Source organism: Muntiacus reevesi, chromosome 5 (assembly GCF_963930625.1).
Source record: "Muntiacus reevesi chromosome 5, mMunRee1.1, whole genome shotgun sequence".
In the NCBI taxonomy this organism is placed as follows: domain Eukaryota; kingdom Metazoa; phylum Chordata; class Mammalia; order Artiodactyla; family Cervidae; genus Muntiacus; species Muntiacus reevesi.
Window position 1 is genome coordinate 5679772 of NC_089253.1, and position 72089 is coordinate 5751860.

Genomic DNA, 72089 nt, shown 5'->3' on the forward strand with positions numbered 1-72089 from the left:
GGTATTTTAAAGTTCTTTCCTTTTCAGGAATTTTAATTTTTTAAATTTTGTTTCATTTTCACTTATTATTTGCCCCCTGAGGGGGCAACCGGTCTTTTGTTTTGTTCATTTGTATGTAAAACAACCTGTGGTAAGACTGATTGGAAAGCATGTTGGGAAGGCGCCTGAGGATTTTTAATTATGCAAAAGAAGCTTCATAAGGTTCAGTAAGAGTCTCAACTCAGAGGTTGGGCCAGTTTTCATTTACATTCTTCAGGGTAAATGAAATGATAGGACATATCTCAAGCAGGGTATGCTTCTCTCATGTATCACATAGGAGAACTTTCCTTTTCTTTCTCCACAGAAAGATAGAATTGCACACTGCAAGACTTCAGAAATAACTCACCTGCTGAATCTTGGGAGTGACGAAGCTGAAAATTCTGCTGAGGTGTCTGAACTGCTGGGACCATTTAAGTGTCCCAAAGGCCTAGAAATGACAATGTCTAAAAGTCAAGATGAATGGTCCAAGGAAGACATTGTGCAGTTATTGGAATGTATGGAGAAAAACATTCCATCCAATGACAGGCACACATTCAAAACAACTCAGTCAGTGATGGACTGGGGTAAAGTAGCTTTTAAAGATTTTTCTGGGGAAATGTGCAAACTCAAATGGTTAGAGGTTTCCTATAACTTGAGAAAGTTTCGCACTTTGAAAGAATTAGTCCTGGAAGCTAAGGAAAATGTTAACAATTCCAAAAGCAGAAAACACAAGAAACATCCTGATCTACCCAAGAAGCCCCTGACAGCTTACCTCCGCTTTTTTAAAGAGATGAGACCTCAGTACCTCCAAAAACACCCCAAGATGAGCAACCGGGAGCTGACAAAGGTTCTGTCTGAGGAATACAGGAAGCTGCCAGAACAGCTCAAGCTGAAATACAGTCAAGATTTCCAGAAAGAGAAACAGGAGTTTCAGGAGAAAATGGCTCTGTTCAGAGAACAGCACCCTGATCTAGTCCAGAACTCCAAGAAACCTGACTTCCCCAAAGGAAGCCAAAACAAAGTGCCAAAGAAGTTTCAGGAAAATCTGCAAAAAGTAAAGTCTCCTTCAGAAAACAAATTATCCATGGAAAGGAAATTTCACGGAGAGCCCAAGAAGCCCCCGATGAATGGCTATCACAAGTTCCACCAGGATCTCTGGTCGAGCAGGGAGCTGAAAGTGAGTCCCCCGAGGGAGCGCATGGTGGAGATCAGTAGACGCTGGCAGCGCGTCCCCCAGGACCAGAAGGAGCTTTATAAGAAGCAGGCGGAGGAACTGCAGACACAGTACAAGCTGGACCTTGATCTCTGGCTCAGGACTCTGTCTCCTGAAGAATACGCTGCCTACAGAGAGGCGACCTGTGCTAAGCGTAAGAACATGAGCATGATGGGGGACCCAAACCCGAAGATTAGAAGGATGGATCTGCAGTCCCCATCATCAGGGACTCCTCAAGGAAGGCTTAGAGAGGACCTGGGGCTTCAGGCTGCAGAGTTAGCATCATCAGACATGATTGGAGAACATTCTCCTGCCTCAGGGAGATCAGAAGAAAATGAGGAAGATGCAGAGGAGGATGCCACTAACTCCTCAGACCAGTGCAGAGAAGATGAAGACTGTGAGTTTGAAAGCAGTGGGGATGAAGATGAAGATTGTGATGGTGAGAACACTGTCTCTAACTCACCTTCCTAAGGGGACTCCTCTGACTCTGACTCCAAAATTAATTTTTTATCCCTTAAATGGTGGAACAAAGGACTTTCCAGTAAAACGCTAGGAAATCTATGTCAAAGGGAGTGTGGAGTCTCCTCTTTGCCTGTTTCCTTCCCTCTTTTCCTTCCTTCCTTCTTTCTCTTTCCTTTCCCTTTCTCCTCCATCTAAAGGAGGATAGGTTGGGAAGAAGAGAACTTGAGAGGTATTCACTGCATCAAGTCATATACACGAGAGGAGTGGACACTGCTGGGAGAATAACTGTAAATATGAACTAGCGTTGCTCCAACCTCCAATACCACCCATCCCTGCTCCTGTGAACCAGGATATATTTGAAAATATGTTTAAGGTTAATGCCCTCTCATTATTCTTTCTGTTTTCCCCCCTAAAAGTTCCTGGCTTCTTTCATTTTTTGTTTTCATGAAAACTTGCATTTACTAAGTAGTTGTATCTTTTATATATATAAAAATAGGTTTGAGTGTTAATTTTGTTGCTAGAAATCTTAGAGGTTTATTTTACTGTTCATAACTGTGTTTCTCAGTAAACAATTATAATACCAGAAATAATGATAATATTTACACTTGTTTTACCTGAAATTTATTTCACACTATGTCTTGCCATATGTCTAAAGTGATGTTTATAGTGAAGCTATGTTATTGTCCTGATTGTGACTTTAAAGCTGATGCTCCAAAGCATTAAGGCAGGGTTTCCACTGATGATGCCTGGAGGCTGAGTAGTGGTACCTGGAGTCTTGGACTTCAAGGAGCACTTCAGCCCTGTGCATGCACTGCTTGAAGGCCATGTTCTCCTTCAAGCCATTGAACCCACTGAAGCCCAAACGCACCTGCAACTTGGCTCCCTGCTGTGCCTTCACACTGAGAACGGAGAACAGGTAGGTAGCCACCTGGAGAGGGCAGGCTGACATCGCAGCAAAACCTGCTGTTTCAAAGATGCTAAATCTGAAGCAGCAAGGCTTTTGTCTGAATTATGCTGTCAAGAGACTTCCATTGACTCAGGAAAGTCGCTGCTGTGAGAAGCAATCTAGATCTCACAGCCGACACTGTCCTGGCACTGAAGCTTGGTCTTCCAGGTTACACGACTGCACACACTTGAGAAAGACCCCATGTCAGCCTGCTACCTCTTGCGTGTGGGGCCGCGAACGCCCGGGTGGTGGGATCTGAGTACACACGGGTGCTGTTGCTGCTCAGCAAGGGATGTGGCTGCTGTTGCAGGAAGTCCACCCACTGTTGACCCTCGGTGGACAGGTAGTAGAGCACCCACAAGGGAACCCCACTCAGAAAGGCTCTGTGTATCTTCTTCCTGGTGCTCCAGGTAGGTGCTCCTGATGCCAGGCAGATAAGAGTAAGAAGCAGCAACAGCAGTGCATCTAGACTGTCACCACACTGTGCTCGAAGAGATCCTGCTTATCCTGCAGATCCAGCAAACCCGCCGACCTCTTCCACCCGTTTCCCAAGGAGCATGTATGCGCACTTGTCAACGTGGAGACTGTGACGCACTCCATGCAAGCCAGCTACCGAGAGAAGGCGCAGAAGCACACAGACTTGTCCTCTTGCGGCTGGAGAAGCTTAAGATGCTCGATTGCAGCCTGTCCTGTCCTCCTTCCAAATAATCCTGTGTGAGTACCCCAGCACGTGCAGGCTGGGCAGAGGGTACGGGCCGCTGGGCTGCAGGAGCTCTCCCAGGTCTGTTGGCTGCGCCGGCAATGCGACCCCCGCCTTCCCACCCTCCTAGCCACACAGCTCAGCTGCGTACCCTGCCGGGCCTGGCCTGTGTCTCTGCCAACAGCATGGACAGCGCTGAAGCCCAGTTCACCACAGCTTTGAGGCTCACCAGTGCCTGGGAGCTGTGGGCCTTCATCATCACCAACCTGGTGAGCGGGTATATAAAGGAGGGAAACAGACACCCAGAGGGAACTGAACAGTTCCCTGGAGAGGGTCAGTCCCGACCACAGCCTGGCTGCCAGCTCCTGCTACCTCTGAGTGTGTGGCTTTTCTACCTGTGTGTGCTCTTCTCCTTCCTCCAGAGCCGATACAAGGAGGTCAGACACGCTCTCCATTATGTTTATCTTTGTTTAAGCCTTTCTTTGCTTCTAGGGCATTTTGTATGTAGAGCAGATTAAATAAGAACCTTAACAGTTAACATCTGTCTTGATATGAAAGTGCTTGTGGTGACCATTCTGTTATCTGCATATATGTAAAGTTAGGGATAAGCTCTCAAGTGTACAGTTAGAAGTTCAGTCTGCGCCTGGGTGCTCAGACACTCGTGTCCAACTCTTTGTGATCCTGTGGACTGTAGCCCGTGAGGATCCTCTGGAATTTTTCAGGAAGAATACTGGAGTGGGTTGCTTTTTCCTCCTCCAGGTGACCTTCCAGATCCAGGGATCGAACCCATGTCTCCTGCATTGGCAAGTAAATTCTTTACCACTGAGGCAGCTGGGAAGCCCCCCTCCCCCGCCCCCACCAAAATTCAGTACTTGATATTTAATATTCCACTCTAGCTTCACGGAGGCCAACCCAAGTGTACATGCATTCGTGCATTTGTGTGAACTTTGAGCCTTTTCTTCACCTTTCAGTTATGTAAAGCTATCGTAAATACCATCCGATGAGTCCCAGTTCAGTGCCTCACAGTTTTTTAATCATAAGAATTTAAAACAGACAGCAAGCAAGCCCTCAGGGAGACATTACAGCTAGTCTCATACAGCTAATGTGAAGTGAAAGTCGCTCAGTCATGTCTGACTCCTTGTGACCCCGTGGACTGCAGCACGCCAGGCTTCCCTGTCCTTCACTATCTCCTGGAGTTTGCTCAAATTCATGTCCATTGAGTCACGTTTGGCAAGTTGTCTTTTAATGGGTTTGTAATGTCTTATGTTTTTAGCAGACTGTATCTGCAGCTGGTGCTTTTTATTAGGGAAAAAATTGTAAATACAAAATATTGTTTAAAAGACATAACCATAGAACACAACTTCTCACTTGTGGATTTTTTTCTGTGTGTTCCAAGTAAGATAACTTGAAGCAACCATTGAAAAAATAAAATGAAGTACTTCTCCCCCCCAGCTCCGATTCTTGTAGGTGCTTTTGGTGTTGTGGTAAATAGAAAAACACACTTTCATTCTCATGGCTATGAGGTAATATCTGTACTTAAATGAATTCTAAATGGTTGAAATGTTGAATGTATTTGGAAAACAATGCTGCAAATTATATAATTTGCTTCTCTGCTCAGTATGAAATTTATAAAATTAGCACCTAAGACATGATTCTTTTTATTTCAAATAGCAGGTAATATGGGAGACTCTAGCTACTAAGATGTAATAAGATTTATTGAAGAAGAAAAGTTAAAATTTTACATAACCTCCTTCTCCTTCTGTCTCTGTAACTCCGCTTGCCCCTTGCAAAGTCTAGATCACGTAGGTCACATAGTCTTAGAAAGTGGGGACACGCAATACTAGGAATTAGAGTTTATCTTACTCACCCTTGTCCTGATCTTTGCAGTCATCCAACCCCTGCAACCCTGCTTAATCATGCCTGTCCAGGTCAGACACCCCCCTCCCCATGTTGACCATTATTCCTGTGCGTGAAACCCCTAGTTTAGACCAGCCTATTAACAGCTAGTGTTGCCCACTACAGTCTGTCTATAAAAACTCTGTAATCCCTTTGCTTGGGGCTCAGAGCTTGGAGTGTTAACTCCTCTGGGTCCGCCAGAGTAATAAACCTGATTCTCCAACTCTCCCAGTGTGGTGCTTGGTTTCTTGAGTGCTGGTTTCGGCAGCATTTCAACATGAGCTAGAGAGTAAGTTTAAGTAACCAGTATTGAAAAACTTATCAATATATATTTAGAAAGTATCTTTAGTGCTAGAAATACAATGGTGAACATGTAATTCAGTGTGGGGCAAAAATATTTAAATAAAAGAAAAAGTGCTCTATTGTATGATTGGAAAATGGGAACAGACAATGCTCCCATCCCATCCTTCATGCCCAGGTGATAAACCTAAATTAAAATAATATAAAAGTGTAACATACTACCAGTATGATTGCAATGCCCACAGTCACCCCAACACTTATAATATCTACACTTAACAGAGCCTCCAACATACAAATACACTTAAGCTCAATGTGTGCAATCTGATTAGTTTTTGACATCCACTTTTAAATCCTGAATGCTTAAACTTTTAGACTCTCGTCCCTAACTTTTACTGCAAAACTCCTTTCCAATCAGGAGTATTTATTAATTTCTTCAGGCAAAGATTTCTCCAGTGCCCCTCATGAAGCACTTTCTTTTTATTATTGTACAAAAAAAGGAGGACCTGCTAATTCTGGATTCTCTGAAAGAAATGCTTATCCCAGTCTCCAGGGTCAGTGGAGATTTCCCTGCAAATCGGTTTTCTCCCTGAGGGTGAATAGATGTGTAGGACAGAGTAGTTTGTGAGGAAGGAGAAGAAGGTTGGAGGCTGACCTGGATCTGGTTAGGGATCAGGTCTGTCCATGTTATTTAAGCCCTGGGGGGCAGGAAATGGGAAACACAAGGTCATATTTTGTTGAGTCCAGCAAGCTCACAACACAGGTGAATATATTTCATATATTCCAGACAAATGGCTATAAAGGAAAATTTCACTGTCAAGATGATAGTAGAAACCAACAAAAGTTTGCAGTTGACACCTGCTTTATAACACAGCAGTAAAAAGGAGGATCCATTCAGTAGAAAGAGCCTAAAGACAATGAAGGATTTTGCAGCAGTGGACAAGGGCTCCCTCAGAACAGGAGTCCTGAGCATCCCATCTGGGCTGTGACTCAGCCTCCTCACCTGTGGCCAGTGCAGATGAAGGGCCTGACAGGGAAAGTGCACACGCCATCATCGTACCTCCAAAGGAGGCAGCGCTTGGCAACATCCACAAAACTAATACTCCCACTGTCACAATCAAGGAACACCCCAACCCTGCCCAGAGGTCTCTCTATGTACAGAGGCGTGGTCGGGGCGGTGGTCCAGAGTTGGAAATGGTCATCCTGCTTCACACACAGAAGGAGAAAGTTGTCCCTGTTGGACTCGTCCACTATGCCGTCGTCCTTCCTTATCCAGAAATCCTTACAGACGCCTACAGCCCAGTCCCAAGAGCTGTCCACGAGCATCTACCAGTACTGTTTGCCAGAGGTGAAACTCTGGGCTCCCCATGCAGCGAAATACTTCGATGTTTCACCATCCAAAGATGCATGGAGGCTGGCATGTTCATAAGTCAGACGTCTTGCATCATCGAGCAGCCTGATGTGCTGACTGCTTACTTCATTATTGAATGAAAAGTTGACTGTGGAGAGATGAGAGAAAATGCCAGTCAAAATGAATATTAAAATAAAATGATCTATGAGAGAAGAGGGTTTATCTAGAGTCTCACTGGGTGAAAAGTCTTAAGGTTATTAGAAATGTAGTTTTAACTGGAAAACATTGAATTCAAACGTTGCCAGGATATCTGCCAAGGAAATAGATTATTAGTTACCATGGAAAAAACTGCCTAAAAACTCAGAGATTGTAAACAATAGGGAGGTCATGTCTACTTCTGGCTGGGTACTCTTTATTACATCTAAAAGACTGGACAACAGGCATTGTTCATCTCCAAGACCATGACAGTATATCTTACCTCCACCTCCATTACTCCTGCTCAAGGGAAAAAAAAATACATTGTAGAATAGAGAATTGGTGATCATTCTTCCATTTCAGTTAAATTAGCAAATGGACATTGAGGAAACAAAACCTAAGGATGGTTTCTTATAAGTGATTTCCTTATAGGCTTTTTTCTGCTTTTGATCTGCGGTTCCAGCCTAAGGTCTAATCTTCCACTTCCTGACAAGTCACCCTTCAGGATGAGGTTTATCATGGAGCTCTGTGGGGCCCATCCACCAACCATTTGCTTCCCTGTGGTTTCCATAATTTTGAGGCTTATATGTTTTCCCAGATTATATCAATGGGAAAACATCATACATTCAATTGCTAAGAAACTTTCTCTATGTAACTGCACTTAAATTCTGAATCTGGAATATCCTGGATTAATAACCAGTTTTCAGTGAACAACTGACATGGTACATGATGATATTTCTAGGGACCCAGGAGCCATTTTTGGAGTATGTCTTTTTCATTATACAGATTATTCAAATTTACAAGTAATCAATGAGGCATGAATCCATCAGCCCCTGCACCAGCCTGTGTGTATCCTGTAGAGGATTTTCGTGACTCTGTGACCGCACACGTCTGTACCTGCCTATTTGCATGCTGTTCTGCACAAGCTGAGAGACGAAGAGGGAAAGACTGCAGAAAGCAACACTGAGGGACCCTGCAGGGAAGACGCACCGGTGGGGTGACACTCACCCCGGAAGTGGTGGAGCCAGCCCATCAGCCCGGCCATGGGTCGCGCAGGGAGTTCTGGGAGCAGACACTGAGGCACGTGCAGCTGTGCTGACTCACTCCTGCAAGAGGAAGATGCGGCTCATCCTTCTGCTGCCCAGGGCTGCTTAAACACAGCCTTTATGATAAGACAGCATCCTTCAGGTCAACATTCTTCATCTAAATCCTATGGGATAAGATCAGGCTCTTCTTGGGACATTTTTTTTTTTTTTTTCTCATTTTTCTCATGGTCAGTTTAACCCCCTTTCCCCGGAGGTTCTTACTTTTCTCACCTAATGCCTGGAAATACTAGTCCTTGAGCTTCAACATGTTTATGATCTTGAAATTTTAAATCAGTAAAAACTGGCCTTTTGGAAAAGTCCGCATTGGGCATGGCAACACTTACCTCCCTCAGCCACAGGAGCAAAATATGTTATTAATTACTTCCATTCAAGTGTAACAGGAAATTATATTCAACAAAACAGACACGGATATGTGTGTGTTAAGTTTCATCCAATTCTGTGTGACCCTATGGACTGTAGCCTGCCAGGCTTCTCTGTCCATGGGATTCTCCAGGCAAGAATACTGGAGTGGGTTGCCATGCCCTCTTCCAGGGGGTCTTCCCAACTCAGGGATCGAGCCTGCATCTCTTATGTCTCCTGCATTGACAGGCGGGTTCTTTACCACTAGCACCACCTGGGAAGCCCCATAGATACATATACACACAAGTAATGTAGTATTGTCTGACACGCTACATGCTCCCTTTGCTAAATGCAGCTTGATCTCTTACACAGCCTTCACAGTGCCATCATCAGCATCACAAGATCAGACTTACCATTTCAGTTTGTTTTCCAATTCCTGTCAAAAATAAAATAAGGAAACATAAGACAAGACCTCTTCATAAATAGCCAACCAATATTTGTGTCGGGAAAACTTCAGAAAAGTTCTTATCACCACCATGAGGAAACAGTCGGGAAACCCATTGTCTTTTTTCTCCCCAAAGGAAATTGGCACAGCTTGTTGAGAGAATCCAAATTCTCGATAAATTAAGAAATTCAGAGGGAGAAGAAGAGAGAGAAAGTACAAGGGTAGTGATTGGACAACCCTCAGCTCTCTGTAAATTGATGTTTCCTAGGGCTTGTCCTAAAAGCTTAATATGCCCCAAACTAAAGGTAACTCAAACCTGGGATATTCCAACAGGAGGTGAAAATTTATGAATGTATCTAAAATTTCTCACATTGCCCAATTGGAGATCAAAACAGTGAATGGCAGTACAAAAGTTGTTCCTTTCTGGTTTTTACAGAATCAATTTACAAAAGATTTTGAGAAGGGAATATCCCCTGAGGAGTCTCCATCATCACAATTCTGCAAAGCTTGCTCAATCATGATTTGCATGAGTTGCACTTTCTCTATAATATTTCCCACTAGGAGAGACTCCAACCTTAGGATGCAAGAGATGAAAGAATAGACCCCTGGTACCACCTAATGGGCATCGAAGGTGTGAGCTTCAGATAATACATTTTCAGTCCTCGGTCCTTACCTGGAGCAGCTCCACATTTGGTTTATAGGACATTTTCTTGAATTCTGTGTATATTATTTTGAGATCTGTCTTCTTTCCACTCAGTTCCTTTTGTCTCTTTCTGATTTGCTTATAAATCTTTTGGCCTTCTTTTGTAATAAACCCTTTGTAGTAATTTTCTCCCTCCTGAAGAATTGGAGTTAACATCTGATAAGTTTTCCTAATCATGTCTCCATGTCCATTCACGTAAAACTGTTGGGATAGGGGTTTCAACAGCATTTAGTTTGCTCTGACTCATTCTGTCTCCCAAGAAGCTACATCCATCTTAAAGTCGTATCTTTCCTCTTCTCAGAAATCTTCTTTCCTTCACTTATTTTCCATGATTTTTGACTAGGTCAAGAGTCAAACCCACCCTTTTCTCAAATAACTTCCACCCATTTCACACAGTTGTTTCTGAAACATCTGAAGAAAATCTTTTCAGGGGTCATTTCTTTCATATGCCTCCTAACAAATCTGAAAGACCTGTGCAAGCAATTGAAATTTATGGGTAATTCATGCATCATGTGCAGTATCCTGATTTCAATGTTAAGAAGTAAACTGATGTCTCATCTCAAACCTCCCAAACTCCCTAGCCTGACTTCTCTCTGAGCAGCTATGTTCCATTTTACCCTTGGGGTTGGTATCCTAAGGAAAGAACTTCAGATTTTCATCTACTGCCCTCAAACAGATGCTCATCCTCCCAGTCCTTTCTTTCTGCCCTCCTTTTCTCTACAAATAGGTTCTGTAAGGTCACAGGCTCCTACCACATTGTTGAGGAGGTCATTCATCCTCATTTCATTGCATATTCCTTCCCAGTATTGATGAATTCGCTCTCTCACTCTTTATCTGTTTCTCTTTATTCCTTTCCCTCCTGAGGTTTTTCTTTAACATGTCACATTTTCTGCTTCCTCGCTAGATAGTGAGCTGTCACTCTTCACCATGATAGTCACACCCCTTACATTGCAGTTCAATTTCCTTTGTATCCACCCGAGCTCATGTACTAATCAGATTGAAAATACCTGTGTTTCTCCATAATATTTCCTTTACTTTCTAGAATGCATGACTTACACAGAAATCTGTGCCTGAAATAACCCAGGAATTTTTAAATGCCCCCTTGATCTTCAGAATGAGAACTGATCTTAAACCTGAGAAGCTTCCCTGAGATCCTGAGTCCCTGGTGTGGAGTCATCCACGTCCCATCCTGTGTCTCCATCTTAGCACTTGTGCCACAAGCTTCTATTGGATCTTTTGCTATAGTTCCTGATCCATTAGATTCCAAAAAGCCCAAGAGACTTGGGAATGTAGGTTGAAATGGTACATGGAATATTATTCTAAATAGTGTTCCACCCATTCTCTGAATTTTTTAGCACATGATTATTTCACCTCAATCTATTAAGGGACAAATTTCTAGCATGTATGCCTCGAACTTTTTCAAAGAGAAATGCATTCTCCTATTTACCATCCAAGCATCAGCTTGTTCATCATATTTTTTGAGGTTTCTTTCAACATCTTGTATCTTTTCCCATAAAGATCTCATTTGGTTTGCCAACTTCTCCTGTAAAAGAATTAAATTTTAGTGCCAGAAAAGAAAGAGGTTTCAGACTTCGAATGAGGGAGTGTACTAGGGAATGTCAGATACAGAAACTGAAGGAAGACTAGCAAGGCCATGACAGATCACCACATTTCCCTGTTCTTCCTCACTAATGTTCAATTTCAGGAGATTCTGCACCACAGAACCACACCCAGGGAATCATCCATTTAGGGAAAGGAACAAGGTTTTGTTGAAGATAGCTAATTTTCAGATATTGTGGCATCTTGTATCAGAGTGTGATTCTAGTGATGCTTGTCCCCTGTTAAATCCAACATCCTGTATCTCCCTTCTTTGTCCAGGGTTAGGGAACTGATTCAATGGAAAAGACTTTTTACGTTTGTAGATCTTAGAGTCAAAGACTTTTTCTCAAAATGAAGGCTTTACAGAGCCTTGAGCATAATAATGCATCATCCAAATAACCATGGGGCTTCCCGGTGGCTCAGCAGTAAAGAATCCACATGCCAATGCAGGAGATGTGGGCTCAGGCCCTGCGTCAGGGAGATCCCCTGGAGAAGGAAATGGCAACCCACTCCAGTATTCTTGCCTGGGAAATGCCGTGGACTGAGGAGCCTTGTGGGCTACAGTCCACGAGGTCACAAAGAGTCAGATATGACTTTACAACCAATTGACTTCATAACCAAGCCAGTGGATACAAGTTCCATAAAGGCAGGTGAACTATGGCATTGTCTTCACAACTTTATCACTGCTAACTAGATTTGTGCTGGCACTCAGTAAAGACAAGGTTTAATCATCATCATGATCATAATATCCTTTCAGTCTCTTAGGTGTACCATCCCCAAGCTTCCTACATGTCTCAGAGGCATCACTCACCCAGGATTCCTCAGCAGCCTCTTCAGCGGGACAATGTCTGTGAGTCTTGTGCTCCTGACCTTGAGAGCAGACCAAACAGAGCAAGCTCCTGTCAGCTTCACAGAAGATCGCCTTTGTCTGCTTGTGGGTCCCACACAGGTGTTCCTCACGTTTCAGGAATTGCCTGAGATTGGCTTTTCTGACAGCGGACACCAGATTCTTCAGAAGAAAATTGGTTTTGAGGTTTGTCTGTTCTGATTGTGGTCTGCACACCAGACAACTGGCAGGGGCTTCGGCTTGTTCCCAGAAAAGACAAAGACAGGACCTACAGAAGCTGTGCCCACAGCGTATGGTGACTGGGTCTAGAAGGAAATTCAGGCAGACGAGGCAGGTGAGCTCCCTCTGGAAGGCTTCTGGGATTTCTGAGTCCACTTTCCTGAGGAAAGAATATCAGGAGTTTATTCCTCTTTCCCCAAGACATAAAGGAACAAACAAATGAGACGTGGGGGATGACTCACCTGTGGAACTGCACTGGGAACAGAAGAGACTGGAGTTTGCTTTGACACAAATGGAAAACTGAGACACAGAGAGAGCTCTCAAGAGCTGCAGGAAATTTTCTCGACTGCCAGACAAACACTGTCCACTTCCTGCCCTGTTTCCTCTACCTAGAGGAGAACCTCAATTTTGTTGAGGTCTTACTTTCGTCTAAGTAGCATTGAGCCTCAGGAGTTTGACCTAATTTATAGCTCTTTGTTGCGGGTCTTGACTGCCCTAAACAATCAATCACAGTACTCAGTGCCAGTCCTTGATTTACCACGAGGCACTTGACTAAGCTCGTATTTTATTATCTCCTGTGATTGTCAGTGTTCCTCCTGATTGGATGTCCTTTGTTTTATTTCAGTCTAAATTCACATCCACAGTCACTTTTTCCTCTCCAAAACACCTTCTGAATACATTCAGAATTAATGAAGATGAAACTAAATTTTGTCAAATAGGATCCTATGTAACAGAAACTACTGACATAAACTAATTAGGCGGATTCTTTACCTCTGAGCCACCAGGGAAGCCCTTCATGAATTGTAACATATACTGATTGGTTGCCTTTGCCTTCCTGTTTAATCTGTATCACACTCATTAATCAAACCAAAAATGAAACCATAGGGTTATATCTTCCAAGTCTTTAAAACTATTATCAGACACCCCTTTCATCTTGTGGTAAGATGTAGTTTGCATATAATGGAGATAATCAGAACCAAAAAACAAATCATACTCTTTAAAATTTCCTAAAATATCAGATCCTTGTGATTGTACTAGTTAAGTACAGAAATTCCTCAGATATCTCAAGTGTCACTTTTCTGCCTGCGAAACTATTTCCTAGTTTCTTTAAAATTTCAGCCATAAAAACTCACATTTCTGAAGAGAAAACATTTACTTCACTTTAAAGTAATATTTTTCTCAAAGTATTACATTCTTTACCTGGTTCAATAGAATACAATAGTGGACAGTATTATCTCTCCTGTGTATACAGGCACACTCCATGTTTAAAGTAGACCATTGTAGGTATTACACATGGAGATAAATAGCTCTGAAAATTATTTTTAGGATCTATACCACTTTCTGAGTCCTCGTAATGCATAGGAATAACTAAGAGATGAACAAAATTAGAGAACTAAAATTAGTCACCATTAATTCCAACATGTATGCCATTTAGACAATATAGAAATACAATAATTTTACTAAGTTGGCACACACAGTTACTTCAATGAAACAACCTCAGTTTTCTGTTAAAATTAGTAAATTGTGTTTTTGTTTGTTTGTTTGTTTTCTCCCCCTTTCTCAAATTCCCAGGAGCTGCTCTGTGATGAACTTTGTACTCACCTAAGGAGATGTAGAAACAGTTCGCCCTGGAGAATAATGTAAAGTTGACTTAGGGATCAAGAGTTCCAATGTGGTCGTGATAGCTTTCCGAAGTCTCAAGATCCAGGTGAGCTCCAAACACTCCCTCTCAAGTACTGGAGAAAACTTTGGCTCCTGGAGTCTCCTTATACTGAATCTCTGAGCCCCACCCATTTTTTCCAAATGACTGTATTTCATCAGTCTTCCAATGGGATTAGTACAGATGATGAGATTCCCTGAAACAAGATAAGATTGCTTTAACACCTTGGCTTATCTTCATAAACATGTCTCTGCAAACACCCTCTTATCAAAAGTCACTGTCTGTACTACAAACCCACCCTGAAATACATTGATATGTGACTTTCTGAATGTTAATCATTTTTATTTTTAACTTACCAAAAAAGTTGGAAAGATTATTTCATCACTTAGAGAGTTTAGCTAACATCTTGGAAATCTTGAAAATCTGTTTCTTGAGGTTAGTTTAAATATATTCTGTCATGGAGGAGGAGCTTTATTTTATCATTTGATTGATTTTTGGATTTTAAAGGAACACTGTAATGTAAGAACTCCTGTGGTCACCACTGCAGAATGGAAACACCTCTTGCCCCTCAAGCCCCCCCCCCCCCCCATGCCCTCCAGCAACAACAGCACAGGGGTTTCTGCCTGGTGCTCCCCACCCAGCTCATGCGGGACAGTAGAGAAAGGCTCCAGCTCAGACACCCCTTCAGGCCAATGACATTAGAAAGTTGCTTTGCAACAAAGCAAACACTAGTGACCACAGTGGGAAAATTAGGACAAAGACATACTTTGAAGAAATAACACATATCCTCACCTTTCTGCCCTGATATATTTCCCATTGGACAATCAGCTGGAGAATGCAGAACTTTTGGAAAGAGTGGGAATTAGGGCCCTGCTTTTAACTCTTTCAAGACACTTGTACTATTTCTATACATTTTAAGGAGTTGATGGCTTCCCAGGTGGCTCAGTGGTAAAGAATCCACCTGCAATGCAGGGGACACAGGAGACACAGATTTGGCCCCTGGGTCAGGAAGATCCACTGGAGAAGGAAATGGCAACCCACTCCAGTGTACTTACCGGGAGAATTCCATGGGCTGAGAAGTCTGGAGGGCTGCAGACCATAGTGTCACAAAGAGTTGGACACAACTGAAATGATGGAACATGCATGCAGGCATGGTGTTGATGCTCCTAAATGTTTATGAATGTGCATTTAAAAATGATCTTGAAGATTCATAGAGAATGAACTTATGGATGTCCCGGGGAAGAATGGGAGGAAGAGGCATAGTCAGGGAGTTTGGGATGAAGAGGTACACACTGCTGCATTTAAAATGAATGACCAACAAGGACCTACTATATATCACATGGAACCCTGTTCAATGATATGTGGCAGCCTGGATGGGAAGAGGGTTTGTGGGACAATGGATACACATGTATGAATGGCTGAGTCCCTTTGCTGTTCACTGGAATCTATCACGACATTGTTTGTTAATCAGCTATACTCCAATGCAAAATAAAAAGTTTTTTAAAATTGAAAATGATCTGAAATTGCAATAGCACAACCACTGTCTTATGGGGGCCCACAATTGTTATAAGCATCCCCCAGGTCATTATTTTTCAATTCTTAACCAATTTCCCTAGCACCGTTCTTTAGTAAGTGAAATATGGCAGTATAGATTAATATCTACAATAATATTTTGTGTTCCAAATTAGTCATAAAGAGTTTTTAGGAATGCTGACATAAAGGTGATTTTATATTATTTTTCTGTTTTTCTGTATTTACAAATTGCAGCAGTCACAAAAATCAGGGCACCAGACACAAATATAGTTTCTCTTTGGAAGACATGGGTACTCTGGATCTCCATAGTGGAAGAGTTTGATGATGGTGTTAGCCCTGAGTTCTCAGAAGTGGATGACATTAGGCCTGTAAGTACATGTTCAATGAAAAGTCTGCACCTGCTGTGGAGTGGGTAGGATTGAAGTTTAAGGGAGAGGGGATACATATATATGTATGTATATATATATATATATATATATATATGTGTGTGTGTGTGTGTGTGTGTGTGTATCCTCCAATTAAAAATATACTTTAAAAAAACTGGCTGCTCAGACAGCAGCTAGGAAGATAAATTAGTGTAAGCGCTCCAGTTTAGAATCAGGATAAGAGACTTATGTCTGCAAACTCCCTTCAGGATAGCCCTTGGGTTCGCTTAGTGCTTGTGTGAATAATCATAGACGGGTGACCCTGTGGGCATGTTTCAACTTGGCTTCTGCCCTCACTTCCCTTTTGTCATATAGCCCTGCCAAGTTGGCATGTCACAAAGTCATGGTGAGTTTATATGCCAAAGAATTTATCAAATATAAAAATACCTCCTTGTTCCATTTTAAGTTTACCATGAAGATCACACTGAGTCAGTGTACTAGGTGGATGGTCTGGAACTCAATAAATTGATCATATTTGATCATTTCTGAAAGCAAGAGAAAGAAGCTAAAATTTTGTCCACTAAGATTACTGTTTGTGAACTTGACTGATTGCAGCGGATTTCTATTTTTAACCTTATAACATTCAGTATGGTGAATTGTTTTTCAGTATTTTTTGCTGTCACATGGAGTCAACTGCTTTAGAATATTAACTAGTTAAAAAATATACAGGACATCATAGAGTAAGTGCAAACTATTGTTACTTATATAGTTTAATATGTAGCATATTTTGTTCAATGATATCCCACATTTCAGAAATTTTGATTGATTTTCTATTTACTGATTTAGTTATTGAAAATGCTATGTAGTACATTCTTTGGTCCATGTATCCTTATTTGTTATAATTTCTATTGGAAAGAATGCTAGAGATGATGTTTCTAGGTCAAAAGATTTATAGAATTCCTTGGAAAGCCTAAGAAGCCCCCGATGAGTGGATATCACAAGTTCCACCATGATTTGAACTATACACTAAACACCATTCCTTTTGTTTACTAACCTGATATAAATAAGTATACCACTTCATTCCTTCACCCCAGTCTGGTTCATTTATGCAAGTAAAGCACACTGCTTACAATGTAGATGAACCTTGAAAGCATTAAGTGAAAGTAACCAGATATAAAAAGTCATAAATTGTGTGATGTCAGGGAGTGTTTGACGGGGGGATTCCTATGTGCTGTCTCTCATGAGCCCTTTGTCCCTCTTCTGAGGTCATTGTGTGAGGCAGCCTTGGGTCTCCTTTAGTAAACATTCTCTTTACGATAAAACTGCTTAGTCTGTTCCCCTTTCTTGAGATATGGATTGTCTCCTGACCTTGTGACTAACGTTACCCCTTGTTCCCTTGGTAACAGTTGCTGTACATTTGGTGTTCTGATCACTATCATGCCCGAAAGAAGTTTCTTGTACCACAGCCTATATATACTCATAGAAAAATCATTAAAGCACCTTTGCTCCATCAGGGCTTAGGTCCCCGGGTCTTTTTTTGTCTCTCTCTTTCTCTCTTTTACTTTCTTATCGTTGACTCTGTACCACCAAGTTCCGGTCCATTAAAGGACCCCAACAAATGGCTCCAGGGAACAGGGACACTGGTATACGTGACATATCGGGCGGAGTGACTCAGGGACCTATTGAGGTCGGTAAGGACTAAGGCATGGGTCAAACGCCTGGCCAGCCCCGTTATTTTTCTACTTTACTTCACCATTTGTTTAAATTTCAGGGACTTCTGGTTTCACGCCAATGAATAGAGTCTTGCCTTCAAACAGTAGTTGAACATAATCCTTAGTTTCCTGATAAATGCAGTTTTGATTTAGAAATTTGGCTCCAGGTCAAAGAAAATGTTAAATGAGCAGCCAAACAAGGAAAAAAATATTCCAATTGATCTCTAGCCCCTATGGGCTCTTATTAAAACTGTAGTTCTGCCATTTCAAGGTACATTCTAGCCCTTCCAATATTCAGCAACAGACAGAACACTTATTACATAAATATAAATTAAATGATTAAACTTTACAAAAGGCCCAGTTAAAACAATACAAAATATCTCAAAATTTTCTTACTAGCCCTGCCCTGGCTGCTCCAAATGCTTCTCCTCTGCCAACAGTCGCAACTCCAAAAGTCTCTCCTTTGTTGGAACCTAATGAAAAGTTATGCTAATTTTTAAGCTAGATTAGAAGCTGCTATTTCCCACACTGTAATCGGAGAAGAAACCAAAAAACAGCTAGAGAAATTACTTGCTTATGAGAATGCAAATCAGAAATGTCAAAGATCTATAGCTGTAATTTGTGAGACTAGGACTATTATTGATTATTTGAAGGCTTGTCACAATCTAGGATCAAAAACTTAAAAGATGCAAATACTAGCTGAAACAATGGCTACTATCTTTTAAAAAAGGAAATGAAGGATGCTTTACATGTGGAGATAAAAACCGTTTAAAAAGGGACTGCCCTAAGAAGGCTAATAAAAAACCTCCAAAAATTTCCCCTTGCTGCCACAGAGGAATGCACTGGGCCAAAGACAGTAAATTTAAATTTGATATTGAGGGAAAACCTATTCCAAGAAACTCCAAACAGGGGACCTCAGGTCCCCTACAACAACAACCAGGGGCAAATTCTATCTTTTCCCTCAAACCCTCAATGTCCAGCAGTGCTGCCATTAATATACCAGCCCTAAATGATTTTTTCCTTTACCCTTAAGCAGTCCCTTCTAGAGTACCTACTGAACTTTTTGGACCTCTGCCCCCACAAACCTTCAGTCTTTTACTTGACTGATCTAATTTGGCTTCTAAAAGAATTACTGTTCACCCTGGAATAATTGATTCAAATTATAAAGGAGAAATTCAAATTATGATGTCAGCTCAGATTCTATGGCAATTCAAAAGGGGGGACAAAATTGCTCAATTACTTCTTTTGCTTTACATTAACTCCTCTAATAATGTACGGACAGGCAGATTTGGCAATACAGATCAAAAACAATGCTTATGGACATCATTGGTATTTAAATATGTCCGACCAAATATAAATATCAAAATTAATGGTAAAAGATTTTCTGGTCTCCTCGGCACTGGATCTAATATTATTATTATTTCCAAACACTTGTGGCCCAAATCCTGACCTATACAAAATGTCTCTTGCCAAATTGCAGGAATTTCTCAAACCAAAGTACAAGAAATTTATCAAAATATTCAAATCTTCCTATATGATAGACCAAAAGGCCAACCTACAACATTAAGACCTTATGTGATAGATGCACCCCTTAATCTAATAGGAAGAGACTTACTTACGCAATGGCAAACTCAGATATACATTCCACATTTTTCCTAGGGGCCACTGCTCATTTAACAAACAAAACAATTGTTAAAATAACTGAAAAAAAATTATGAGCCTATTTGGACAAAGCAATGGCCCCTTACGAAAGAAAAATTACAAGCTACTAAAGAACTTATAAACACACAATTAAAATTGAAACACATTGAAGAATCTTGCTTTTTGGAACTCTCCTATTTTTGTTATAAAAAGGAAATATAACAAATGGTGTCTCTTAACAGAGTTTAGAAAAGTTAATTCTTTTATGAAACCTATGGGTGCATTGCAACCAGAGATCCCATCACCTATTACTATTCCTCAAAATTGGCACATTATTATTACTGATTCACAAGATTGATTTTTTAATATACCTTTATACCCTTTAGACCAGAAGAGATTCACTTTCTCTCTCCCTTATCCTAATCGTATCGGGCCTCATAAAAGATTTCAGTAGACTATGTTACCTCAAGGTATGCTTAAAAGTCCTGCTACTGCTGCTGCTAAGTCCCTTCAGTCGTGTCCTACTCTATGCGACCCCATAGATGTCAGCCCACCAGGTTCCCCCATCCCTGGGATTCTCCAGACAAGAGTACTGAAATAGGGTGCCATTGCCTTCTCCATAACAGTCCTAGTATTTGTCAAAATTTTGTAGCCAAGGCTTTACTTCCTATGTGACAGCAATTCCCTCATGCATATATCATTAATAATACACTATAGCTACAAAAAGGAGAAATGATATTTTTGACACTGAATGGCTATGATATTCTTTAGACTCTGGAGAAAATTGATTAAAATAAAATCTTTTTTTGAAATTGCAAAACCGGTTCTTCTTGCATGTGCAGTTAGGAAAAGGTTAACTTGTTAAAATATTTTTTTGGAGCTCCAGTTCTGCCTGGGAAACAAAAATAGGCCTAAGAAAAAACCTTAAGTTAACTCTTAGCATGTCCTTGGGATACACAGCCCACTCTATCTAGGACTCCAGCCATTAACAAATTGGTGGAACTCAAAATAAATAAATAAAACAAAAAGATATTTTAAATTTCAAATGAAGTATGCCTATGTATCTAAAATTATCTATGTCTCAATGTATGTTTTTGTTTTTGGATAATATAAAGTTAATAAGCTCTATTTAAATTCAATTTCACATGAACTGAAAAGTATTCAATATTAAATATAATGTTTATTTAAATATAATTATTTGTTAATCTAATTAAGACATGTCTTAAGTCATCAACATTATATAATACTTTTATTATGCCTTGGTTTAAGGTAAACTAAGTTTGTCAACAAAAAGGCAACTCTTTATATATATATATATATACAAATATATAAATGAGATGAAAACTTTTAGATAAGCTCTACTAGAAATAATTATGTTTTTATTAGAATAATCTATTATCTATAACCTAAAACAATCTCTAAGGATTGGAGTGACTTAGGTTTCTGGAGTTGTACTGAACTAAATAGTGGAAGTTTGTTGAATGGCTGGGTCATTTCCAAATGAAGTAGGATTTTGAAGCATTGGCTTACTCTTACAAGAGGTTTTTCTTTTTTTTCTTTCTTTTTTTTTTTCCCGGTCTCAGTCCGTTCTCAGAACATGCTCCATCACCTAGTTCCCAGAACTCAGATCGCGCAGTGGTCACGTCATCATCGACCAGGGCTGGCAGAGCGGCCGGGGCCACCCTAACCACACCCAAAACTTAGCCTAACTGCCTCCACCTAACCTCCCAGCCCCGGGTCCCTGGCCCCCTTTCGCCTGACACGTTTTCATAATCCTCTCAGGCTCCGGCCGGCAGCGCCGCCAGCCACGGGGCCGATCATGTAAGGAAAATACTGGGCCTCATCCGGAGGCTGCATCGTGGACCCGGGGGCGCCCTGTCCCCTACGCCACTCGCTACACCCACACCTGCAAACCTCCCGGCCCCGCTTCGCGCGCCCGGACCTCCCGGGCGAGTCCAGCCGCCCGGGCCGTCCCCTGGGCTGTTCTTACAAGAGGTTTTTCTTGCAGAAGAGCTGAAGAGATTTTGAACTGTTAATGAATATAAATAATATTTATATAGGAATGGATATATATATATAATATAATATGATTTGATAAATATATTCAACAGTCTATAAAATACTAACAAGACATTTCATAGTTTTTATAGAAAAGTAAAATATATGCTTTTAATAGAAAGATTTAAGAAATGGCAAATAAAATGATGAATACAAAAATATTTTTTTAATTGTTGAAACATTTATTATAGAATAAAGTAATATTCACATAAGCTTTACTAAACTAGTTTTTCATTGTCATTCTAGCTACAGCAAATGTTCTTTCTCCAAATTAAACCAAATTAGAAACAAAAGAAAAATTCTGGGAAAACAAATTTAACAGAATTAACTTTAGTCAGCAGATACATTCAGACAGCAAAAATATTGGAAAATGCAGTTAAAATACTTAGGCAGATCACAATGAAAACCACAAAGTATGATGTGTTTATTTGAAATAAACATTGCATTTGTTTATTGTGCTATCATATTTTGTTTTGGCCTTTTAACTTTTAAAGATATTTAGTGCTGGAATTTAAAAAGGCTTATGACAAATGAAAGAAAATTTTATGGCAAATAAATGTAACTCATTGTCCTGAACGTTCTTCCTCTTCCTTCTTACATGTCTCGATCAATACAAATTCTTCTTTTTTAGGGGCAACACCTCTCTAAGGTAAAACTATACAACATGTTATAACCAACCTATCAACTTCCTTCGCGATAATGAGAACACCTAATTCTATAAAAACAGACAATGGCTCTGCCTATATTTCTAAGCAGTTCAAACAATTTTTACATTCATTCTCTATTAAACAGATTACAGACACTCCTTATAATCCACAAACACAAGACATAATTAAACAAACACATTACACACTGTAACTGCAAATAAAAAATTAAATAAGAGGAAATGCACAGGAACACTTTTATCTTCCTTATCCAGAACAAACTTTACTAGATTCTAATGTAATATAGTCTTTAAGCCTATAACTATTATTAATATGACTTTATTTCTGTTTCCAAGCTGTAAGATTCTTAAAACAAAATGAAAACAACATAAAAAAAGACACCATTTCCTGAATAAATTATTTGTTCCTAAGAATATCAAAAATGTAAAATATTCACCTTCTTTTCAGGTCTGTCTTGAAAGTATAATCATCTTCTTTAACACACTGAACAGTGAGATTCAACAGTTGCTAAACTGCATTTCTTTTTCAAGGACAAGGTCAAATATATTTGGATGTGAGCATCATTTCATTTGTCAAGTTGTTCTGCATCACCTTTTCAATAATTTCACTTAGAAAAAAATATTTGAATGGTTACTCCTAATCCTTTGCCCCAAATAACACAAACCACAGCCAAATACCAGTCCCAGACAGATTTCTGAATGATTTTTTTCTTTTGGACTGAAATATTTCCAAAGAATGTTTTCATCATTATCGCTTTCCTTTCTTTTTATAACTATTGTTAATATAGCCTTATTTGTTTTAAACTTTTTAAACTTATCACAAGGAGATGTTTTGACAAAAGCAAAAAACAAAAAACAAACAAACAAAAAAAGAAGTTTTGAAACATTAAAGGACACCTCCTTTCCTTTGCCCATTTGATATCAAGACGGGTTAACTAATCAATGGAAATCTAAGAAACTAATCTTACAGGGAAAGGGGTATGTTTCTATTTCTCCAGATGGATCCAACGAGCTCACATGACTTCCTCTTCAGAAGATTCAACCTAAGGGGTCCCCCAGCATTCAGACTAGAGATGAAACAGCAAAAAACCCAGGAAGAAAGAATTCCAATACAAGCCATGGCGACATTAAATATTTCCCAAAACCGCCACACTCGACATCATCAACTTTATGATCTCCTTACTTGGGGAAAGATAAAAACTCTTACTAATCAAACTGAAAATCTGATTCCTCAACAGGGAATGCCTTGGAATCCTGAAAATATTTTTCTTTGCTATGCTTGCTTTGCTTGCTTTTGCTTCCCCCGCTCAGGCTGACTTGATTGATCATACTTACTGGGCTTATATACCTAACCCCCCTTTTTTATTGTAGGTTATAAACTGGACAGATACAGGACCAATCATATCCACTAATGAGTCAACAGATATGCCCCCTCCTTGGAACTTGGAAGGGCCCTCTCATCCTGAAGAAAAAGAAAAACTAATTAATATCTTTCTAGGTTATGAAATCCTTCCTTTGTGTATGGGCACAACAGAATTATACATAAACGTTAGCCAACAAACTTAGGCCTTCCCCTGCCTCCAAAAGAGGACTTTCTGATGCTTCTTGGATTACTTACTGCCCTTTCTTTGTCCATGAGTCATGTTTATACTACTAAAACTTTAGGAAAAGAATTAAAGAAAAAACAAGAAAAAACAATTAAAGAAAACACAAAGAACACTATGCAAAGGGTTTACTAATAAGAACTTTAAATATATTCCTGTTCATTGGGACAAATGTCAGGCCAAATCAGGAAAATTAATGTTTATAGCTAATCATACAATTGTCAGTTGGGGACCCCATGGTATGTGGTTATTGAACTGCTCAGATGATATTAACAATACTGGGTATGATTATATTACTCAAGTAACATGGGAGGTTACTAATACTACAATGGAACATTACCATGACAGAGGACTTCTTGGCTAGCTTGACGATGGAATGGCCCCCACTTCGTCCTCGAATCATCCTTGATAAACAGATTGGGCCTAAACAATGGGACATGTGAAAACTTGCTGCAAACACCAACGAACTTGGGACTTGGACCAGACATTTCACAGGGACCAATCATAGCTATAGCAATTATTTCTTTCACTATAATCAATCATATTTTATACAAGCCTATGTTCCTTTTGTCCACTTCCTTTTGTTGTAGCTATAGGAAAGTTACAATTCAGTAAGACTTTATGTTCTGTAACTTGCATAAATTGTAAATTATATGCTTGTCTTAACTCCTCTATTTCCTTAAAAAATGACTCCCTTTTGATTCTTCGATCTTGACATAATCTATGGTTACCAATAAATCTCCAATGGCCCTGGGAAGAAGGTCCCAAGGCTAGACTTGCTTCCCAGTTATTTACTAAATTGCTCTAGCTATCTAAACGAGTCATTGGATGGCTGATTTTTGGCATTATAGGATTAATAACTATTTGCACCATTGCTGCCATCACTAGCGTTACTTTACAAATCTTGATTCAAACACATAATTTTATCCAAAATTGGACTAAAGATGCTCATACTATGTGGGCCACTCAGGCTCAGATAGATGAGGATATTCAAAAAGAAATACAGGAACTGAGAACAGCCATCAGATGGGTTGGAGATCAATGAATAGATGTACAAAAATAGATGATGCTAAAATATGATTGAAATTCTACTCAATTTCATGTTACTCCTGTTCATTTCTATAATAGTGGCTACAACTGGAAACAAATCAAGTTTCATTTACAAAACATATATGATAATGCCTTTCTGAATGTACAGTTATTACAAAAAAGAAATATGTGAAACCTTTTCTAATAATCTGCCCTCTTCCACTAGTATGGGAACTTTAGCTAAACAATTAGCTGATCAATTATCTGGGCTAGACCCACTTGGATGGTTTCAAAGCCTTACTCATAGCATTGGGTCTAGAACTATAATTTTGGTGATTGTCTTAACAATTATATTTGTTGTCTACCATTGCCTTCATGCAAAGATTGTCAAAACTGAACAAACTCTGATGGTCAGAACTCTTCTTACAAATATTGTAAATAAATAAGGGGGAATTGTCAGGGAATGTTTGATGGGAGGATTCCTACGTGCTGTCTCTCATGAGCCCTTTGTCCCTCTTCAAGCGGAACAGCACGCTGCTCCCAGGGACTGAGGTCATTGTGTGAGGCAGGCTTGGGTCTCCCTTAGTAAGCATTCTCTTTAGGATAAAACTGCTTAGTCTGTTCCCCTTTCTTGAGATATGGATTGTCTCCTGACCTTGTGACTAACATTACCCCTTGTTCCCTTGGTAACAGTTGCTGTACATTTGGATTTCTGATCTCTATCATGCCCAAAAGAAGTTTCTTGTACTGCAGCCTATACATACTCATAGAAAAATCATTAAAGCACCTTTGCTCCATCAGGGCTTAGGTTCCCGGGTCTTTTTTTGTCTCTCTCTTTCTCTCTTTTACTTTCTTATCGTCGACTCCGTGCCACCAGGTTCCGGTTCATTAAAGGACCTCACCAGTGTGAACCCATTTAATTGATACTATATAATAGAAAAATTCGTGAAAAATAAAACTGGATTAAGGGAGTGACAAGACGGGGGAAGGGATATGGTGAGTAGAATATGTGCATTGATTTCTTTTTGGAGTGATGGATATGTTCTGAAATTAGACAGTTCTTGTTTCACAAATTTTTGTATAGTACTAAAAAACACTGAATTATGTACTTTAAAGATGGTAATCGTTAAGGTATGCAACTTTTATGTTAATAGAACTATTATTTAAAAGAGAAAAGCAATTGATTGTATTCTATGAAATAGTCCATAATAGATTTTTATTAGAAGAAAATTTAATTAACAAACATACGTTCAGCATGGTCATGCCATTTTATATAAACATACAGTCACTATGTTTCATTAAATTACAATGTGCTCAGAGATAGTCAGGGATTATCCTGTGGCCTCACATGAGGCTTTGGGAAGCAATTACCTCAGAGAAGTAAAAATAATGGTCATAGAATTTGACAATTCATAGAGACCTAACACAAAGGAAAGGCTTCAGAGGGAAGGAAAAAGGGGAAGGAAGGAAACTGTATATGAGGGATCCTCTGCAAACATCATAGAAGCTCACAGCTCCATTGTCATAATCCAGGAACACCCCAATCCTACCCAGAGGCCTTTTCACATACTGAATGTAGGGTGGGGTGTTGGTGAAGAGACTATAATGATTGTTCACCTTCTTGGAAAACAGAACACATGCTTCTTCAGAATAAATGCTGATACTAGTATCAGTTATCAAGATATCTTTGCAGGTGCCCAGAATCCAGCTGGAGGAGTGTGTCACATCCAGCTCCCAGTAATGCCTCCCAGAGGTGAAGACCCGAACTCCCCAGGACACGACACTCTCCACAATCTGAGGCTGTCTGGACGTGCCGTGGTGCTCATCTCTGAATATCACACTTGCATCATCGCCATCCTCAGAAAGGCTCATGTGGTGAATGGTCATTGTCTGACTCAGAATGTCATCCACTGCAGAAAGAGCAGAAATCAGGTCAGCAAGTGGGATTTCCACGTCTCTGAGAGGCAGAAGGCAGAGGTTCCCTACCCACTGAGATTTTTTTTCATTTTCCCTCCTCCAGGGAAACCCAAAACAAAGACAGCAAAGTGAGTTCAGACTGCCCTTCTAAGAAGAGGAAGAGTTACTACTATATATATGGCATATAGAAACACCTTAAATCATATCAAAAAAGAAAAAGATATATCATGAACTTCATGAAGTCTGATTTAATCTCAGTCTCTTGATGATCACTCTGAAAACTGAATATTCTATTTCTTTATAACCATATGAGCAACTTGATTGCTCTCTTTCACTCTATGTCAGATGTAACTAAATATATGTATATGACTTTGCAGTTTCAGTAAACTATAAGTTGGAAAGTGCAGCCTTGATTTTTGCCATCCAAATATACAGGCAGAAAAGATTCAACAACTTGCAAAAAAATCATATAGTATCATCATTTCAGATAAAAATAAAATAACATTAAAAGGAGGCTCCTTCCTAGGAAGTTCTAAGGAAATTCAGTCCTGATCACCACAGGGCTGACCCTCACCTCTGAAGTTGTTCAGTATGTCTAGGATTCCAGTGACAGGCCAGCAAGTGAGCTCTGGGTTCACTGGCTGAGGCTTCTGCATCTCTGCCAAGTCAGTCCTGTAACAAATGACATATAGATATGTCAAGGTCAAAGGTTAATCACATGACCATTACAAAAAAAGAGCAGTTTTTAACCCAGGAAATTTTGTTAGAATTCTATTTTTGGTTAATTGCATATACAATATATTCTATACAGTTTGGAATATAAAAACATTACCAGATTTTTTCCTAAGTATAAATTATATCAAATTTAAACTTCCCCATTGTTTTCAGATGTTATTCCAGTTTTCAACTCATTGCACCTCATTACCTTCCTCTATTCCATATCAGGTAATGTAAAGATACTGAACATTTTACAGACAGAAAACTCCGGCTAGGCCTTTGAGATTTCAGTCAGTAAGTAGTCATCAAGGATACATTCAGTGTCTACAAGGAAGAGTTCATTGAGCCAGACCTGTTTGCTCTTGTCAGCCCAGCAAAGGACTCCAAATCCAACCTGGTTATTTTGGTCCAAAAAGTCTACCTTCTCAGTGGGCAGAAGAAAGCCACTCCCTCTGAGGTTCTGCCTACAAGGGAGCTTGCAATGATGGAAAAAGCTGAGTCACCACTACTCCTCCAAACAAAAGGACAGTTCTTTTCTCATTCTTAGGGAATTTGCCTCTTTCAGGCCTTTTCCACTTTCTAACTTATTAGCATAGGTGCTTCCTCTGTGATATCTTAGAAAATCCCTTCACTAAGCTTAACTTGGTGAGGTTGGAGAGGATGGGGTGAGTGGGTAAAATAAAGCCCAGAATGTCAGAATGTTTTCAGGTATATTGGATTTTAGCCAAATGAAAAGGAAACTTCTGAGGCCAAGGATTGAAATTCTTTTGAAATAAAACAGAAAATAGCCAAAAAGAAAATATCGGTCATCTATATATGAGGGTGCTGCACCTATGGATTTACACATGGATTCAATTTATAAATTCGCAGTTATTGGTTTATGTACTTGTTTATTTACACGTTTATTTATTTCATGGGAGGTGCTTCTTGGATCAACTATTTTAAATATATTTGAATTACAGCAGTGTATGTATGTCAACCCCAGATTCCCAGCCTATCCATTTCCCCCATCCTTACTCCTGGTTCTGAATGGAAAATATTCAGAAAAAAATTCCAGAAAGTAAAACTTGAAAATGCCACACACCAGGGAACTATTTACAATGGATTTAATTTACATTGTATGTGTTAGTTGTTATAAGACATCTAGAGATGACAAAGTGTATGGCAGTATACTTGTAAGTTAACTGCAAATACTATGGCATTTTGTATAAGGAATCCTGCATCCTGGAGTTTAAATATTGAGGAGGACCCCAAAACAATCTTCCACGGTACCATGAATCTACTTCACCAAAAAGAGAACATTTCCAGAAATAAACAAATTAGTGTATACTCACATTTTCAATACATTTACCAAGACCTGCAAAGAAAAACAAAGATCATGTTAATCATGAGACTTCTGTTGTTTTGCATATTCCTCTCTATTCTTTATTCCATAAGATATTGTTTTTTTAATCATCTTCTAAGGAATACTCAGAAGGCATCCTAATAACACAGCCTAAGCTAAAACCTGGGGGACTTCCTCAGGGCACATTATGAAGGAAGGGGGTCAGAAGAATCTGTGTAATGATGCGGCAACATCTAGGATTCCAGTATCACCCTCTGCCAGAGCTGTTCTCAAGGACAGAGCTCACCATTTAACAAAGCAATAACAAAAACAGGGAACCAAATTTAATTATAGAGTGAAACTGAGGACCAGTTTTAACAGCCTTGCCTAGAGAACAGGCGAAACTTCAGTGTCTCTGGAAAATTTGGGATAACGGGGAGTGACAAAGGTTTAGGGGAACACATACTGAGATTTACTCCAAGAAAGTTAACTTTCCACTGGTCACAGTATTTTGCTGATTTTAGATCATCTGTCTGGATAGTACTCCTGATCACACTGGAAAAATATAGTCCTATTTTAGCTAAGAAATGGACAAAAATCTTGCAAAGATTACCAGAATATGTTGAACTAGGGGACTGGACAAATACAAAAAAGGGGGTCAAGGAGCACCATCCCTCAGCTGAGAGTAACCATATATGAGGCAATATTTCAGTGTCATAGCAGCTCGTCTAGAAGAGTGTTTCTCTCTCTGAGGACGGGCCCTCCTTTCTCACCTGGAGCAGCTCCCTGTCCGGCTTGCAGCACATCGCAGTCAGCTCTCTGTACATATCTTTCAGACGTTCTCTGTACTGAGTCATTCTGAGCACACTCTCCTTGAGTTGTTCACAAATCTCCTTGGCTTCTTGCTCCAGGGCCTCCAGATGCAGTTGCTCCTCCTCCCGGAGTAACAGAAACATCCTCTGATATTCAGCTGTAATCATCTCCTTCCTTAGGGCCACATAGTCCTGTGGGGACAGTGTATTCAAAGTACTGCTTATGCTCACATTCAAAGGAAAACTTCAAATATTATTTCCTTGATGTCATCAAGAACGTTCTTGACAAACTGTTGGCCTCAAGTATCTTCCTGTCCATGGTTTCTCTGAGTTCCTAGTGTCTTTCCCTGTTTGAATTAAGCCATCTGAGGGGTCCCAAGCTCTCCCCTTAGAAGGATTCTTCAGGGTTCTTACTCTATCAGTTACTTCCTCTTTAATTTGGATCGTGTTTTTCTCTTGTTCCTTGCCCTGATTTTTCTAAATATTCTTTAATGGTGTAAAACCCATTTTGTATAGCTTTAAAAGATGCTCTATTTTCCCTGTAGGTACTTCTGTTTTCCTCTCCTCTACTACAGAGTAACACTTGGTGCAGTGTTGTCTTATACTCCATATCTGAGTTTTATTCAAATCCTCAAAATTTGGCCTAGGAACACTTTTCATGCCAAGGTTTTTCCCATGTACTAAGATTCCTTGAACTAGCATGTACTGACCTGTTCCACTTGTGATTACTGATAGGTCCTTTGAAACCATGTGTTTTCAAAGGAAGAGATCAATATCCTTTAATGGGAATGTAAATAGACCTAAAAGCTAGAATTATATCACTGTCTATAGAAATAAATAGGAGCATTTTTATTCTTACCTTAAATGACCTTGTTTTTTTAGCTTCCTGGTTCAGAATGATTTTCATTTCTTCTCTGATTTGCCATAAAAAGCCCATTCTCTTTAGAAGCTTCTCCTGCAAAATACCCAGGGGATTTAGACACAGAAGATGACACTGTACATTTCATCCCCTTATTCGTGAAAAAAGGCACTAGTTGGTTACATAGAAACCTTGAGTTAGAATGTTGTGGTCGGATTTTCCCACATTAATCTGAATCTAACACCAAGATGATAGTGATAAAGTGTATGCTACAGAACTGGGGAAATGTTACAGATCACGAAATCTAATCCCTAAGAAATTGAGACTCACATATTTATATAGGTTGATTAAGAAAGCCTCACGCTCCCATCAGAAGCCTGTGTCCCTGGGGCCACCCTCCCCGCATGCTGCATTTCCACACGTGTGGACAACTGGGCAACAACACTGACAGGACACATTATATGTGAGGATCCACATTCAGGAATCCCACCTCCACTGTCTCCATCCCATCACCATCACAGCACCCCCGCCTTCCTCTCTGACTTGGGAGCCTCTAGACCCCAAACTGCCCCAGGGCATCACCTACCCGGGACTCCTCAGCAGCCCTGTGTATGGGACGGTGGCTGTGAGCTGCGTGCTCGGGGCGCTCAGAGCAGGGCCCGCAGAGCAGGGTCTGGTCAGCCTCACAGAAGAGGCCTCTGGCTTCCTGGTGTGTCTCACAGATCTGCTCCTCAGAGCGGTGGTCGTGGTCAGCTCTGGCCTGTCTGGCAAGGGAAGCCAGCCTCTTGAGGACAATGTTGGTTTTGAGATCAGGCCTCTCTGCTATTCCCCTGCACTCAGGGCAGCTCCTTGGAGTCTGGCCTTCTTCCCAGCAAAGGCTCAGACAGGGACGGCAGAAGCTGTGGCCACAGTCTATGGTGACGGGGTCCAGGAAGCAGTTCATGCAGATGGAGCAGGTGAGTTCCTGCTGGAAGGTTTCCAGCTCGTCTGAATCCATGTTTCTGAAAATTAAAGAGAGAAATAAGAGAAGGTAAAAGAAAAAGTCTTTCTTCTGCCCTTATCAGGAAAAATAAACCCTTTAGACAAAGTCCTGTCTTGAACTCTAATTTCCATATCTGCTAAACCCAACACAAACCTGCATGCTTAGTTGCTTAGTTGTGTCCACCTCTTTGTGACCCTATGGACTGTAGCTCACCAAGCTCTGTTCATGGGATTCTCAAGGCAAAGAATACTGGAGTAGGTTGCTGTGCCTGCCTCCAGGGGATGTTTGCTACCATGGACTGAGCCCATGTCTCTTAAGTGTCCTGGATTGCCAGGTAGTTTCTTTACCACGATTGCACCTGGAGTTCCCCAATGGTTCAGTGGGTATAGAATTTGCCGACAATTAGGAGTCATAGGAAATGTGGGTTGGAGTCCTGGGTTGGGAAGATCCCCTGGAGAAGGAAATGGCAACCGGTCCCAGTGTTCTTGCCTGGGAAATGCCATGGACAGTGAAGCCTGGTAGTCTACAGTCCATGGGGGTTGCAAAGAGTTGGACCTGACTGAATGAACAAGCAGAAACACATTGCAAACCTGGAAATGGTGACTACAGACAGGCTTTATTCTTGCTATAATAAAAAGGATGAAACTAGATAAGAGAGTCACTTGCAACTATTTTTTTGTTTAAAGTTTACCTGAGGATAAATATTAGGATGACTCCAGAGTAACTTTTGTCAGCTGATTGGTACAAAAGCATATATATAATCTCAATCTGTCTTTCTCTCTCCATTTCCCCCTACTTACAACCCATCCTAACACACACTTTGTCTCTTCACTAATGTTTTCTATGCCTTCTGCCTTTGAAGTGACATATATGCTTTACTAAAGCCAAATAAAATTGTTTATGAATAATTTAAACTTTATATAATTAATGTTTTCTTTAACTTTGACATTCTGAAACTGTAAGCTGGTCAATGTTTACTTACAACTTAAATTAACAAAACTATTCCTCTCAAGACAAAAAGAGAAAATAAATATGGCATTGCTAGTTCAGGAAGACAATTTTTCCTGGAGTCAGTTCAGATATTTTGAGCATGTCATATTTTGACCTGGTGAATGTTCCCAGTAATAATTTGTAAAAAAGAATCAATTGTTTACTAAAGAAAGTGAAGTCGCTCAGTTGTGTCCAACTGTACGGGACCCCATGGACTGTAGGCTACCAGGCTCTTCCATCCATGGGATTTTCCAGGCAAGAATACTGGAGTGGGTTGCCATTTCCTTCTCCAGGAGATCTTCCCAACCCAGGGATTGAACCCGGGTCTCCCGAATTGTAAGAGACACTTTACTGTCTGAACCACGAGGGACATTCCAATTTGACTCTACATTGTTTACTAAAACCATAGAAATAAGTTTGAATATACCTAAAGATTTCTGTCCTACGCTGGAAATTCCAAATATCTGGTTAATGGAAGCAACATCAGATGTTTTATTTTTTGATGTTTCCCTTTGCCCATTCCACTTTGGAGTCCCTACTGGTTGATTGGATCTATTTTGAACACTTTTCACTTATGGACTGCAAAGTGATGTCTTTAAAATGATAGCAAATGTGACCATTTCAAGAAGGTTTTCTGATTAATTTAACCATTTAACTCATATTCATCTGTGTAAAGACTATGAAATGTATTAATTATTTTGAACATTTTAGGAGTACTATGTGTTTCATAAATACTTCTGTATTTATAAATATGTGCATCAAAAGAGGAGATAGCTGATGAACAGGGAGAAAGTATAAAGAAGACATGTGTAGAGTGGGCTAGAAACTGACCAAGAATTCTTTACGAATAAAATCACTTTAATGCTAATGACACTGGGAATCATGATAGCATTAAAATACAGAAGAACTAAATGGACTTCCTCAGTGGCTGATAAAAATCAGCTTGCCATTAGATTAACTCCTTTTATATGGATTAACTCTTTTAATCTTCTAAACAATATTTACTAATTTTCTATTTTTACCCACATTTTATAAGGAAATTACTTGACATAGTATGGATAAAAGACATCACTTGTTTGCAAATCCCAGAGGGAATAAATGCTGGATGCATTGCATATATATATATATTACTGACAGAAAAAAAAAATTACATTTCTGTCCATAATCACCATTAAAGTTTCATTCCTAAGTGAACATAGCACCATTTCATCTACTTTGATTAGAACTCACCACTGGGTACAGTTGATGAATGTTCTACTCCTATGCTGTTAGTAACTCTGTATGATTCAGTTCAGCTTGAGGTGTTCACCTCTGCCTGGCAGAAACTTCCCGAAGTCTCCACAATGCAGCCAACTCCAGTCCTGGCAGCTCTATACTCTGGAGAAAAGTGAGTGTGGATCTTCAAGAGATGCTTTATATAGTCTCTGAAGACCACGCCCATCTCTTCCAAGTGGTAGTGTTATCAGCCCTGTGAAAAGGTATAGGTGCACATGATTAGATTTTCCCAGGGTTGAGAACACTTTCAGATGCCAATGATTGAAGTCCTTTGAAATCTACTTAATCCAATTGTCACAATCCAATCTCTACTAAAAAGTCACATTTTGAATTTATAGTTGTAATCCATGAAGTTGCTGTTTGGACAATAAATAAACTCCCCAGATGTGAATATCTCCTCCATTTAATGAACTACATCATAGTTCTAATTTCACATGACCAGTATATCTATTACTTTGGGCAAGAATCCCTTAGAAGAAATGGAGTCTCATGGTCAGCAAGTCTGAACTGCAGTTCAGTTCAGTCCAGTGGCTCAGTTATGTCTAACTCTTTGTGACCCCATGAACTGCAGCATGCCAGGCCTCCCTGTCCATCACCAACTCTCGGAACTTGCTCAAACTCATGTCCATAGAGTCAGTGATGCCATCTAACCATCTCATCCTCTATCCTCCCCTTCTCTTCTTGACGTCAATCTTTCCCAGCATTAGGGTCTTTTCCAATGAGTCAGTTCTTCGCATCAGGTGGCAAAAGTATTGGAGTTTCAGTTTTAGCATGAATCCTTACAATGAATATTCAAGGCAGATTTCTTTTAGGATGGACTGGTTGGATCTCCTTGTCCAAGGGACTCTCAAGAATCTTCTGCAACACCATAGTTCAAAAGCATCAATTCTTTGGCAGCCAGCTTTCTTTATGGTCCAACTCTTACATCCATATATGACTACTGGAAAAACCATAATTTTGACTAGACAGATCTTTGTCGGCAAAGTAATGTCTCAGCTTTTTAATACACTGTCTAGATTGGCCATAACTTTTCTTCCAAGGGGCAAATGTCTTTTAATTTCACGCCTGCAGTCACCATCTGCAGTGATTTTGGAGCCCTGCAAAATAAAGTCTTTCACTATTTCCATTGTTCCCCCATCTATCTGCCATTAAGTGATGGGACTGGGTGCCATGATCTTAGTTTTTTCGCATGTTGAGCTTTAAGCCAACTTTTTCACTCTCCTCTTTCACTTTCACCAAGAGACTCTTAAGCTCCTTTAGTACTTGGGTGTAATCACAAAAATGACAAAATGATTTTAGTTTGTTTCCAAGGCAAACGATTCAACACTGCAGAAATCCAAGTCTGTGCTCCAACCACTGATGTGGAAGAAATTGAAGTTGACCAATTCTATGAAGACCTATAGCACCTTCTAGAACTAATGCTAAAAGAAAGATGTCTTTTTAATCATAAAATATTGGATTGCAAATGTATGAAGTCAAGAGAAACTTGGACTACCAGTCCAGTTTGGCCTTGCAGTATGAAATGAAGCAGGGCAAAGGCTAACAGAGTTTTGTCAAGAGACTAAACTTGTCATAGCAAACACCCTTGCCAAAAACCCAAGAGATGACTCTATGCATGGACATCACCATGCACAGAGTGCATTTTGATCAATACCAAAATCAGATTGATTTTTTTTTTTTCTTTGCAGCCAAAGGTGGAGAATATCTATAGAATTGGTAAAAACAAATCTTGGAATTGACTGTGGCTCAGATCATGAGTTCTTATTGCAAAATTCAGGCTTAAATTGAAGAAAGTAGGGAAAACTTCTAGGACCTTCAGGTATGAGCTAAATCAAATCCCTTATGATCATACACTGAAAGTCATGAATAGATTCAATGCATTAGGTTTGACAGACAGAATGCCTGAAGAACTACGGAGGAGGGTTAGTAACATAGTACAGGAGGCAGTGAGCAAAACCATCCCAAAGAAAAAGTAAATGCAAGAAAGCAAAGTGGTTGCATGAGAAAGTTTAACAAATAGCTGAGAAAAGAAGAAAAATCAAAACAAGGGTGAAAATGAAAGATATGGTCAACTGAACACAGAATTCCAGAGACTAGCAAAGAGAAATAAGAAGGCCTTCTTAAATGAACAATGCAAAAAATAAAGGCAAACAATGGAAAAGAAAGACTAGAGATCTCTTCAAAAAAATTGGAGATATCAAGGACTGTTTCATGCAAGGGTAGGAATGATAAACCATAGAGACATTAAGGACTGAACAGAAGCAGAAGGGATTAAGAAGACATGCAAGAATACACAGAAGAACTGTACAAGAGGCTCTTAATGACCTGGATAGCCACGATGGTGTGGTCACTAACCCAGAGTCAAAAATCCTGGAATATGAAGTCAAGTTGGTCTTAGAAAGTATTACAACAATGCAAGCTAGTGAAGGTGATGGAATTCCAGCTGAGCTATTTAATTCCTAAAAGATGATGCCATTAAATTGTTGCACTCCATTTAAGGACTGAACAGAAGCAGAAGGGATTAAGAAGACATGGCAAGAATACACAGAAGAACTGTACAAGAGGCTCTTAATGACCTGGATAGCCACGATGGTGTGGTCACTAACCTAGAGCCAAAAATCCTGGAATATGAAGTCAAGTTGGTCTTAGAAAGTATTACAACAATGCAAGCTAGTGAAGGTGATGGAATTCCAGGTGAGCTATTTAATTCCTAAAAGATGATGCCATTAAACTGTTGCACTCCATATTTCATCAAGTTTGGAAATCTCAGTAGTGGCCACAGGGCTGGGAAGGGTCACTTTTCATTCCAACGAAGTGCAATGGTAAAGAATGTTCAAACTACCCTATAATTGCCCTCATTTTACATGCTAGCAAGTTTATGCTCAAAATCCTTCATGCTAGACTTCAGCAGTACATGCACCAAGAATTTCCAGATGTATAAGCTAGATTTCAAAGAGGCAGAGGAACCCGATATCCAATTGCCAACATTTGTTGGATCATGGAGAAAGCAAAGGAATTCTAGAAAAACATTCACTTGTGCTTCACTGGCTACACTATAGCTTTGACTGTGTGGATCACAACAAATCGTGGACAATTCTTAATGAGCTTGGAGTATGAGACCACATTTCTTGTCTCCTGAGACACCTGTTATGCACATCAAGAAGGAAAGGTTTGAACCAGACATGGAACAGCAGGCTAGTTCCAAACTGGCAAGGGATTATGGCAAGGCTGGACTTGTCACCACGGTTATTTAACTTGTATGCATTAAGTGTGTGTGTGTGCTCAGTCGCTTCAGTCCTGTCTGATTCTTTACCACCCTCTGGACTGAAGTCCACCAGGCTCTTCCATCCATTGGATTCTCTGCTCACCATAGGTGTGACGGAGCTCCCAGGAGTCTGTGACTCCCCATTTCTCTGTGAGTGATCTTGTCCCTCAGGACTCCTGCAGTGAACTGCGGAGGGGAAGCTATGATTGACTGGATGTAGAGAAGTTTCCTTTAGCAACTTTGTCAGGCTTCTGACGTCTTTCTCCCTTCTCTCCGAAGTGAGGAGTTGGCCCTTCCTTATCTTCAAAATGGAGATGGGCATGTGGGCAGTAACAATTCTATATGTATTTTCATCCTTTTAGCTGCAATGAGATTTACCATCCATTTACCTTGCAATGAGATTTTCTTATCTCAAACAATAGAAATTAAAAATTTAAAACTCCTTGATCTGAATTAGCTTTTCCTTAAAACCAGCCTCCTGTGACTCAGTGGCACTAATTTTCTTGGCCACATTTACATTTCTCTGGTTTCTGTTCCAACCCATTCCTTATGCTCCAGGTTGTAAGGGAATCATGCTTTTTGCCATACATTTGATTTATTTGTACTATGCTATGCATTTGTACATGATCTGGGTAAGTATTTTAGTGCAGAGATTACTAAACTATTTGGAAATTCATGTACCACTATGGGACTGCTTTTGTAATTTTAGTTTATTTTAAAATGTGTTTAAAGCTAGTGCCATCTCATTAAACTTTTCTAAATATTCTTGGCTAGCTTCATTCTTGGTTCTCATGGACAATAAGTATCACACAAGTTCATGCATGCATGCTGAGTCATGTCCGAGTCTTTGTGACCCCATGGACTGTTGCCCGTCTGGCTCCTCTGTCCATGGGATTCTCCAGGCAAGAGTACAGTAGGTTGCCATTTCCTCCTCCCGGGGATCTTCCCAGCCCAGGGATCAAACCTGGGGTAATCCTGCATTGGCAGGCAGTTTCTTTACCACATGAAGTTGTGTTCCTATATATGAAAAGAGTAGAGTTTTGAGGGTTCATCTTACTCCTTGATGCCTTAGTGAAATACTTTATTCTTTATAAATATACAAGTCGGACACCTGCTATATAGCACACAGAACTCTTGCTCAATTGTTATGTGGCTGACTGAATGGGAGGGAGGTTTGGAGGAGAATGGATGCATATATATGCGTGGCTGAGTCCTTTTGCTTTTCACCTGAAACTATCACAGCATTTTTTTTTTTCTAAAGGTTTATTTATTTTGGCTCCATTGCTGTGAACCAGCTTTCTCCAGTTGCAACGAATGGGGGTTATTCTGTGTTGTGATGCTTGGGCTTCTCAATACAGTGACTCCTTTTATTTCAGCGCACAGGCTCTGGAGTGCTGGCTCAGTAGTTATGGCGCATGAGCTTAGTTGCTCCGAGGCATGTGGGATATTCCCAGTGTAGGAAAGGAACCATGTCCCCTGCATTGGCTGGGGGATTCTTAACCACCAGACCATCAAGGAGCCATTGTACATTGTTTAGTCCCTTGTACATTTACTCCAACATTGTAAATTGGATGTTCAGTTCAGTTCAGTCACTCAGTCGTGTCTGACTCTTCACGACCCCATGAACCCCAGCATGCCAGGCCTCCCTGTCCATCATCAACTCCCGGAGTTCACTCAAACCCATGTCCATTGAACCGGTGATGCCATCCAACCACGTCATCCTCTGTTGTCCCCTTCTCCTCCTGCCCTCAATCTTCCCCAGCACCAGGGTCTTTTCCAATGAGTCAGCTCTTTGCATCAGGTGGCCAGAGTATTGGAGTTTCAGCTTCAACATCAGTCCTTCCAGTGAACACCCAGGACTGATCTCCCTTAGGATGGACTGGTACTACAGTATAAAATAAAAAGTTTCTTTGTTAATAAATAGAAACACTAAATGAATAAAAACTTAAATTCTGAATTTTCTAATGGAAGAAGATGGCATTGGTTAAAATAATAAATCTATATTTATTGCATCACCTATCCATTCATGAACTGGGAATAAAACTCCAATAGTTCAAGATCTAATTTAAGATTAGATTTAGTGTCTCTAAAGTGCCTGGCTCACAGTTCATTCATACCCACAGAATGTTAAGTGGATTTCTTTCTTCCTGGCAAATCTAAACATACCTTTTAATTGAAAAACTCGTGGAGAAGAATGCGAGGCACTGCTCACACTGCCTGACAGCTCCGCCCTTTCCCCTAGAAATGGAACTGAATCCAGGGATGTAGCAACTCAGCCCCAGAGATATTTCGGCCTCTTTGGCTGCGAGACCCAGCTGCTCCACGTCATTAGACCTTCCTTCTCAGAACCTTCTCAGAACCTGCCCACTTCTGACCCCTTCACTGCAGAAGGACAGGTGCGGGGCAGCAGCAGGAGGAAAGCGGGGGTCAGGGACTCACCTCTCAGGATTCCCGGTCTCCCCTTTCCTTGTCTGCAGCTTCTTTTTCAGTGAAGGGCAGGTGTTCTTGAACTCTCAGTCCTGGAGTCCTTCCTAGTTATTCTGCCTCCTCTCTCCAGGAGTGGGGCCCACTGGTTCCCCTGGGGGTGCAGGCCCTGGAGGTGAGCGGCACAGACTCTGAGTGTAAAGAGCAGCTCCGGGACCCCTGCAGCCCCCCACCCCTCCTGCACATCCTCCAAGGGGGACTCCAGGCTGAGCAGAGCCTCACCTGCGCTTTACCAGATGTGCCAGGTACACGAGCTGCTCTGGGGCCTCAGGGAACAGCTCCCTCTCTGGACAAAACCACGCTGGGCTGTCAGAGTTTCAGTGCCTATGGAGGTGGGGACGAGAACACAGAACCCAGTGCTGCCCCCTCAAAGGTCTGCAGGGTCCCTTCCTGCCCTGAAGGAAGATCCCAGCGGGCAGCCACCCCTTGAGTCCAGGGCTGAGTCTACTGGGGCCCCGCACCACTGTGGGCAGATTGGCCTTGGGTGGGCAGGAGATCACCTCCCTCCTGGGCCCAGTCCCTTCAGAAGCTGCCAGGATTCCTTGGTACCACAGGGTTTTCCCCACCCTGGGGAATTTTGTGAGCTCCTGGAGAACCACGATTTTTAATCCCTAAACTTCCTCCTGGTCCCTGGGCTTTGGCTACTCCTGGGGATTTTCCAGAGCCAGTGGAGCAGAAGACTTTTCCTCAGACCCTCTTGAGATCCAGTCCTTGGGAAAAGGGAGGTCTCTCCTACCACCAGCCCCTGGAAGCAGGTGTCTGAGGCCCTGCAGCTCAAAGAGCTGGGTCCCCAGTCCCCTGGCTCGTCCTACTTGCTGCTCTGTTCTGTCCAGGGGGCTTCAGAGAAGTGGGCCTCTCCTTGGTTTGCTGCAGGAGACGTGACGCTCCTCACTACCACTGAGCCTAGAGCTGCAATTGTCGGAGCCTGGGTCTCTCAGGTACCTGGTTGGGGGGAATCAGGAACGGTGCCTACCTTCCTGTTGAACGTGGTCTTCACCTGCCCGCGACCTACATGACACTTAACCTTGAGTCACTCAATGTCTTTTCATGGATGGACTTATACATGTAGCTACATATTTTTTTCTGAAGAAAATAGGTAAATGAAACAAAATAATTTGTGTTTTAAAATATAACAAATAAACACAGTGATATATATTTATATATCCAGTGATATATTTGTGTTCATTATCTCTTTCTTTAAACAACAACCCTCACATTAGATGCAGAAATAAACTGATGTTAGCAACAAAATATCAATTTTCTCATAGGTAAATTCAAATCCATCTTGAGGGAGTTAAATTTTTATGCCAAGTAAAAGCTAAGGTGTTAGCATTCATTATGTATCTAGAAAAAAATGGTTAACTTTACCAGCTGAGCCACAACGGAAACCCAAGAATACTGGAGCGGGTAGCCTATCCCTTCTCTAGCCGATCTTCCTGACCCAGGAATCGAACCAGGGTTTCTTGCATTGTAGGGGGATTCTTTACCAACTGAGCTATATGGGAAGGCCAACTTTATTCTATAAGACCTAAATAATAATAATAGAACAGTACAGATTAACATCCTTTTTAGTTAATAATTTACATAGTATCTGCAAATGCTGCTGACAGTCTCTAGTTATCCTCCTAGCAGCTTTTCAATAAATCCCAGGTACTCTGACTTCCGGTTTGGGCTGTGGGGTCCTTAGATACCAGACATGTAGCAGATGACAAGGTTGAGAGGTCTGGCCACCAGATAGGTCACAAGAATTTTCTGAGGATCCCTTGGTCTAAGAAGCATAAACTCTGCAGATTCATGGACCACATGGTTCCATGATTCTGGTGCAACCAAGAGAGGAATCTACACGTGTGATCTCTGTGTGTGTGTGTGTGTGTGTGTGTATCTGGTGAGACCAGGAATATTGGGAAAGACTGATTGGAATCACTGCCCTCCCTGCCATGCCCACCACACCCAGGGCTCTGACTCCTTTGCTAACTGGTTGATACTCTCCCTAATTTCTGGGAATGCCTCATTGTGCATGCCTGCTGGGCCTCTGGTCCTGTAACTCCATTCTCCATGCCCACTCCCTGCACTCCTGATTCAAGGTATGTGAAAGGACACAGGATCAGAGGGTATGAGACCATTCCAGCAGAGAAAGACCATCACCCTCTGTAACTGCACTGTACTGTGTTGCCTATCAAAATCTTACATTCACAAAAATAAGCCAGCAATAGCATCCTATAGTATTTCACATAGAATTTCTCAAGAAAATGATATACAGAAAGAGATATATCTAGTAGCATGGCTTTTAATTGCATTGTTCCTTGTTTTGTTCCTCAAAGTCTGTGTCCAGTTTAAAAATAAGGCCTGACACCCAAATTGGATGACTAAGCTAAGGGGACTCTTGGCAGCAGTGAAGAAAGTGAAACCTCTCCCTTCAATGTCAAGGAACACACCCATCCTGCCCGGAAGTTCCTCTGTGTAAGGAGAAAACGTTTGAAGGATGGTTCAAAGAATATGAAGAACACCATCCTTGACACTGTAAGAAACTGAATGTCCATGTGCCACCTTATCCAAGAAACCAGAGACACAGCTGGACCTCAGTCCCGGGAGCCCACTGCATTCTGCACCCAGTGACGCTTTCTAGACAGCTTTCCCCGTGGTCTCTCCCACAGCAAACTAGTTAGACCTTTCAGGATTCAAAATGCACCTTGATGATCATGTCCACACCTTCAACTTCTCACATTGTCAAACAGCCCGTGATTAGTGTTGGTGATTTTGTTATTTTAGGAAACTTAGCACTGTGAAAACAAAAGAAGAATCCAGTAAAACTCAATTTTATTTTTAATTTTAAAATTTTAAATATTTTTTTTCCATTTATTTTTATTAGTTGGATGCTAATTACTTTACAATATTGTAGTGGTTTTTGCCATACATTGACATGAATCAGTCATGGATTTACATGTATTCCACATCCCAATCCTCCCTCCTACCAAAACTCAATATTAAAGTGGCAATTGTGTTTGACATAATAGAGTCATTCTATGCAGAATTTTCCTAGATTAAAAAAAAACCAAAACACTAAAACCCAAAAACCAGACAAAGACTTCCTGGACAGTTCTGATTGAAAAAAAATAGATTTAGACATTACCAGCATATCTGCTGAGAAATGATATCTAACCCCACCAGACAATTCCTAAAAACTCTGAGATTACAAAGGGGAAGGGGGATCATGGCTACTTCTCTCTGGTTACTTTTCAGGCCACAAGGAAGTTCATGATCTGTGCATTGCTGAAAGTCCTTAGTAATATAAGTTACTTCCACTGCTTCTTTGGGTTGGGGGAGAAGGTGACTATTCTTAGACCGAAATACCTGATGATCACATTGTCAGGATTATTATGAGGTGGTAGTTGAGAAAATTTACACTGAAAAGAAAAACCTAAATGTACCTCCTTAGAAGACATTCCCTACTAGTGGTTTTCCGCCTCTCACTCCCTGTCACGTAGGAGGTCTAGCTTTCCCCTCTCTTCTAGTTGTCCTCCAGGTTTGGCTCTATATAGTGTTCCTTCAGTCACCAACTTGTATTATTTTCTTGGTCATAGAAACTGCTTTGCATACTTAGTTATTTTAATTCATATATAAATTGTAGTGTTCATTGTAACAAATTTAATTACTGAGAAATGTTTAGGGGAAATTGTTTTTAGATGTGAAGTACCTTATCCAAGTTACTGTTGCTATGCTTAGTCAATCAGTTGTGTCCCAATCTTTGAGACTCCATGGGGCTGTAGCCCGCCAGGCTCCTCTCTCCATGTGGATTCTCCAGGCAAGAATACTGGAGTGGGTTGCCATGCCCTCCTCCAGGGGATCTTCCCAACCCAGGGATCGAACTCAGTTCTTCAGAATTGCAGGCAGATGCTTTACTATTTGAGCTACCAGGGTAGTTCATCAGAGTGACTGAACTGAACTGAACACAATGGTTAAGATTGCCAATGCAAAACCATGTTTGAAGGACAGGGATGTGTGGTTCCACCAATGGGCTATATTATCTTGGAAAGGTTGAGTCTGTCCCTCAGTTCAGTGATGACTCCTGGGTTGAATTCTGGGTTCACAGATTGGTACAGGGACAGCAGCGCTGACTCATTCCTGCAGAGTTTCCTTAGGATGGGGAACAGATGTACACCCACGGCTGATTCATGTCAATGTATGTGTGGTTCATGAGGTTGCAAAGAGTTGGACATGACTGAGTGACTGAATTAAACATATAATAAGGATTTTAACATTGGTGAAACATCTTTTTGTTACGAGTTTGCACACCTATTAACTTACTAAAGCAGATTTATTTAAAGCAGGTAGGTTTATGTTACTTCTTTGGGATTTATCTGTACATGTTGCAGACACAAACCTTCTAATAGAGGGGAAACTAGATGGGGTGACCAATATTAGGTTGTGAATTTTACAAAGAAATATGTAAGATGCTCTGAGTCAATCCAACAAGATGCTGTCATCTGGTTCAGAAGCTTTACAAATAATATCATGAAAAAGATATTTTAAAACTGAGACTTGATGAATTAATACGTACAGCAGCAAAAAAAGAACTCCAATTCTGCCTATCCCACTATGCTGGGTAAAAAGAGCAAGGTTTTCTTTTACATCCAGTTACCTTAGAAATCAAAGGAGCAGACAAGGCGTAGAATAATGAGCATATAGTATTCCAAGATATATCATTTTTATATAAAAATTTATACAAATTTATACAATTAATATATCAACCCTTTAAAAATAAATCAATACATTCCATAAAGGAAGGTGAAATTACAGAGAGTCATACAGACACAAATTAGTGATGCCAGTTATTGACATTTCTGTTTTCAAATTTCTAAAGTGCCTTTGATCATGGGTATCCAGAGCATAGAAAAGGTTTGAGAAGAGACAAGAAGGAGCAGGAGAGGAAACTGCAAATGAGAGAACTTCTGGCCACATTCACAGAGCTCACGACACCACCGCCATAATCCAGAAACACCCCCACATGGCCTAGAGTCTTTCTGACATATTGAGGTGATAGTGGGGAGGCGGTAAAGCAACTGCACTGATTGTTCTCTCTGATACAAAGAAGTAGAAAAATTCCCTCTGAGTCAAGGACCATGTCACTGTCTCGTGTCCAAGAGTCATTGCAAAGTCCAATGGCCCAGTTGCAACAGCCCGCCACATCCACCTCCCAGTAGTGCTGACCGGAAGTGAATGACTCAGCTCCCCAGGCAAGAAAATATTTAGATCTTGGTGGAGTGTAGTCAACCCCAGGACCATTGGGACCAGCCTGAACACGCCTCAGATCTTCAAACACAGGGACATGATGAGTGACTCTTTCATTATCTAACGCAATGTACACTGCAGGAAGAAGGAAAAGTTATATTAGCAACTAGTGTTACAAATTCCTGATGGACATGAGCTCTGTAGAGTGTCTGAGTTTCCTAACATATGACTAGAAATTGGAGGCAGAACAGCAAGAGAATTTGAGGAATCTTTTGCAATCCAAGATCTATAGATCTGTCTTCATGAGAAGAAGAATTGAGCCAGACCAAATGGGAGAAGTCATAATTTCTGTCTATGAGACTTATTGCTATGTTTTGGTAATTGTTTTCCCTGGAACATTTGAAATTGGCAATTAATTAAAAATTCACTGTCAGAAACAAAAGTAGCTTGCTATCTCCATAGGAAATACACAGTAATAACAATAATAGTAATAAAACTCTGATCACTTTTCCTGACAACAAGAAATTTCCACTACAGCGTCAAAAATGAAAATGAAACAAAAACTAATATTTTTTGAAGTGGTTTCTTTGTGAGAATTTTCTGCCAGCACCCCTTGAAAAGAAAAGGGAAAAATCTTTTGACAAAAGAAGTCAGCTCACTTTGCCAATGTTGTGTATAAACTGTGTATAAAATTTTATGTTTATAATAAACTTGACCATAGAGAGGATTTTTGTATGATGTGAGTGAAGTATGCTTTGCATTTATTACAAAGAGTTTTATAAACCAGCTAAAACTCTCTAAGCATCTCACAACCATTGACAAGCTCCCATACCTAAACCTCGGGATGTCCTGAGTGCACTTGCAGAGCCACATGCTTCACGTGAGCAGTCAGCACTAGCCCTCAGTCCGCTGAGGGCGTCGGTTACCTCTTCCCCTTGTTCACCCCCAGGGGGCTCACGGCGCTGTGCTTAATCGCTCAGTCGTATCTCACTCTTTGCGACCCCATGAACTGTCGCAGGCCAGCGCCTCTGTCCATGGGGATTCTCCAGGCAAGGACACTGGAATGGGTTGCCATGCCCTCCTCCAGGGCACCTTCCCACCCCAGGGTTCGGACCTAGGGTTTTTTCATTGCAGGCAGACTCTTTCCATCTGAACCACCAGGGAAGATAGCTTACTTCATTATAAATGTCTTTTTTCCAGATGCCATTTAGTTTTATTCCATATATAGTATTCTCCTATAAGGGTGAGTGTGGGTATTAAAATTTCCAGCATAGTCCGCAGGTTGGACAGTGGGGAAAGACAACCCATAGGACACTAACAGAGGCCAGTATATCCCACCCCAGCAGAGGGCTGCCTGTTGTTACCTTGGAATTGGTCGGGCCAGCCTACGAGCCCAGGGCCGGGCCACGCGCTGAGCTGGGGGACTACAGGCCGGGGCAGGAGCAGCTGCGCTGACTCACCCCTGCAGGACAGGGCACTTCATTACTCTTCTGGAGCTCACGTGTTCATCACAGTATTTATGGCTGCACACTCTGCGGATTTCCGTTAAATCTCCATAATTAGATTCCAGGGCCATAAAAGTAATTCCTCAGTCTAGAGAATGTGACCAATGGCAATTTATTTTATGAAAATCCAATAAAATTCTACCCCATCTGCTAACACTGCAATCCTAGCATCCAATTCAAATCAGTCATGACAGTATCTGGTTTCCTGCAGCCAATCTCAGGGCTACACAAAATGACTTGAAATGAAGGATGTTCAAGAGGGGCATCTGACTTTTAATGCCGTTTAGTCACCGCTGAAATGCTCAGCATCTGTACAACCACAGCTAGCGGCTGAGGGGCTTAGCTGGGGCAGCAGTCCCAATTCCTGGGACCCAGTTTTCCTGAGGGCATCACAGAGTCTTTTGCTCCGTGTGCTGCACATGGAAACCCTGCACCTGGATGATCCTCTGTTGGCCCATTCTCTCCCTGATTCCATGTTAGGTTTCTATAAAGCTCTTATTCTGCATGACTTTGCACATTATTCTGTCATGACTTTGGGTACATTCCCTCTGTGTTTTTCTTTTTCTAAAAATTAAAATCAGGAATGGTAGTTGTTGTCATGTGATCTTTGCATAAAACCCTGCAAGTAATTCCCTGCCCAGCTCCACCGCTGGTAAAGCAACACACAAAACTCTACCTTTGGAGAAAGGGGAATCTAAATACATCCTGAAAGAGGTGATAGTGTCCAGATAACTCATGCTCCCATTTTAGCATCAACTGACTGATCACATTTACAATTATCAAAACTTGAAACTGAGGGCAAACTTACCTTCTGGACATGTTTTCATAATGCTGTACAGAGAGAAACAAAAAAGAAAACTTGTTAATACACTTCACAAGATTCACAGTGAAGATTTAGTTTCTCATTTCCAAGGATGGATTAACCCAAATTTCAGCAAATTGTATTGTACTCAGAAACAGGAGGGGAAACGAGTTACAGGGATTCCCAAATTTCTCATTATCGCCAGGTCCAGGGACCAATCCACACGTCTTTAAACACCTTCTCTGTGGCAGTTGCTCAGTAATCATATGTATATTAGGAGAATTTAAGAAGAATTATTCTGTAGGATTTCTTTTGCTTACTTCTCCATGAAGCTTTGCAGTTCTGGTGTTTGGCAAGAAGGGCCCTTGGTCACTAGTATTACTTGGACAGATAAAACTCTTATTACAGCAACAGAAATCATGACTGCAAACACTAGATGGAAGGCAAAGAAGAGGTGGATATTATCCAAGCAGCACCATGAATCTTCAGTCCTCTGTCCTTACCTGGATCAGCTCCAAGTCTGGCTTATGGCACAGTTCCTTGAGCTCCTCATATATCTGCCTTAAAAGTTTCTGCTTTAAGTCCATATTGTATTGACTTTCTTTGAGTTGTTGAAAAATCTCTTTGCTTTCCTCTTCTGTTTTCTCTAAATGATGTTGCTCTTCATGGTAGACTAAGTGAAATACCTTCCAATATTCAGTCTGTTTCATCTTCTTCCACGTACTCATGAAGCTCTGGGATGACAATGAATTAATCAGGTCACATCCATAACTGTTATCCACTATTTATCTTCTAACTTTCAGAAATGTTGGTATGTTCATTAAAAACAAAAATCTGGGAATCCGTTTTTTTTTTTTATTGCTGTTGTTCTAGCTGCTTTTTTAGCGGGCGGTGGGGTGGGGGTGGGGGCGGTGCACTTTCCAGGCGGCTCTAGGGTAAAGCAGCTGCCCGCCATGCAGGAGACGTAAGAGACACGGGCTCGATCCCCGGGTGGGGATGGTCCCCTGGACGAGGGCATGGCAACTCACTCCAGTGTTCTTGCCTAGAGAATCCCAGTGGACAGGGGAGCCTGGCAGGCCACACGGTCCAGAGGATGGCACACAGTTGAACATGACCGAAGCGACTTAACACACAGCTGCTTTTATTTCATTGAACCTGAAACCAACATTTTGACTCTGAACACTGCCAGAAATACCCACACTTCTTAAAAACATGAATTTGTGATTTAATAATTGTTTTATATAATATATGGAGTACACTAATGACTAAAACTACTGAGTCTATCTTATCCTCACATATTTACCTATAGACTGACCCTTTGCTATAAAGAAATAATAGCAAATATTCACAGAACTAGATAACATCTTTCTAAAATATTTACTTTCAGGTCTACAAACTGCATGCAAAGCAGAACCTTGTGCACATGAGTGTAGCTTGACTCCCCTGTCTGATGCTCTCCACTCCACGTCTTAACCGGCTTCCACCCTATCCTAAGAGACACCGGTCAACAGACAACTACCTTCTGGTCTTAATTCCCATCTTCTCCCTTTTTTTTTTCACTTTCTATTTTCCTCCTTTCCTTTAAACTTTAAAAATGATTCACACTTAAGAAAAACAAGATGTCCACCATTGACCAAAGTCTTCATTGGGTTTTCTCTTGTGTTGTCTTTACTTTCAATTTTTTGATCATGAGTGTATGTTCACAGTACTCATTTGTGGAACTTAATCTTTTGTCAAAGCAGCAAAATCTCTTCAATTTCCAGGAGTTCTTTAATGAAACCACATTCCTCTTATCAGGAACCTCTTTTGCTGAGTCCACATAGTTTTCACTCTGCATGCTTCTAAGAACTTCTTCCTGTTACCCCAATCCTTCCTTTATAAAACCTCTATACCTTGGGCTTCAAACAAACCCCCTTTTTTTGTTTCCCTTTAACCAGCTCTTCTTTCCCTGATTGACCCACAGAGATTCCTCCAGTTATCTTCCCATGTAAGCATGTTTTTCTTTCCATCCTTAAAACACTTCTGTGATATCCGTCTCATGCCTGGAATATACAGAAGACTGTGAAATGCTCCTGTCCAGACCAAGTCGTTCACTCAAGGTCCATCCTCGTTCACCCAGTTGCATACTACCTATTTGTGTTAGAATATCTGCCAGAAACTCAACGTTTCACATTCTCAAACTCTAATATGTTCTTAACACAAAATGGCACTTCCTCCCTTGTTTCTATCTTCAATGATGCCCTACCTTCAGAGTGGAAACTAGGTATCAGTTTTAAATTTTATCCTCTTATCATTACACATCGAGTGCTTCCTGTTTTCTGATATTTCTCTACCATCAAGAATATCTCTTGAATTCTATCATTTCCCATTATCTGTGGGTAATTATTTCCTAAACTTTCCTTTAAGAATTTCTCAGCTTTCAGATCTGGCTTCCAATTTCTGTATGCTCTCTCATTTCCCTTTATATCAAGGTTGACACAATAGAGTAAACCATGGCAAGTGTGCTATGGAAAAAGAATAAGTTTAGTTTGAGATGTGTTGATTTAGTTACCTCTCCCTTAAAACCTCTTTCCACAGAAAGCCCCCTGCCCTGAATTCTACCCTCAAGCAAATCTCTGCCCAAACATGAATCTGCTTAGTAAATCTTTTCTGGTCATAAGTAAATTTCAATTTTGTCAAAATTACTTTTATTACTTAACTTTATTGCTGCTATTCTCAAAAGCACTTATCACAGTGGATCGTGCCACAAATGTTATGTATAGAATTGTTAACTGACTCTCTTCATTACAGCATTTGATCTATGAGTGCAAGGAAATCTGTTCCTTTCATCTATTTCTACACTGGCTTAGAATGGTTATCATGACATATCTGCCACTCAACATTTCAAAGGACAAACATTGTAAAGTATAACCTTAGGTATATCATCTTTGAATAATTGAGATAATTTGTTATATCTCCTTGTCATTCACACAGCTCCATTTAAATTTTCTTTATAGTGGTGAGAAATGTCTTTTAATATTGCTTGTTTATATGTTTCACATCATTAAGTGTTTACTTACTCAAGAATCCAGATACACTGCTATTTCACCACTTTTATGTAGGGTCCTCAATTCACATTTTTGAATCAACAAATGATAGATCCAAATTTCTCACCCATGAATTTAGGTCACGTTTGAAACTCATCTATCTCCATTTCCAGTCATATCTCTCAGCTCTGCATCTCTAATGAAATACATATGTCCACCTACATGAACTATGTAGAATCTCAATAGTCACATGATTCGTCTACTTTCTAGTCTTCAACTCTCACATATTTACCTGCCTGGCACCCGCATATATTTGCAACTTCAATTTGTCCTTTTCTATCCAAATAGTTAGAGCTGCCTTTCTGAAATTTAAAAAAAATTTCCCTGTGAGAAGCGCTGGGTTTATCTCATTGACAAATGATGACTGTGATTTTTGTATAACCGTTGGTATGTTATGGCGTTTGCTAGGAAGTAAGATCTTTCAGCTCGATATTTTGATTTTAGAAAGAAATCCTCCAAAGGGATGGACTTCATTCCACATGGTTACATGAAAGCCTTTTGTAATTGGTCTGTCACCCATATTGAGACATAAACATTATAATATTTAGTTCAAACATAGGTTTAGAATAAACATCATGTGTCCCAAGATTGTGCTAAATGAAATAGAATTTCTTGCTTACATCCCATGTTCTGATTTTGTTGGTTTCTCTGTTCATATTTCTTTTATTTTCTTGTATCTTTTTTCACACAGACCTCATTATGTTCAGAAGCTTTTGCTGCAAAAGAACCAACAGTTTGATTATCAGAGAAGCTGGTAGTGAAATTTTTCAGATCCTAGGGTAAGAAGGATAGCAGAGAATATCAGATGATCGCTGGAGAAGGGAATGTGTCCATTTTGTTTCATTTTTAAGCCCACGTATCTACTGTGTGGGCTTCCCTGGTGGCTCAGTGGTAAAGGATCCATCTGACAACACAGGGGATGAAGGTCTGAGCCCTGGGTAGAGAAGATTCCCCAGTACTCTTGTTTGGGAAATACCATAGACAGAGGTGTCTGGCAGGCTCGGTCGAGGGAGTTGCAAAAGAGTCAGATATGACTGAGTGACTTAAAAACAAGGCTACTGCATAGGATGTTTATAACTGGAGAAGAGAGAAAATGTTGAAAAGCGTGCTTCTCCGTAGAGAAAACTGGCTCTCGAACTTTATCTCACCTCACCGATTTTTATCATGCAAATTCCACCTCAGATTTTAGTTGTCCTGCTGCTAGTTCTCATCTCCTACTACCCTATTCTCTTAGCTGAAAAACAGTGTTTCTGATTAGACTCTGTTAGATTAGACTATTGCAATCATGCACACTAGTCACTATACACGTGCAGGGTGCAATACTGGCTGAAATTAGCAAATTTGCCCACCTTGGTCTCACGCGGACTTAGCCCAAATCCAAATACAATTAGCCTCATCCTCACCATCAGCTTGCGTTGTAAGAATTTAAAATGTAAAACCTTAAGTGCTTAAGATTGAGGACGTCCTTTCTTCAGTAGTTTATCCTAGGACCTGGCCACAATGCTAGTTAGTGTCTGCTTTATTTTTGACATGGATGAAGAATAGTTATCTTCATTTTCTTTGGCATTCACTCTCAGACAGAAAGTCACCCAGATTCAAACTTCCCTCTTAGCCATTGCTTACTTGGTATTCCTCAGCCGTCCACTGAAGGGAACCATGCCTGGGAGCACCCTGCTGCTCAGACATACAGCAGAATAAACAACACACATCCTTGGTGACTTTACAGAGGAAATTCTTGGTATATCTGTGTATCTCACATATCTCTTCTGCAGGATTCGGTGAGTCACAGGGTCCTGTCTGGCAAGAAGTACCGGTTTCCTCAAATTGGTATTGGTTTTCAGGTTCAGTTGATGGGGTGTTTCCCTGCTCACAGGGCAGCGAGGAGGCCGTTGGCCTTCCTCCAGTAGAGACAGAGACACGGCATGCAGAAGCTGAGCCCAAAGCCCAGCGTGACCGGGTCTACAAAATACTTCACACACAGGGAACAGGTGACTTCATTCCAGAGGCTTTTGGAACTCATGTTTCTGAACAGAGAAGAGAAAAAAGAAAGAACATTATGTTGCCATGAGCTTTAAAAGAAGTGCCTTTTAAAAACCACAGACAGTATCAAGGGGCATGAGTCTTACTTCCCACTCACAGCAACGTTAGTGTATAGAGCAGGACAGGTGATGTATTGCATGCAATGGAAAAAAGATGCTGGGTAACCGAGTGCCCTCATGACAGTCAGGATACTGTCAGAGACAGCTTTTCCATCAGGGATTCAGCTCTCATCCAATTCCGACACAATCCTCTGCCACAGAGTCTTGTTCACATTCCACCCAAAACAACCCTCCTGATCCTTCTGCCAGTGATAACAATTAATGGATATGTATCCATTTAATCTTATTTGGCACATGAAGTTTGAAAAAAAATATTATTATAAGTTTTGTCAATTTTCTTTTTCTTTTTGCTCATTAAAACAAACAACAAAGAGTCAACAGCTTGGGGTTACTCTGGACAGTATTTGAAGGTGATGAATGGGGCTGTATTTTTGTGACCACGAAGTGAATCTGTCTGGAGATCAAAGCATATATACTGAAGGGAATAGAGAAATGGGAGACTTGGGTTTTTGACAATATCATGAAGACAATAAATTAGCCAACTCTGATAAAGATAATCAATAAATATAAGAGGAATCAAGGAACTAGCAAAACATTTCACAACCATCAGAATTATGAATATATTCAGTGAAGAATCATCAACGAATGTGAAACCATTTGAAAAAATATAGTATAAGCTCAAAAATTATTTGCTAATAAGTTCCTCGTTTTATAAGCTTCCCTGGTGGCTCAAATGGTAAACAATCTACCTAGGTTTGATCCCTGGTCAGGAAGATCCCCTGGAAAAGGGAATGGCAACCCACTCCAGTATGCTTGTTTAGAGAATTCCATGGACAGAGGAGCCTGATGGAGTACAGTCCATGGGGTCACAGAGAGTTAGACACCCTGTGTGACTAACACTTCTACTCTTTTTCTTCATTTTATCATCATGTCATATTAAAGTACTTATTTAACTTAGGTATACTTTCAGTTATCACACATTGTGACTAAATATTTAGTTTAAATATATGACTACTGTTAGCTTCCCTGTGTATGAGAACTTGAATTGGAGAGGCTACTTATTTACAAGGCTGATAATTTATTTTGATTCAAAATAGATGGGAAATAAACAATTGCTGAACTGAAGAATTATAAAACATTTAAATTTCTTTTGAGAAGGGAGTAGCAATGAAGTGGTGGTGTGTAAATACATTTATACAAATAAAAATTGTTGAGATGGATTTTATGGACTTTTGACTGAGGGCCACAAAAGCTTCTTACTAGCATAGACCATAAAGCTATTAAATCAAATATGCCTTAAATTAGGAGATAGTTGGAAGAACAGGGAGAAAGTATAGATGAGCTCTGTGTAGAACTTGCTAGAAATGGGCCAAGGACTCATTATGAATATATTCATTTCTATATTGATAATGGTAATGATAATATTAAAATTATAATAGGAGAGGTTCATACATTTATTAATTCTTGGCATTGGATCCACTCTTCCTCTGTGGATTACCTACTTTAACTTTCACAACAATATTATTAACTAATTTTCTATCTTAACATGCATCTTAAAAAGAGGGCACTTGACATAGTGTGGGTGAAATAAGTTACTTGTCTACAAATTACACATTGAATAAATGATTGATCTAGTGCTCACATATAGATACTACCAACAGGGGGAAAAAAGCCACAACTTAGCTTTCTTTTCATTTTTAAATGTACATAGCAAAAATTCATTGCACCTTGCTCATAACTCACCTTTGGGTACTGTTAATGCAATGTTCTACTCTTGTTCAGTAAGTAACTCTGCTAAGTTCAGTTCAAGGATTAAGTGCTTACTGCCTTGTGGCAGTAACTTCCAAAAGTCTCCACAGCCCAGCCAACTCCGAACACAACAGCCCAGGGCTCTGGAGAAGAATGATCTTGGCTCTTTGCTGGATGCTTTATATATTCTCCAATGACCATGCCCATTTCCGCCTAGTGATAGGGTTATCAAATCTGTGAAAAGATATAGGTTAGCTACCTGGTTAGATTTTTGCAGAAAATGCAAAACATAATTAGATTTTTACAGAGTTGAAACATACCTTAATGCCAATGATTGAAGTGAAACCTTTGAAACCTACTTAATCTAAGTGCCACAATCTGATTTCTAGTGAAATAGTTATCCTGAAATTCATATTCTTAATCCCTGGAATTGCTGTTTTTAAAATAAATGAACTTCCAAAGTATGAATTTTATATATGTATTCAATGAACTATGTTGTTGCTCAGTCACTAAGTTATGTTCTGTTCTTTGGGACCTTATAGACTATAGCACGCCAGGCTCCTCCGTCACCCACTGTCTTGCAGAGTTTGCTCATCTTCATGTCCATTGAGTCAGTGATGCTGTGTAACTTCTTCAGAAGTAGGAATCATTCTAATTCTGTTTTTCAAGTCAGTTCAGTCAAGTCCCCTAGTAATACCACTTACAGCACCGGCAGAAATAGCCCCCTACTACTTGATGAATCTTGTTGACCTCATCTGAACTGAATTTCTCTGAAATTTTACACTGCTCTTTGAGTTCTCCATGAATTTCTTCCCTCTGAGACTTTGATTTTGTTGTTTTGGTAGCACATTAGTGCTTTTTTCCCCCCTTTCCATCTATAACTGCACACTCAATAGCAATTGGTAGTTCTTTTCTAAGACTCCATCTCTTGCCCTAATACCCTGGTTATTATCTCATGCCTTCTCATTCTATTATTCAATATATGCATAATTGAAATATTGATGCTATGTTGTAGGTTTAATGATCATGTTATAGTTGTATATCACACAATTGACTAAAAATAATAATAGACATTTTTTTTTCTGAAAGAAATATGGGTTTGTCTGCTAAGTTTCAGGCAGCTATCTCCAAAGGGTTTCTTTATCTTGTCTTGGTTTGCATCTTATTCATGCTCCATAAGACATTTTCCTGCGTAATCAATGATTGACCATGGTGTTTCACTCAGAGAGGATACCTGACAGGAAAATTCAAAACACTGTCTTTCTACTACATGAAATGATCAGTCATCACAAATCTGCTCTTATCACATAAAGCTGTGGCCAAAAAAGTGGAAGATATTCTTAAGATGCTAAAATTTTAATCTTTATCTGTTTATGGCTGTGCTGGTCCTTTTTCTGGTTGAGGCAAGAGGTCTACCCTTCGTTGTGGAGTGGGGGCTCGTCTTCATTGCAGTGCTCAGGCTTCTCACTGCGGTGGCTTCTCTTCTTGCAGAGGATGGGCTCTAGGTACTCAGGCTTCAGTAGTTGCAGCGCACTAGTTGTGGGACATGGGCTTAGTTGCTCCGAGGCATGTGGGATCTTACTGGATCATGGGTCAATTCCATGTCTCCTGAATTGGCAGGGGATTCTTTACCACTTGGCCACTAGGGATGTCCCCACATTTTAATCTTTAATAATATCTTCTTTCGGAAATTAAAGATGGAAAATAATAAGTTTACCCCTGACATTGCTTCTTTATTTTGTGTACCTCTGCACATATAACAGTAAAGTTACAATTTCTACCTAGATATGGGTTTTTGTGGAAAAGTTCATAGTGTATTATCAATCTTGTGATTCCATTGCATAAGATATCCTCAGATCCTTAGTGGTATATGAAATTCTGTTCACTGTCCAACTTCCCAACCCCTTCCATTCACACACACACAAAAAAGCACCTCGATTTGAGAAATACCCTGATTACAGGGAGTGTCTCAGTTCAGTTCAGTCACTCAGTCGTGTCCGACTCTTTGCGACCCCATGAAACACAGTACACCAGGCCTCCCTGTCCATCACCAACTCCCGGAGTCCACCCAAACCCATGTCCATTGCGTTGGTGATGCCGTCCAACAATATCATTCTCTGTCGTCCCCTTATCGTCCTGCCCTCAATCTTTCCCAGAACCAGGGTCTTTTCAAATGAGTCAGTTCTCTGCATCAGGTGACCAAAGTATTGGAGTTTCAGCTTTAACATCAGTCTCTCCAATCAACACTCAGGACTGATCTCCTTTAGGATGGACTGGTTGGATCTCTTCGCAGTCCAAGAGACTCTCAAGAGTCTTCTCCAACACCACAGTTCAAAAGCATTAACTCTTTGGTGCTCAGCTTTCTTTATAATCCAACTCTCACATCCATACATGACCACTGGAAAAACCATAGCCTTGGTTAGATGAACCTTAGTTGACAAAGTAATGTCTCTGCTTTTTAATATGCTGTCTAGGTGTGTCTAACTTTCCTTCCAAGGAGCAAGCATCTTTTAGTTTCATGGCTGCAATCACCATCTGCAGTGATTTTGGAGCCCAGAAAAATAAAGTCAGCCACTGTTTCCCTATCTATTTGCCATGAATGATGGGACTGGATGCCATGATCTTAGTTTACTGAATGTTGAGCTTTAAGCCAACTTTTTGACTCTCCTCTTTCAATTTCATCAAGAGGCTCTTTAGTTCTTCTTCACTTTCTGCCATAAGGGTGGTGTCATCTGCATATCTTAGGTTATTGATATTTCTCCCGGCAATCTTGATTCCAGCTTGTGTTTCCTCCAGCCCAGCATTTCTCATGATGTACTCAGCATATAAGTTAAATAAGCAGGATGACAATATACATCCTTGAAGTACTCCTTTTCCTATTTGGAACCAGTCAGTTGTTCCAGGTCCAGTTCTAATTGTTGCTTCCTGACCTGCATATAGGTTTCTCGAAAGACAGGTCAGGTGGTCTGTTATTCCCATCTCTTTAAGAATTTTCCAGTTTATTGTGATCCACACAGTCAAAAGCTTTGGCATAGTCAACAAAGCAGAAATAGATTTTTTTTTTTTTTTTTATGGAACTCACTTGCTTTTTCAGTGACCCAGAGGATATTGGCAATTTGATCTCTGGTTCCTCTGCCTTTTCTAAAACCAGTTTGAACATCTGGAAGTTCACAGTTCACATATTGCTGAAGCCTGGCTTGGAGAATTTTGAGCATTACTTTCCTAGCGTGTGAGATGAGTGCAATTGTGCGATCGTTTGAGCATTCTTTGACATTGCCTTTCTTTAGGATTGGAATGAAAACTGACATTTTCCAGTCCTGTGGCCACTGCTGGGTTTTCCAAATTTGCTGACATATTGAGTGCAGCACTTTCAGAGCATCATTTTTTAGTAGCTGAAATAGCTCAACTGGAATTCCATCACATCCACTAGTTTTGTTCATAGTGATGCTTCCTAAGGCCCACCTGACTTCGCATCCGAGGATGTCCAACTATAGATGAATGTTAATGATCACACCTTCGTGATTATCTGGGTCATGAAGATCTTTTTTGTACAGCTCTTCTGTGTATTCTTCCCACCTCTTCTTAAGATCTTCTGCTTCTGTTAGGTCCATACCATTTCTGTGCTTTATTGAGCCCATCTTTGCATGAAATGTTCCCTTGATATCTCTAATTTTCTTGAAGAGATATCTAGTCTTTCCCAGTGTATTGTTTTCCTTTATTTCCTTGCATTGATCACTGAGGAAGGCTTTCTTACCTCTCCTTGCTATTCTCTGGAACTCTGTATTCAAATGGGTATATCTTTCCTTTTCTCCTTTGCCTTTCGCCTCTCTGCTTTTCCCAGCTATTTGTAAGGCCTCGTTAGACAGTCAATTTGCTTTTTTGCATTTATTTTTCTTGTGGATTATCTTGATTCCTGGCTCCTGTACAATGTCATGAACCTCCGTACATAGTTCATCAGGCACTCTATCAGATTCAGTCCCTTAAATCTATTTCTCACTTCCACTGTATAGTCATAAGGGATTTGATTTAGGTCATACATGAATGGTCTAGTGGTTTTCCCCACCTTCTTCAATTTAAGTTTGAATTTGGCATTAAGGGGTTCATGATCTGAGCCACAGTTACATCCTGGTCTTTTTTGCGCTGACTGTATAGAGCTTCTCCATCTTTGGCTGCAAAGGGTATAATCAATCTGATTTTGGCACTGACCATCTGGTGATGTCCATGTGTAGAGTCTTCTCTTGTGTTGTTGGAAGAGGGTGTTTGCTATGATCAGTGCGTTCTCTTGGCAGAACTCTGTTAGTCTTTGCCCTGCTTCATTCTGTACTCCGAGGCCAAATTTACCTGTTACTTCAGGTGTGTCTTGACTTCCTACTTTTGCATTCCAGGCCCCTGTAATGAAAAGGACATCTCTTTTGGGTGCTAGTTCTAGAAGGTCTTGTAGGTCTTCATAGAACCATTCAATTTCAGCTTCCTCAGCATTACTGGTCAGGATATAGACTTGTATTACCATAATGTTGAATGATTTGTCTTGGAAATGAACAGAGATCATTCTGTCATTTTTGAGACTGCATCCCAGTACTGCATTTCAGACTCTTTGGTTGACTGTGATGGCTACTCCATTTCTTCTAAGGGATTCCTGCCCACAGTAGTAGATATAATGGTCATCTGAGTTAAATTCACTCATTCCTCTCCATCTTATTTCACTGATTCCTAGAATGTCACTGTTCACTCTTGCCACCTCCTGTTTGACCACTTCCAATTTGCCTTGATTCATGGACCTAACATTGTAGGTTCCTATGCAATATTGCTCTTTACAGCATTGAACCTTGCTTCTATCACCAGAGGGAGTGTCTAGTTTGTCAAAATTTCATTTGACCTCTCCAAGGTCTTCAGTCATCTTAGCTCCAATTACTCTACTCTCACTTCTTTAGCTCCTCTCATTTGGTTCACAAATCAGAATCCACCATAATTTGGGGAATAATTTAATTTATAAGAGGAGAGTGGCAAATATACTCACCCTGGACTTTGTTACCAACATAATTACTTATATGAGCTGAAGGAAAATCTTGGACAATGTCATAAGAGCAGTGGAAACAGGAAAACTTGAACACACCATGCAGTTTGAATAAACTGTCTATAAAAGAATTTTGCATGAGGTTTTCCTGTATGTTCACCTTCTTGGTAAGAATTGGAAACTTACTTATAGAGTCTAACAATAAGATCTAGAAATATGTTGCTATAAATAAATTAGGTTGGAGAAATCAAGGAAATAAATGGAAACAGCACCACAGTCTTTTCTTCTGTACTCTTCTCCATTAAACATCAAAATAACAAAATCAACAACTGGGATTTATTATTATTTTGTAGACTTTCTATCTAGGCCTTGTTTGTTTGTGTGTGTTCATGTGTGTGTGTGTGTCTGAGAGAAAGACAGAAAATTGACAGAGAAAAACAGAAGCTGAGAGTACATTGATTCTGTGATTTAGTTAATGTAGAAGCCAAATAGCTAAAATGAAGTCTATGCTTGCTCTTAAGAAGCCCAGTTTCCTGGAAAGAATAACATTCAAATGGAATTCCCAGGAAAAGCTAAAAAATAAGTTAGGTTTGAAGTCAATATATTTTTATGGGGTATTTCTTTCCCTTTTAGAGGATACCACCCTGTGTTCCTCAGTTTTGTCCAAAGGTGACAAAATTAGGAGAAAAAGTTCATCTGGATTCCTATTTCCATCCAAGATGAGGAAACAGGTATATCCTAGTTCAATAGCTCAAAAATCAGAGATGAAGAGAAAAAATATGTAGGATAGACTCCTTTTGGTTAACTCCAAATCTTTAAAAATATGAGAAGTTTGTTCATTTGCTTCAGTGGACAGCCTGCCTTCCCCCACTTCAGAAACCTCCTATGACCACGAGTGAAGGCTACATTCTGCATGTGATGGTTTCCTCTTTTTATAAATTGTAATCGAGGTAGGAGGTAGATGGACCCTTAGCAGAGCAGCTGGAAGTTTTAAAGAAGAGTAAGACTGAATTTTGTTTTCCTTAGATGCTCCAAGGACAAAGTTAATCACAGGAGAAGAGCTCATTTGGTGTAAAGAGCATGAGATGACCACTCCTGAGGTTAATGAGAGCTCCCAGACTGTACAAGTGCAGAAACATTCACAGGAGTCAAAAAGGAGTGGGAACCACCCCATAATAGTTGATGCCAAGCTGCCATAAGCCTCTGTACTGAATCTATCCTGGAAAAAATGTGCACCTATGTTGGGAAGTGTTCTAGAACAGGTCAGGTGTGGGGAAAGAGGTGCAACAATTGTCCAAAGGTAAGCAAATACCCAGAAGAACTGCCCTATATAAAGATTTAGTTTCCTCTTTACTGCACTCCTCCTCATTAGGGAGGGTACTCACACCCTTTTGCTCCAAGTGAGCATTTCAGCCTTGCTTCAGTCTTAAATAAACAAATTGTCTGTGTGTCCTCTCACTCTTTGTGCTGTGTCTCTAATAAGAAACTCTTTAAACATTTTCCGTTCAAATGGGGGCAAGAACCTGGGTCGCTTTTTCTCTAGTCTGTAGCCCCTGGTCATCTAATGGTTACATTCCCAGTTTTCATCCAGGCTACCCAGGTTCAATTCTTGGGCAGGGAACTAAGATCTCCCTTTAGGACCACTCAAGTGTCTCCAAGATCATAATCAACACACACAGTTCAATAGCAACAATTACAACATGGATGGGCTTTCCTAATACCTCGGTTGGTAAAGAATCCTCCTGCAATGCGGAAGACCTCGGTTCCATTCCTTGGTTGGGAAGATGACCTGGAGAAGGGATAGGTTACCCACTCCAGTATTCTTGGGCTTCCCTTGTGGCTCAGCTGGTAAAGAATCTGCCTGCAACTTGGGAGACATGCGTTTGATCCCTGGGTTGGGAAGATCCCCTGGAGATTGGAAAGGATACCTGCTCCAGTATTCTGGCCTTGAGAATTGAGTTGCAGAGAGTCAGACACGACTAAGCAACTTTCACTTTCACTTTCTTTCACAACATGAATAACAAAAATATACCTCCTTCAGTGGGTGCAAGAGGGCTGGCTGAGATGGGAGCAGATACTTAACCCAACAGAAAATATGGATTTCAACTCTATTCCTTGTTCAGGTTGCTGACCATACCAGCATGTGAATCTTTCTCCAGGGATAAAAAAATTCCATGCCAGATGTCACGGGGAACATTACAGTCAACAGTGTTGCTTAATATGACAGAAGTTTCTCTCATCCTGACCACTGATCAAAGTAGAAATTTACCATTTTAAAATAATACTTAGACATTTCCAATTTTATTGATTTGAGTCTTCTCCCTTTCTTTCTTGATGAGTCTGGCTAATGGTTTGTCAATTTTGTGTATCTCCTCAAAGAATCAGCTTTTATTAATAGTTTGATTGATCTTTTCTATTGTCTTCTTCATTTCATTTTCATTTATTTCAGCTCTGAACTTTATGATTTCTTTCCTTCTACTAACTTTGGGGTTTCTTTGTTCTTTTTCTAGTTGCTTTAAGTATAAGGTTAGGTGGTTTATTTAATGTTTCTCTTGTATTCTTGAGGTAAATCTTCTATTGCTAAAAACTTCTCTCTTCAGTTCAGTCACTCAGTCATGTCCAACTCTTTGTGACCCCATGGACTGCAGCATGCCAGCCTACCCTGTCCATCACCAACTCCTGGAGCTTGCTCAAACTCATGTCCATTGAGTGGGTGTTGCCCTTGACTTTTTACTGCATCCCATAGGGTTTGAGTGGTTGTATTTCATTGTCATTTGCTTTTAGGTATTTTTTTTTTTCTCCTTGATTTCTTTAGTGATCTCTTGGTTACTCAGAAGCATATTATTTTGTCTCCATGTGTTTGTGGGTTCTTTTTATAACTTTTTTTCTGTAGTTGATATCACTGTAGTCAGAAAAGATGCTTGAAATGGTTTCAGGTTTTCCTTAAATTTATCAAGGCTTGATTTGTGACCCAAGATGTGATCTATCCTGGAGAATGTTCCAAGTACTCTTGAGGAAAAAAGTGAAATCTACTCTTTTTGGGTGAAATGCCTTGTAGATATTAATTAGGTCTAACTGGTCCAATGTATCAATTAAGCCTTGTGTGCTTCCTTATTAATTTTCTGCCTGGATGATCTGTCCATTGGTGTGAGTGGAATAGTAAAGTCCCCCACTGCTATTGTGTTCCTGTCAATTTCCCCTTTAATAGTTGTTAGCATTTTGCCTTATGTATTGAGGTACTCCTGTGTTGGGTGCATATATATTTATAATTGCTATATTTTCTTCTTAGATTGATCCCTTGATCATAATGTGGTGTCCTTCCTTGTCTCTTGTAATGGTCTTTATTTTAAAGTCTATTTTATCTGACATGAGTATTGCTATGCTCACTTTATTTTCATTTCCATTTGCATGGAATATCTTTTTACAGCCCCTCACTTTTAGTCTGTATGTTTCCCTAGGCCTAAGGTGGGTCTCTTATAGACAGCATATATAGGGATCTTGTATTTGCATCCATTTAGCCAATCTGTGCCTTTTTGGTTGGAGCATTTAGTCCAAAGTGACTCAGTTATACACATACATACATTCTTTTTAAATACTCTTATCCATTATTGTTTATCACAGAATACTGAATACAGCTCCCTGTGCTATGCATTAGGACCTTGTTGTTTATCCACTCTAAATGTAACTGTTTGTATCTACCAACCCTGAACTCCCCGTCCTTTCCTCTCTCCCCTTTCCTGTGGCAACCATGAGCCTAATATCTATGTCTATGAGTCTGTTAGTGTTTTTTAGAAAGGTCCACTTGTGCAATATTTTAGGTTCTATATTTAAGTGATATCGTATAGTACTTGTTCATTTCTGACTTATTTCTCTTAGTATAATAATATAAACTTTAATTGGTTCCATGTTGCTGCAAATGGCACTATTTCATTCTTTTTAATGACTGAGTAGTATTCCATTGTATATATGGACCACATCTTCATCCATTCAGCTGTCAAAGGACATTTAGGTTGCTTCCACATTTGGACTATTGTGACTAGTGCTGCTATGAACACAGGGTTGCATGTATCTTTTCAAATTATTGTTTTGTCTGGATATATTCCCAAGAATGAGATTTCTGGATCATATGGTAATTCTATGTTTAGTTTTCTGAGGAACCTCCATACTGATTTCCGTAGCAGCTGTACCAACTTACTTTCCCACCAGGAGTGTAGGAACATCACATTGTATGTTAAGCAATATTCTTTGGAGAAAAAAGGAAAGAATGCATAAAAATAGAATCTGAAGAAATGAAGTAGAAAATTATAAACAGATGAAAAGGTAAACTTAAAAACTAATTTTTAAAAGATCAATAATGTAGATTATGATCTCAAATAGGCAAAAGAGGAAGTAAATACATATTAGGATAAAAATGGAAATATAATCCAGATACAAGTGAGATTTAAATAATTACTAGTGAACACTCTAACCTTCTAAAATTCTAGATTATGTAGATATTTTCCCAGAAAAAAGATAAATTAGCAACACTGACTTATAAATAAACAGAAAAATTAGGATACTAATTATTGTAAAATAGGTTGGAAAGGTGATTTAAAATATATTACTAAACAAAGAACTGTGATCAGAGAGTTTCAAAGATGAACTTTATCCAATATTTAGAAAAGAGATAGATTTAGCTTAAATTATATACCATTAGAAAATGGGAAAAGTCTCCTAAACTCATTATAGAAACAAAATACAATATTACTAATAAAACATGACAATGAGTGTACCAAGAAGGAACACATAGTTCAATGACAGTCTAAATTATGAATGCAAATAAAATATTATTAATTGGAATTTAGCAGTGAGATCTTCAGGTAGGATTTCAGGAACATGAGAGAACAAAATCATGAACTTTAACCCATTTTATGACACCATGGTGTTAATGGAGAGCGCCAAATGAGTACAGCCATAGATGTTTAAAGTTACTTGATGAAATTTAGCAGATATCTTAATAAACCCTGACTAAAATAAGAAACAAAAGAAACTTTCTTAGGATGTCTTATCTTAGGACAGGATAAATAGTTTTCACTTGTAAGCAATGAGAAGCCCACTTTGACTGTTATAATTAACTTTAAATGATACATTCTAGCAAATGTAATAAGAAAAGAACAGTACTATCAGTGGAAAAGAGCAAAATTATCCATATTTTTGATAAAAATTGAAACCTAAGAATTCTAAGTCTGCTGGTCCTCTTAAGGGAAATGTTCAAAGAGGCTGTGTACATTATAAATACACAAAATTAATTGATTTTTCTTTGTTTTACATAACCAGCTATAAATGAAAATAAAGTTAATCTATTCAAAATGGCAACAAAAACTATAAAATAATTAGAAATAATTTTAACAAGACCAGTATAAGATCTATATCAAGAGATCCATTAAGCATTTCTAAAAGAAACTAATCAATATGTTGACTAAAGGAAAGATTTGCCACGTTCTTGGTAACACAATAGCAGAAAAGTGACAGTGCTTCTTAGGTTAATATATGAATTACAAGAAATTTTAGTAGAAGACCTAATATTAAAGTGATTTACAATTCTTTTGAAAGAAAAATATCCAAGAATATAATATTGGCTTAGCATGTGTAAAGTTAATAAAACAGAAAATAAAGGAAAAGACTACAGAGTAGTTTGTGAGTATGTGTGCATATGTATGTGTATGTATTTATAAGATAAAGATAGTATCTCTGTTCACTGTGAAATGATGATTTTTGTTGTTGTTGTTGTTTTCTATCAAGAGTGCTGTTAAAATTGTCTATCCTCCTGAAAGAAAAGAGAATTGGATATCCCTCCTATTGCTATACTCAAATACACACACATGTACACAAAGGTTAATAAATAAACATATTATAAGTGAATTACAGGAAAGTCATCATAATCCAAGGAAAAATGTTAGCAGAATATTTGAATATTCTATGAGTCTGAAGACTCATAATAATGTCTAGAATCCAAGGAGGAAAAGTACATATTTAAGTCTGATTAGAGAAAAATTGAACATTATTTCAATAAAGATCCCATAAGTGAGGTCAAGTATATATTTGGGAGACAGTTTTGGGGCACATAAAAGATATAGCATTAATACTTATACTATGTAGTCAGCTCTTACATTTGATAACATGCAGATGAATAACCATAAAAATAGGCAGTTCAGTTCACTGGCTCAGTCTTGATCGACTCTTTGCGACCCCATGAACTGCAGCATGCCAGGCCTCCCTGTCCATCACCAACTTCCAGAGTTTACCCAAGCTCATGTTCATTGAGTCAGTGATGCCATCTAACCATCTCATCCTCTGTCGTCCCCTCCTCCCCTGCCTTATCCTGCCTTTCCCAACATCAGGGTCTTTTCAAATAGTCAGATTTTTGCAGCAGGTGACCAAAGTATTGGAGTTCCAGCTTCAACATAAGTCTTTCCAATGAACACCCAGGACTGATTTCCTTTAGGATGGACTGGTTGAATCTCCAAGGGGTTGATCCAAATACCCAAATGACAGAAGAACAAATTCAAATGAACAATAGTCATACAAAAAAATTCTCAGACTTACTTATAGGAAAAAGCAAAGGAAAGTAACAATGAAATATCTCTTTTTATCAATCATAATGGCAACAGAATCACTTTGAGACTGGACAGCAGTTGGGTCCTTTTTCAAACGAAGCCGTGGCATTTTCTCTATTGACCAGTCAGGCCATAGGACCATTTTGCTCTCTTAAGTGCTAAGACTGCACTCTTGATAAAATTCAAAATCCATTTATGATAAAAACTCTCCAAAAAGTGGGCATAGAGGCAACCTACCTCACCATAATCAAGCCATATATGGCAAATCCACAGCTGATATCACACTCAATGGTGAAAAACTGAGGGCTTCCCTGGTGACCCAGTGGTTAGAAATCTGCCTTGCTACACAGGGAACAGCAGTTCAATCCCTGTTCCAGGAAGATCCCACATGCTTCGAGAGCAACTAAGCCTGTGTGCTACAAGTACTGAGTTCATGTACTGCAGCTACTGAAGCCCGTGAACCTGGAGTCCATGGTCCACGACAAGAGAAGCCACTGTCATTGAGACGCCTGCACACAGCAACGAGAGAGTAAGCCCTGCTCACCACAACCAGAGAATGAATGCCTGTGTAGAGCAACAAAGACCCACCACAGCCAACAAAAGAATAAATCTTTAAAATAAAAAGCTGCCAACATGGCCTCTAAAATCAGGAATAAGGTAAGGAGGTCCAGTGCAAACCTTATTAAAGCCAAAGTCAGAGCAGGATCTCCTTGCTCTCACGCTCCCTACTACCCTTTTGTTAAGTGCTATACTGGTAAGAGTTTATCATAAACTTAACAAGTAGATTAAAAAGTTACATTTTATGACTGTCACTTTCAGACTAACTCATATGTACGCATTTGTGTCACTCCAGAGACAATAGGCCTTGAAGGAGCTTAGTGGGCTTTGCAGGAGACACAGGGGTGAAGAATCTGCCTGCAATGCAGAAGCCGCAAGAGACACAGGTTCAATCCCTGGGTTGGGAAAATTCCCTGGAGGAGGACATGGCAACCCATTCCAGTATTGTTGCCTGGAGAATCCCAAGGACAGAGGAGCCTGGTGGGCTACAGTCCACGGGGTCACAAAGAGCCGGACATGACTAAAGCACTTAGCAGCAGCAGCAGGAGCTGTAGGAAATTCACCTGACAACATTCTCTTCCATATTCAAAACGGAAAGCATCCTAAAGCTTATCACATGGTCCTCCACATTTCCCTACAATGTAATTTCATCCTTGTTAGCAAGAAATACTATTGAAGGGAATTGAAACTGACAAGCCTCCTTGGTTTAGGAAACTAGATTAAGCATTCATTGATTAGCAAATGAAACTCCATGTAGCACTTCAAAGTAAACCGTTCACTAATCTTACAACTAATGAGTGTAGTCCAGACATGTAAGTCACACAATACATACAATGAAACATGTGAGGCTATCAAAGTATGAAGTATTTTATGAGCAACAAAACAGAAAATTTTTTCCTATGTTAGAAATTAGGTTTGGTCAATTTCCATGTTTCCACTGAGGTGAGGGACAGAGAGAAGGATAGAGTCCCGCTCAGCAGAGATTAGGCATTCGGGCAGCGACTCTATAAGGAGTGCATGACTGATAGACTGAGTTTTCTTTAACTCTTCTATCTTTGCATATATTTGAAGTAAATTAAAAATACATGTAATGTTTCAAGAGGATTTGAATATTGTTTTCACAGTGACTGAATTGACTTCAGGGTGTACTTTAGTCACCGGAAGAAGGTATGTAATTTTTTTTAAAGAGCAGTTCAAACTTTGGTAATCTATCTTATTTTTAAAAACTTGCTCTGGGACTTCGCTGGTGGTCCAGTGGCTAAGACTCGGAGCTCCCAGTGCAGGGGGCCCAGGTTCCATCCCTGATCAGGGAACTAGATCCCACATGCGCTGACGGAAGATCGCTCAGCCACAGTGAAGATCAAATATCCTGTGGGCCGCAGCTAAGACATGGCACAGCCAAATAAATAGAATATATTATTGCTCTGATTTCAGATGGCTGGTTTCTTTTCTTAAGAAATAGGGGAAATACTATTGGCTATTGACACCCACTGCCCAACCCCAGTCAGGCTGCACTCGGCAGGCCTGTACTTGCCCAGATTCAAGACTGGGGAAACAGCCGGCTATCACTGACAGAAGCAAGGTCCTGGAGCAACATCCACAGCATGCCCTGGGCAGCCAGCAGGAGGTGGCAGCAGTCTTCATTCTGGGGGAGAGGGAGGTGGCAGTGGCCAGTTATAGGGGAAATTGACACCAGGTTAGCTCATCAGTTACCAGGGAAACCAAGAGAGGGCCAAGCCCACCACTGCCTCTTTGATAAGCCCTCCAGGTGGGAATGTTCTGATCTGAAGGTTAGAATGGGCTTCCCTAGTGGCTCCCAGTAAAAAATCAGCCTGTGATGCAGGAGACCACCTGCAATGCAGGAGATGGGGGTTTGATCCCTGGGTCAGGAAGATCCCCTGGAGACAAAAATGGCAACACACTCCAGTATTCTTCCCTGGGAAATCCCATGGACAGGGGAGCCTGGTGAGCTACAGTCCGTGGGGTCGCAAGAGTCAGACATGACTTAGTGACTGAACCACCACCAAAGGTTAGGACAATCATTAGCTGGGGGCCTGGGGCAAGTACATAGAAGGTCAGTCCTGTGAGTAGGGTGTAGGTGAAGGAGGCACTGGACTGGCAGGGGATGGACAAAGTACAGGAGAACAGCCATTGTGAGTGGCCCGACCATACACCCACCTTGGCAAGATTATAATCCTCAAGAACTTTCAATTGTCACTATATTTGAGTGGATCACACTAAAAAATATATTGATATAAACATTGGCATTAAGATTCTAAAATATAAACATGTTGAAAAGACTGTGGGAGTTAGTTATATAGGAAGCAGTGACTCTTAATATTAAGTTTATACACTTACATATTCCTTTACTTAGAAAATTTTAAACATTTATTTAATGAAGGCCAGAATCCCACCAGGTGTTGGAGATACAATAATTAAGCAAAATAGTCATCTCCTACTCTAATGGAGCTTAAAATATCAGATTAATAACTTAGCAGTTATAAGATAATTGATTTCATATTATCTGAGCTAGACAAACAAGTTGAGTTTTGTAGTTTCTATTGTCAATTCATTAAAAAGAATGTTTAATTACTATTTTATGGATGTCATTTTTATTAGTTATTATGGGGATGAGGAAAAATAAATATTTATGGTAGACTGCATTTTCTAAAAATGTTCACAGCAAAAGTTTTGGTCTTTAAAGCTCTTAAAATCTCTGTCACACCAACAATCACGACAAGAAGTGCATTTTCTATCCCTTTCAACTTGGAAGGGGTTGGATACCTGTGAGCCAAAAAGTATGGCAGATATGATACTACGAAGCCTCCAAGGCTAGATCTAAAAATTACAGTTTCTGCTTGCCTCTCTCTAGGGATACTCACCACTGGAACACAACCACCATGTTGTAAAGAAGCCCAAGTTAAACAAAGGGTTGTGTGTCCCTGTATCTGTTGACAGCGCTGGTGAAGGTCTCAGATGCTAGTGAGACCAACTGAGAGATGCGTGAGTGAGCAAGCTTTCAGATACCTATATACCTCAGCCCTTAAGCTGCCTCAGCTGAGTGGCACCAAACCAGCTATTACTTCCCATGCCTTGCCCATGTGGTACATTTGTGAGCCAAATGAACGCTTTTGATGTTTTAAGTCTTTGAGATTTTTTTAAACGAAGAAATAGTAAAAAAAAAAAAAAAAAAAAATGTCTATATATCTAAACTTTTAAATTGATGCTTTTGAACTGTGGTGTTGGAGAAGACTCTTGAGAGTCCCTTGGACAGCAAGGAGATCAAACCAGTCAGTCCTAAAAGGAAATCAACTGATTATTCACTGGAAGGTCTGGTGCTGAAGCTTCAAAAATTTGGCCACTTGATGTGAAGAGCTGACTCATTGGAAAAGACCCTGATGCTGGGAAAGATTGAGGGCAGGAGGAGACGAGTTTGCCAGAGGATGAGATGGTTGAGTGGCATCCCTAACTCAATGGACATGAACTTGGGCAAACTCCGGGAAGTGGTGAGGGATGGGGAAGCCTGGCGTGCTGCAGTCCATGGGGTTGGAAAGAGTCGGATATGACAGCCTAACACTTTCACTTTTCATTGGGGTTAAAAGCTAGTGACAAGAGAGTTCAGGAAATTTGAGAATGTTTCGTAAAAACTCAGTGTACAGTTTGGTGTGAAAACCTATTATAGATGACATAGAGGCAGGGAACCAGGAGAGGGCGCCCTCACATCCTCCAAAGAGAGCAGACCCCAACAGGAAGAAAAGCTCCCCTTGGCAACGATTAAGCCAATGGAGAACTACAGAATCTTTGTTTCCCATAACGTTCCCATTTCTTTTTCCCCTCTAGGGAAGATACCTTAAACAACCACAAAATATTGCTTATTTCTTTCAGTTAAGAAAGACGACCTCAGACACAGGTTTCTTTCTTTTTTTAAAAAATCACATACTAGTTTTTATTAAGGAAGTAGACATATTTAGTTTTGTAGAAAATATGAAAACAGTGAAAATAAACAAATGAAAATAATGTAATTTTTAATAATTGTTAACATTTTGGTAAAACACTAATGATGTCTCAAATACAGTTTACAAGGTGTGCTTACAAAATATGGGTAATATATTACAAATTTAATTTTTCCATTTAAAAATATATCTTGGGATTTTTTAATGGTTGCTTAAATTTTTTCCTACAGAATGATATTGAGGATAACAGAATTTAATCAAGTGAATATACTATATTCAATCTACATTCTTATTTATAGTTTATCTTTTTACTAAACATTATCTTTCTCTAAACATTATGTACTAAATCTCTTATGTATCTCTGATTATTCCTCAAGACATATTCCTAGAATAGAATAACTAGGTCAAAAAATCTACACTTGTAATGCTTTTTGAAATTTATTTTTTTGATTTATTTATATTAGTTGGAGGCTAATTACAGTATTGTAGTGGTCTTTGCCATACATTGATATGAATCAGCCACAGATTTACATGCGTTCCCCATCCTGAACCCCCCTCCCACCTTCCTCCCCATCCCATCCCTCTGGGTCATCCAAGTGCACCATCCCCGAGCACTTGTCTAATGCATCAAACCTGGACTGGCGATCTGTTTAACAATTGATAATATACATGTTTCAATGCTATTCTCTCAGATCATCCCACCCTCGCCTTCTCCCACAGAGTCCAAAAGTCTGTTCTATACATCTGTGTCTCTTTTTCTGTCTTGCATATAGGGTTAGCATTACCATCTTTCTAAATTCCATATATATGTGTTAGTATACTGTATTGGTTTTTATCTTTCTGACTTACTTCACTCTGTATAATGGGCTCCAGTTTCATCCACCTCATTAGAACTGATTCAAATGAATTCTTTTTAATGCCTGAGTAATATTCCATGGTGTATATGTACCACAGCTTCCTTATCCATTCATCTGCTGATGGGCATTTAGGTTGCTTCCATGTCCTGGCTATTATAAACAGTGCTGCGATGAACATTGGGGTGCACGTGTCTCTTTCAGATCTAGTTTCCTTGGTGTGTATGCCCAGGAGTGGTATTGCTGGGTCATATGGCAGTTCTATTTCCAGTTTTTAAGGAATCTCCACACTGTTCTCCATAGTGGCTGTACTAGTTTGCATTCCCACCAACAGTGTAAGAGGGTTCCCTTTTCTCCACACCCTCTGCAGCATTTATTGCTTGTAGACTTTTGGAAAGCAGCCATCCTGACTGGCGTGTAATGGTACCTCATTGTGATACAGGTTTCATAAGCAACCGTCAGGTTTCTGATTTATTCCTCTACAATTTGTGTCTAGTTTACAAGAAAACCTGACAGAGAAATTGAAAGACTCCTCTGAGTATGCGGGAAACTTTAGCAGTGTTCACGGCTGCTCCCTCTACCTCAAGACACCTCTACCTTCCACATCAAGAAACACTGACCCTGCCTAGAAGTCATCTATATAAGGAGAGAACTTTGGAAGGTGGTCAAACGATTGTGAGGAATATCCTTCTTCACACATAAGAACTATGTCTTTGGATTCATTCAGCGCGCAGTCTTTCTTCTCTGGTGATCCTGACACATGCCTGGAGCTCAGTGCAGGGACGTTTGCATAGAAATAAAGATCTTTGTTCCTCTTACAGATCTTTTAGCATACAAAGATGCATCTTGATGGTCATGTCCACAGCTCCAACTTCTCAAACTGTCAGACAGCTTGCATTTGCAGTTGGTGATTTTATAATGTTAGGAGCTCTACACTGTGGTAACAAAAGGGAGAGTCCAGTAAAATCCATTTTAAAAATAAAATTGTCTCTCACAGAAGAGGGTCTACCTATAATCTTTCTGGAATAAAGGAGGCTAAGACTTCAATGGGAGTTCTGACTGGAAAAATATTAATATAATTCTCAGGAACTATCAGAAAATCTGCAGAAGATACATCCCTAACCACAATACAAAAATAAAACAATTCTGAGATTATAAAGGGGGGAAGACCGTGACTACATAACTCTGATTACTTTTCATGGCACAGAAAATGTGTGGCCTGTGTATTGCTGTAAGTCCATTCAAAGTGGCTGAGCCTCTTCACCAGCCAGTGTAGGCTCCTGAAATGAGCTCCAGGTTCACACGCCTGCACATGGACAGCAAGACTGAGTCCTTCCTACAATGAGGATTCCTGCAAGAGTTCCTCTTTTGGGCAGCATAGGCTTTGTCATGGTGTTTACAAATACACAGTAAACAG

The 72089-nt window shown here is 40.1% G+C and overlaps 3 protein-coding genes, 2 non-coding genes and 1 pseudogene across 5 annotated transcripts; 2 read left to right on the forward strand and 4 right to left on the reverse strand.

The window, feature by feature from the left end:
* The first annotated feature begins 472 nt into the window (after window positions 1–472).
* Window positions 473–1702, forward strand: LOC136168731 (upstream-binding factor 1-like protein 1). The gene has a single exon (XM_065936425.1). The coding sequence runs from the start codon at window positions 473–475 to the stop codon at window positions 1700–1702; it is 1230 nt and encodes a 409-aa protein (XP_065792497.1).
* Window positions 1703–1749: 47 nt separating this feature from the next.
* LOC136168732 (MAU2 chromatid cohesion factor homolog pseudogene) lies at window positions 1750–3717 on the forward strand (annotated as a pseudogene).
* A 2814-nt stretch (window positions 3718–6531) lies between these two features.
* Window positions 6532–15890, reverse strand: LOC136168733 (tripartite motif-containing protein 43-like). The gene is given in 8 exon segments (XM_065936426.1): window positions 6532–7031; window positions 8069–8184; window positions 8937–8959; window positions 9642–9872; window positions 11119–11214; window positions 12082–12496; window positions 12579–12636; window positions 15824–15890. Coding segments are annotated over 8 exon segments (1506 nt in total).
* A 4931-nt stretch (window positions 15891–20821) lies between these two features.
* On the reverse strand, window positions 20822–20904 carry LOC136170119 (small Cajal body-specific RNA 18). Its single transcript, XR_010663563.1, has one exon. It is a non-coding gene; the product is annotated as a small Cajal body-specific RNA 18 (non-coding RNA).
* Window positions 20905–20978: 74 nt separating this feature from the next.
* Window positions 20979–21118, reverse strand: LOC136170143 (small Cajal body-specific RNA 17). The gene has a single exon (XR_010663584.1). It is a non-coding gene; the product is annotated as a small Cajal body-specific RNA 17 (non-coding RNA).
* Window positions 21119–26012: 4894 nt separating this feature from the next.
* LOC136168734 (tripartite motif-containing protein 64-like) lies at window positions 26013–31228 on the reverse strand. The gene is made up of 6 exons (XM_065936427.1): window positions 30818–31228; window positions 30232–30327; window positions 29321–29564; window positions 28509–28518; window positions 27094–27191; window positions 26013–26512 (listed from the first exon to the last, which is right to left on the reverse strand). Exons 1-6 carry the CDS (start codon window positions 31226–31228, stop codon window positions 26013–26015), a joined length of 1359 nt encoding a protein of 452 aa, XP_065792499.1.
* Between the last annotated feature and the right edge of the window lie 40861 nt (window positions 31229–72089).

Coding starts and splice junctions, on each gene's coding strand:
- LOC136168731 (XM_065936425.1), top strand. CDS start 473: ATGACAATGTCTAAAAGTCAAGATGAATGGTCCAAGGAAGACATTGTG.
- LOC136168734 (XM_065936427.1), bottom strand. CDS start 31,228: ATGGATTCAGACGAGCTGGAAACCTTCCAGCAGGAACTCACCTGCTCC. Junction 30,328..30,817: donor GGGCTGCTGAGGAGTCCCGG/GTAGGTGATGCC, acceptor GGTATTTTGCAG/GAGAAGCTTCTAAAGAGAAT. Junction 29,565..30,231: donor AAAAAACAAGGTCATTTAAG/GTAAGAATAAAA, acceptor CTGTCCCCACAG/GACTATGTGGCCCTAAGGAA.